Genomic DNA, 72,089 nt, shown 5'->3' on the forward strand with positions numbered 1-72,089 from the left:
TCACATCAGGGTGAATTTTTGGCAGAGCTGGGATTCGAACTTGGGGCCTAGGAGGCCCAACTGCCCATTGGATCCATGTGAGCACACCAGCCTGTGAACCACTAAGGAGCTGGGCCTTTCCCAGGAACTGAGATCTAGCCCTAGGGAGGCCACAATAATCCTCAATGCATCATTGAAACATGGGATTTCTATTCACATCCATGTGTGGACTTCCTCCTGCATTGAGGATAGTTATCCTCTCCATTTTGTGTGTTATTCATGGATGTATTGTGTATGTTCTTGAGTATATGATGACAGGTATAACTGGGCTGGCATGGATGAAAACCTATTCCTATGGCCACAGGGTGGCTCATGCATTTTCCATCTTAGAGGAGACCCAGGACTCGCACAGGAAAGGAAAACAGGTGCAATGATTAGCTTCAGACATCAGGATGAATCTTTTGGCACTGCTGGTATCTGAACTTGGCGCCTAGCAGGCCCAATAGGCGAATGGGTCCACGTGAGCACACCAGCCTGTGAGCCACTAAGGATCTAGGCCATTCCCAGGACCTGAGATCAAGGCCCGGAGTGAGGGAGAGCACAATTGTTGTCCATTTGTAAGCTGAAGGTAGTATGCAAATAAGTACATATTTGAATAGAGTAGGAGACAGGGCGACCTGTGATGGAATCCAATTTACCATGTGACTACCTATTCTCAGATCTTCCCCAATGCCTCCATTTCTTGACTGTGATGATTATTGTGACACTTCATCAACTCTTCATAAAAAATAATGGGTACCCCATGAGTCTTGCTTATCATTTCCTACTCTCATCCTGCAGGAACTACTCATTCAAGGATGAGATGATCACATTCCACACTTCCTAGGTCCGGAAAGGAGTACTTCAGGATCTTCCACCATTCCCACAATGTAGGGGGGCTGACCCGGATTCCAACCCATGCCCTCCGTTGCACGGTTGGCTGTGACTTCCCTGATAGCCAGCAGGCCTTCAGCCATGCCAGGTCACCTTCACTCTGTAGGCCACTGGGTTCAGACCAACATGGTCACTATGCAAAGGAAAATAAACGTACACGCACGAGGTGGAAATTCCTGCTGCTTTTTTCCCCTTCTGGCCGTTTTTTGTTGTTGTTGTTGTTTTTTTTTTTTCTGCAAGCCTGGGGCTCCTAGGATCCAAGGATGGTCTGTGGGTCCAGAGGCTAAAGCCTAGGATGATTGCATTAAAGGCAATGTTGCCTCGACTTGAGTTCAAGGCCTGGATTTGGCAAAAAAAACCATAGATAAATAAAAAATTATGAATGAAGCACCCTCGCTCAGAATTCATGCCATTTTATTGCCAGAGTTGGGATTTGAATTCAGGTCTGGGTAACTTTGTTGCACTGTGGGGGAAGGGGAAGATCACCATCCTTAAAGACAACAAGGTCAGGGCTGGGAAGGTGGCTCAGTGGTAGAGCGCTTGCCTTGCATGCCTGACGCCCTGGGTTCAATTCCTCAGCACCACATAAGCAAAAAGAAAAAAGCCGGAAGTGGTGCTGTGGCTCAAGTGGTAGAGCGCTAGCCTTGAGCTGAAGAGCTGAGGGACAGTGCCCAGGCACCGAGTTCAGGCCCCACGACCGGACCCAAAAAAAAAAAAAAAGACTACAAGGTCAGGCCTGCTCCTAGGGCCTGAACTGAAGCCCCAACACTGGCAAAAATCATATGCCCACCTAGTTTACACATGAGATCTCTATTTTCATATGTGTGTGGAATGCCTCATGCTTTCAGTGTGTTTCTTAGTCAAGACTGCATTTTGTATTTTACTGAGTATGATGACAGATATAACTATACTGACATGGATGGACACCGATTCCCATGTCCATGAAGTTGCCTATGCTTTCTCCATCCTAGCTGAGACCTAGGACTTTCACTGGACAGGAAAGCAGGTGGATCTATGGGCTTCTAATATCAGGATTCATGTTTCGGTACTGTTGTGATTTGAACTCAGAACCCAGCAGGCTAATTGGCAAAAGGGTCAAGGAGAGGACACTGGCCTGTGAGCAACTGAGGAGCTAGGCTGTTCCCAGGACCTGACATCGAGCCCCAGGGAGGGCCAGGATAGGCATAGATTCATGCTGGAAACATAGGATCTATATTGACATATATGTGTGAACAGCATCTTGCTTTCAGTGCATTTCTTTTCCTTATTTTGGGTCTAATTCATGGAGGTATTGTGCATTTTGCTGAGTATGGTGTCAGATATAACTGTGCTGACATGGATGATGACCTGTTCCCATGGTTATAGGGTTGCCTATGCATTCATTCTCTATCCTAGCTGAGACCCAGGACTTCCACATGAGAGGAAAACAGGTGCAATGACTGGCTTCTGACATCAAGATGAAACTTTTGTCAGTGCTGTCATTTGAACTCAGGTCTGGTTAACTCCATTACACTGTGGGGGAAGGGGAGCTCAACATCCTTGAAAACTAGAATGTCAGGCCTGGTCCAGGGCCTGATTTGAAGCCCCAGCACTAGACAAAATATAAAGCTCATCTCTTTTAAACATAAGATCTCTATTTACATACAGTTGTGGTATGCATCTTCCATTCAATGTAGTTTTTTTTTTAATTTTGAGTCTTATTCATGGATGTATTGTGTATTTTATTGAGTATGGTGACAGGTATATCTGTGCTGCCATGGATGACAACCTATTCCCATGGCTATAGAATTGCCTATGTAGCATTCTCCTTCCTCGCTTAGGTGCAGGACTTTCACAGGACAGGAAAACTGGTAGATTGATGGACTTCTCACATCAGGATGGATCTTTTGGTAGTACTGGGATTTGAACTCAGGGCCTAGCAAGCAAAATTGGTGAATGGGTCAAGGTGAGCACATCAGCCTGTGAGCCACTAAGGTGCTAGGGCTTTCCCATAACTTGAGCTTGAGCCCCAGGGTGGGGCTGGTGCAACATATTCCTCCATTCTTATGCTGAAACTTGTGTGCTAATAAATACCTATTTGTATACAGTAGGAGATGTGGCGAACCGTGTTGGAATCCTATCTACCATGTGAGTACCGATTCTTGGATCTTTCCCAATGCCTTGATTTCCTGAACGTAAGTATTATTGTCACACTTCATGAAGTCTTAATTCAAAATAATCAATGTGCCAAAGGTCTTGTCTTTCATTTCCTATGTGAATCATGCATTAACTTCTCAACTCTTCCCTAGACCTGAATTCAAGCACCAGCCCGAAAAACGTAACATTTATAGACATCTTAAATATATGATTTATACTTACATCTATATATTCAGTCTATATCGTGTTTGTTGGAGTGATTCATTATATTTTATTATTGATAGATTGATTTAGCATTTATTTTATGGGCTGTGAGTGCACCTATAACATTTATTACATTTATTCCAATCTATTCCATAGCATGTAGCTTTGCAAATATATTACGTACATCATACCTGACACCCAGTACTTGCACAGAAAAGGAAAACAGGTGTCACACATGGAATCTTACACCAGAAAGAAACTTTTGGCAATGATTGAAACTAGACTAAGAGCCAAGGAGTCCCAATTCATGAATGGGTGAGTGTCATCATGGCAGCCGCTAGCCCATTCAACTGCCAAGTGGATCCCAATGTCTGGGATCAAGCCCCAGGTTTGGCCAAAATAGCAATAACTCTCTATGCAGATGATGGTATATAAATAAATATAAATTTAGATATTTAGATACTGTCAGAAATGTCTATCTGGTATTCAATGATATATAATACATTCCTATGGATTCTCAGGTCTTCAGTGAGGATTCCATTTAATCAATGGTATTCTTTTAATGCAAAATAGACTATGAATTTTAATCAATCTGTGTCCTGTGATTATTGGGTCTAATTTTATGCCAGACTGATTCATGAACTACTCATCCAACCATGACATTGATCACATTCCTTTGGTGCTCCTAGGGACAGGCAATAATTTTGTAGGCCCTCCAGCCCTTTGTAAGTGGTATAATCAGGATTCAAACTCAGGGCCTAGGTGTCCAGGTTGGCCTATGGCTTCCCTGACAGCCCGACAGCCTTCAGCAATGCCAGGTGAACTACAGGTTGCAGCCATGTCACTTGGACAAAGGAATGGTCACCATGAAAGGAAGGGAAACCCGAGAAACTACTGACCATCCGCAGTTCACAGCTTTTTGTCAATGCCATTTTCATTTTGATTTCCTGTCAGCCCCTAAGGCCTAGGATCCTAGGATGGGCTGTGGGTCCAGAGGTTGCACCATCCCAGCCTAGGGTGATGTTAGCTGAGGCAGAGTTTCCACGACCTGAGTTCAAGCCCTGTGATTGGCAAATAAATAAATAAAACCTAAAAATATTAAAAGGACTAATGAAGCTCCCTGGCTTGGAATTTGTGCCTTTTTTTTCTGCTAGTCCTGAGGTTTGAACTCGGAGTCTGAGTAAATCTGGTGCACTGTGGGGAAAGAGGAAGTTTACCCTCCTGTAAGATAAGAAATTCAGGACAGTTCCCTAGGCCTGAATTCTAGCCCCAATCTTGGAGAACATAACATTTATAGTAATTTTTAGTATATGATTTATACTAACATCCATATGTTCAGTCCATATCGTGTTTGTTGGAGTGTTTCATTATATTTTAGTATTTATTTATTTACCAATTATTTTATTGATCCTGAGTACACCTATAATATTTATTTCATTTATTCCAACCTATTCCATAGCATGTAGCTTTGCAGACATACTAATACTATATACATCATACCTGACACCCAGCATTTGCAAAGAAAAGGAAAACAGGTGTCACACTTGGAATCTTACTGCAAGATGAAATTTTTGGCAATGCTGGGACCTGAACTGAGGGCCAAAGAGGCTCAATTCATGAATGGGTGAGTGTCAGCATGGCATCCTCTAGCCCATTCAGCTGCCAAGTGAATCCTAGGACCTGGGATGGAGCCACAAGTTGGCCAAAAGAGCAATACTTTTCTATGCAGACAGTGGTATACAGATAAATATATATTTAGGTATTTAGATACTGCCAGTGATGTCTATCTTGTATTAAATGACATATATTGTGTTCCTACGGATTTTCAGGTCTTTAGTGAGGACTCCATTTAATGAATAGTATTCTTTTAATGCATAATAAACTATGAATTAAAATCAATTTGTGTCCTGTGATTATTAGGTCTAACTTTATGCTAGACTGATTTATGAACTACTCATACAAACATTCCTCTCGTGTTCCTAGGGACAGACAATAGTTTCTTAGGCTCTCCAGCCCTTTATACTGGCATGACCGGGATTCAGATTCAGGGGCTAGGTGTCCAGGCTGGCCTATGACTTCGCTAACAGCCTTCTAGCCTTCAGCAATGCTAGGTGACATACAGGTTGCAGTCTTGTCATTTGGACCCAGGATGGTCACCATGCAAGTAAGGAAAACCAAGAAACCGTCATCCATCCACAGTTTGTGACTTTTTTTCACTGCCGTTTTCATTTTGTTTTCCTGTCAGCCCCCTAGGCCTGGGATCCCAAGATGGGCTATGGGTCCAGATACTGCACCATACCAGCCTAGGGTGATATTAGTTGAGGCAGAGTTGCCACGACCTGAGTTCAATCCCTGTGCTTGGCAATAAATGAATGAATGAATGAATAAATAAATAAATAAAATAATTTTAAAATATTAAAAATAGTCGGGTACCAAAGGCTCATGCCTGTAATCTTAGCTACTCAGGAGGTTGAGATCTGAAAATCGCGGTTCAAAGCCAGCCCAAGCAGGAAAGTCCTTGAGACTCTTATCTCCATTAAACCACTATAAAACCCGAAGTAGCGAAGTAGCGCTGTGGTTCAAGTGGTAGAGTGCTTGCCTTGAGCTGAAGAGCCCAAGGACATCTTCCAAGGCCAGAGTTCAAGTACCAATGTATATATATATATATATATATATATATATATATATATATATATATATATATGTATATATATATATATATGTATATATATATATATATATATATATAATGAAGCTGCCTGGCTTGGAATTCATGCCTTTTTTTTTCTGCCAGGCCTGGGAATTGAACTCGGAGACTGGGTAACTCTAATGCACTGCTGTGGACAGAGAAACTTACCCACTTTGAACACAAGAAATTCAGGCCTGTTCCCTAGGCCTGAATTCAATCCCCAGCCCTGTTAAAATAATATTCATCCACATTTGAAATAATGATTAATATCTACATACTTATGCTTATTGCATATTGCTTTGAGTATATTTATTTTACTTTTTGTATTATTCATTCCTTCATTATTTTTATTGACTATTATTATACTTATGTATTAAATTGATTACATCTTCTGAGAACTATACAGATTTACATATGCATTATATATCTTACTTCAGACCCAGGACATTCACAGAAATTCTATAGTAGATCATCCCATGCATAGAAAAACAGAATGAATACATCAACCAAAGTCTAATTTATCCATAGGTACCCCAGTGGCTCACATCTGTAATCCCAGCTACTCAGAGGTGAGAAGTGGAAGATTAAGTTTCAAAGTCAATCCAAGCAGAAAGTCTGAGAGATGTCATCTCCAATTAACTGGTCAAAAACCAGGTTACAGGGATGGCTGAATTGGTAGAAAATCAGCTATGAAAAACAAAGCCAAGAAATAGCAAGCTGAGATCAAGTGCAGGGAGAGGGGGTTTGGGGCATAAAGGGGAGAGAACTCCTCCAAAAACAGAGAACAAACAACAGTACACAAATCCCACCTAATTTAGGGTACCAAACAAAGGGAAAAAAAGATCAAGCTTGTGCAGTTGTATAACTTTACATGATCACATATGTTCTTAGGTACACTTCAAAGCTATGTTTCTAGTAATATATATGTATATGTTAATAACGTATGTTATGTATATATATTAATAATGTATATATATGTGAAGAAACTAAGAAACCAGTCAATGAATAAATACTTCTGAATTAGTGCCTTAACCATGGCATTATAAATTATTTGTACTAAAAGTATATTCCAAGTTTCTTTCTTCAGAATCAATCTTTAAGACGTTTGTTCATGTGCCAGGCATTGGAGGCCCATGCCTATGATCCTAGTTACTCAGGAGGCAGAGATCTGAGGATGGTGCTTCAAGGCCTGCTCTGGCAGGAAAGGCCATGAAACTGTTATCTCCATTAAACCACTAGAAAACTGGAAGCGGTGCTGTAGCTCAAGCAGTAGAGTGCACGCCTTTGGTCTGAAGAGCACAGGGATAACGCCCAAGCCAAGAGTTCAAGCCCCACCACCGAAGAAAGAACTTTGTTCATACAAAATTCTAACATTCTAAGCTTTAGGAATCTTTTCTTCCAGGGTCTTATGCTCTTTAGGCAACTACTCCACTGCTGGGCTACATCCCAGTCCCAATGTTTTTGTTTTTAATTTTACAATCCAGTTTATTCCCAAAATGCTTACAAGTAACTACTCTCCTCACACAAGTGAGTTTTTATCCACAAACCCAACCTTTTGTGGTATGAAGACACCCCTAGTGTATTTCGTGGTAGGCACAAGGAAAACTCACACAAATTGCAGACAGTTTATAATTACAGAAGTAACTCTGAATTGAAAAAAACATCAGTTGCCAGGTGCCAATGACTCAGATCTGAGGGTCACGGTTAAAAGCCAGCCCAGGCAAGAAAGTCCATGAGACTCTTATCTCCAATAAACCAATAGAAAACCGGAAGTGGTGCTGAGGCTCAAGAGGTAGAGTGCTCGCCTTGATCTGAAGAGCTCAGGGACAGCGCCCAAGCACAGAGTTCAAGCCTCAGGACCAACCAAAAAAAAAAAAAAAGAAATATCATCAACTCTCCCAACCTTCTAGGGAGAAATGATGTCCTCATTTTCATTCTCACTCTTCATGGCAGATGGCCAAAATAGAAACACCAATGTGCTATGCTAAAATGTAAAAGTTTAAACCCCTTTTTTGAAAAACTCTCATGTTTTAAAATCAAAATGTATCAAATAAAGGCAAAGTGAACTTTAAAAAAATATTTAAAATGCTAATGACGCTCCCTGGCTTGGAATGTGTGACATTTTTTGTCTGCAAGGCCTGGGATTTGAACTTGGGGTCCAGGTACCTCTGTTGCACTGTGGGGGAAGTGGAAGCTCACTGTGCTTGAAGACCAGAAAGTCGGGCCTTTTCCCTAGGCCTGAATTCAGGCCCTAGCCTTGTAAACATACTCCTTATATATATTTTAAAGATAGGATTGAACTTCCATACAGATGTTCATTCTATATTATGTCTGGTGTGGTTATTTATTGTATTTTTTGTTTTATTCATTTATTTGCCATTTATTTTATTGGCTGTGATGATACCTAACCATGTATTACATCCTATCACATAGCATTTAGATTTGTAGACTTGTTATCCATCATGCCTGACACCCAGCACTCTCACAGAAAAGAAAAACAGATGTCACACTTGGCTTCTAACTCCAGGATGAAATTTTTGTCAGGAGCTGAGATCGAGCATCAGGGGTGACCAAAATAGCCATAGATGGATAGGCAGGTGGTGGTATACCAATAAATGCGTATTAGTACAGAGTGCCATAGCCATGTATCTAGTATTCAATGACATCTACTACATTCCTACCAAGTCTTTGGTATTTGTTATGCCTCAATTGTAGGAATATTATTCTTTTTGTGCCTAATTAACCACTAATTAAATTCAATATGCATCCTAGGATTATTGCATCTAATTTGAGACTAGACCTCTGCACGGACTACTCATTCTATCATGAGTTGGATACCATTCCATCTGAACTTCTATGAATGGGCAGGAGTCTCTTGGGATCTTCTGCCATTGGTAGGTGTCAGGACGGAGATTTGAACTCAGGCATTCTGTTGTGTGGTTGGCCTATGGCTTTTCTGACAGCCATCCAGCCTTCAGCAATGACAGGTCACCTGTGTGTTGCAGACATGTCATTCAGACCTATGATGGTCACCGTGCAAGGAACCAAAGCCAAGAAACCACCTACCATGTGTGGCTCGCGGCTTTTTTTTTTTTGGTGCCATTTTCATTTTGTTTTCCTGTCAGACCTCGGGTCTTAGGATTCCAGGATCAGCTTTGGTTCCGGAGGCTGCACCCCAGGGTAGTGTGATAGAAGCTTAGGCAGAGCTGCCACGATCTGAGTTCAAGCCACATGCATGGCCAAAAAAATAAAAGAAGAAAAGAAAAGAAAAGAAAAAAGAAAAAAATTAAGACAACTAAAAAAAGTAAAAAAAAATTGCTTAACTCCCTGGTTTGCAATTCGTGGTATTTTTTTTCTGCCATGCCTGGAATTTGAACTCAAGGTCTGGGCAAATATGCAGCACTGTGGGGGAAGGGGAATCTCACCATGCTTGAAGACAGAAAGTCAGGCCTGTTCCCTAGGCCTGAATTCAAGCCTTAGTCCTTGAAAACATACTCTTTATGTAGATTTTAAAGATAGGATTTACACTTCCATACAGATATTCAGTCCATATCATGTTTGATGTGGTTATTCATTTTATTTCTTGTTTTATGCATTTATTTACCATATATTTTATTGACTCTGATGACACCTATACCATTTATTACATTGTTTACATCCTATCACATAGGATCTAGATTGGCAGATGTGGTCTCCATCATGCCAGACACCCAGGACTCTCCCCGAAAAGGAAAACATGTGTCACACTCAACTTCTTACTCCAAGATTAAATTTTTGGCAGTGCTGGGATCTGAAGTCAGGGCCTAGCAGGCCCAATTCATGAATGGGTCTGTGTGAGCACGACAGCCGCTAGACAATGAAACTGTCAGGTGGTTCCCACATAGTGAGATCGAGTTCCAGGTTTGGCCAAAACAGCAATACATGAATAGCCAGACGGTGGTATACAAACAAATATATATTGGTCAAGATTGCCAGAGCTGTCTATCTATAACTGAATGACCTCTACTACATTCCGACCAACACTTAGGTATTTATTATACTGCCATTGAAGGAATATTATTCTTTCCATGCTTAATAAACTATTAATTAAGATCAATCAGGGGCTGGGAAGGTGGCTCAGTGGTAGAGCGCTCGCCTTGCATGCATGAGGCCTGAATTTGATTCCTCAGCACCACATAAGCAGAAAAAAGAAAAAAGCTGGAAGTGGTGCTGTGGCTCAATGGGTAGAGTGCTAGCCTTGAGCTGAAGAGCTGAAGGACATTGCCCAGGCCCAGATTTCAGGCTCCATGACTGGATGCACCCCCGCCCCCCAAAAAAAGATCCATCAGCATCCTAGGATTATTGCATCCAATTTTAGACTTGACTGATGCACAAACTACTCTCTCAATCGAGTCTCTTGTGATCTCCTGCCATTGGTAGTTGTCGGGACTGGGATTTGAAAATGAGGTCTATGTTGACAGGTCGGCCTATAGCTTTCCTGATAGTCCACCAGCCTTCAGCTATGGCAGGTCAGGTCCACTTTGCAACTGAGTCACCATGCAAAGAAAAAAAATGTAAAACCTCCAGGCCTCTGTAGCTTGTAACTTTTTGTGCTGTCCCACTTTTTGTTTCGTCCTGCAAACCCTCTGGGCCTAGGATCCCAGGACTGGCTGTGGGTCTGGAAGCTGCACCCCAGCCTAGGGTGATTAAAGCTGAGACAGAGTTTCCACGACCCGAGTTCAATCCCCATGGCTGGCAAAAGTAAAAAGAATAAATACAAAATTAATTAATTATTTAACTAAATAAAAAAAAATCTCCCTGGTATGAAATATATGCTAATTTTCTTTCCTACCCTGGGATTTGAACTCAGGGTCTTGGTATATCTGTAGCAAAGTAAGGGAAGGTTCAGAGTTGCCAATACTTGAGTTCAAACCCCATGCCAAGCCAAAAATAAAAAATTAAGTCACTGACCTTGGCACGGGGAGCAAATGTGGAGATTGGAGGGAAGGGATGGTAGGAGGAAAACAAAGGAGGAAGCAACAATGCTCAATAGAAAATGTACTCATTACCTTGTTCATGTAACTGTATCTCTCAGTCCAACATTTTTACAATTATAAATGTGCAAAAGAAAAACAAAACAATATAATGCTCAGAGAGGCATTTGGGGCGTAAGGGAAGGATGTCTAACTAGCTGTAAAAATTCTACACTGCTTTGCTTTTAATGCTCAGTATGGAACTGAATAAACATAACTGCTTCCATTAAAAAAAATCAAGTCACTGTCTTGGAACTGGGCCAGTATTTCTGCCATTGCTGGGATTTGATTGCATTGCCCAGTAACTCTTTTGCAACAAGGTTGAAGGTGAAGTTCACTGTACTTGAGGAAAAGAAATTCAGTCTAGAGTTCCCAGGAACTAAATGAAGGCCCTGCAATGGAAAAAATATTTCCATGCATGTGTAATATATGATATATACTTACATATGTATGTTTATTACATATTATTATTTTTATTATTGATTATGTATTTATTTGATTCATATATTGTTTATTGTATTTAGTGTTATTATACACATATTTTACATGTTGTACATGTATTATAAAAAAAAACAAAATAAATTAGGACATTGACTCATTTTTCATTAATACTATATTACGTGTTGAAACAAAATACATAATAAAATGGAGGTATTTGTCACAGTCTTAACATGTTTAGAATCTGTCCCTAGTATGAACCTTGTCTTACTTATCTATGGCATCTTCCTATAGGGATTTCTTTACATGATTTATACTCAGAAGCCTTTTCTTGAGGATAGGCAAATTGACGGATAAAATTGCAAGGGTGTGGTTAAAATGTGGCTTAGTGGTAAAGAGATTGCTCAGCATGCATGAATGCCAAAGTTTGAATTCTCAGAGCCACATACTCAGAAAAAGCCAGAAGCTGTGGAATGGCTCAAGTGGTACAGCGCTAGGCTTGAGAAAAAGAAGCTCAGAGACAGTACCCAGGCCCTAAATTCAAGCCCCAGGACTGTCAAAAACAATAGGCTAGATGCCAGTGGCTCACTCTTGGAAACCTAGCTTCACAGGAGGCTGAGATTTGAACACCACAGTTCAAAGACAGCCTGCACAAGGAAAGCCTGTTAGACTCTTATCTCCAATGAACCACCAAAAGACCTAACATGGCGCTGTGGCTCAAGTGGTAGAGTGTTCACCTTGAACTGAAGGGCTCAGGGACAGTGCCCAGGCTTGATACAAGACACACAACTGGAAAAAAGTGAGGATTAATGAAAGTACTTTTCCTATTTGCTAATTATGAGAACATCCTATGGAAAATGAACACAGATGTAACCAGAATTGGAGTCAGAGCTCAAGGTTCAAGTGAACACATCCATATACCCAGCCTCTCTGACTCTAGCATTATAACTTTGTGTCCTACAGGGTTCTGAAAGGTCCAATGTTGAAGGGATTATTATCATCCCCAAGCCCTTTGTGATAAGCAGTTGACTTCTATTGTCAATGCCATTACAGTTCTGAAGCTAGCAGAGTACCAGTAGCTCATGCCCATCACCCTAGCACAGGAGGCTGAGGTCTCAGTATCACAGGCTGAAGCCAGCCAGGGCAGCAAAGTCTATGACACTCTGACTTCCACTTCTGAAAGGTCAGATGTTCAAGAGCTTACTGTGTTTCGCTTGGTGATGAGAAGTTACTCGCACTCTAAATGTTCTTATGATGTTTCTTTCCTGCTTCTATAGCTCAAGAATTCTAAATGTTCTTAGAATTCTTGAGCTATAGAATCAGGAAAGAAACATCATTGACCCATCCTGGGTTCAAATGAAGTTCTCAGGATCCAAGCCTTAGCCCTGTTGGCAGGAAGAACTCCACTGAAACACTATATTTGGAGGACAGAAAACAGTTTCAAAAGCCGGGCTAGGTGAAGAGACCTAGGCCTGCAGGATAAGGAGGCAGAATGTACACACTCAACAGTGAAGAGAGCTGCAAAACCACTTCATTCATTCCAGGCACAGCCAGAAATAGGGGGAAACTTGAAATATTTGTTAGACTTTCACTAGGGTCAGGCTTTTCTCAGCCTCTTCAAACAATGACTAATTAACCTTCCTCCCTCAGGTGAACTGAGCTTCAAGCTATCATTAAGTTCATAATAGTGAGCCAGTTTAGTGGGGGAGAGGGCAGGAACAGAGTAGAAACGCCATGCTCTCTGGACTTAGGGAGTGGTTTTTTGACTCTCCATCTGTCAGATTTGAAGGCCCGTCTTCTACCTCTTCCAGGCCATTCTCCTTCCTTCATTCTCCACGTCATTAATGCAAATCCCCAGTCCAAGGAGAGGCAATGCCCTTTCTTTACTGTCTCCAAGCACCTGAGTTAGAACCTGGCTGTGCCTTCTTGGCTCTGGGGCCATCGGCTGCCTGAGAAGTGGGACAGAGACTGTCTTCTTGCTCTGTGATTGTGTGAAGTCAATGCTGGTGTCTGGCACACTGTAAAAGGCCTCATGACAGAATTGTTCCTTTCTTTCCTTCTAACGACCAAGATCAGCTTCATTTATCATCTATCTATGTATCTATGTATCTATCTATTTATCTATCATCAATCTACCTACCTAGCCAGCTAGGTATCTTTTTGCCAGTTCTTGGGTTGAACTCTAGGCCTGGGCACTGTCTATAGCACTCTACTACTTGAGCCACAGCATCAATTTTGGCTTTTTTTGTATATGTGCTATTGAGAAATCAAACCCAGGACTTCTTGCATGTTAGGTACTCTCACTAATCCACATTCCCAGCCCCCTCATTTTTTGTTAATGGTAGTTTTTACTTGAGCATGCTTCCATTTCACGTTTAATTTTCTGAATACCGGTTACAACTATGAAACCTGATCTTCTCTTTCCCTGCCTAATTTTGGCATTGGCTTCATAAAAAAATGTAAATAAAGGCTGCTAAAAGCTTAAGTGTGCATCATATAAAGACAGAGGCCAGGAACCCTAGAAGAGAAAAGAGATGGGCCTTAAGTGAAGAGAATGATGTATTACGCACAATGAACATATCTGAAAAATAAATCAGTAAATAAAAGCAGAAGCATTACATGTGCTCTGTTTACATTCAGGGAGGTAATTTACACACATAAATAGGTAGGGCACTGATTCATAAACATGGCCTCCTCTTTTTGAATTTCCTTTTTGGCCATCCCAGGGCTTAAGCTCAGGGCCCTATGTGTTGCTGAGCTGTTTTGCTCAAGGCTGAGGCTCTACCACCACCACAGCTCCAGCCATCTGGTTGTTAATTGGACATAAGCACCTCCCAGGCTTTCCTGCCTCGTCTGGACTGAATCTCCCACTCAGCTTGTTCTCTTAAAGCTCGAGCTCAACCCTCTGGGCCACTGCTCCACTTCTGGTTTTCTGGTGGTTTATTGGAGATAAGAGTCTCACAGACTTTCCTGTTTGGGCTGACTTTGGATGGTGATCTCCTGAGGAGGTTTCAAGCGGCTTCTCTCAGGGATTCGCTGAGGAGCCTCTCCACACAAACCCTTAGTCTTAATCTCGGGAGGTACTAGAGAAAACAGAAACATGCAGTTGCTTCTAGTATTCTCCAGATACTTAAGGTTGGAGACACAAAACACTCATAATTATTAGATCATTTTATAGGCAAAAGGAGCAATGCAGACAGTATGAGGATCACTCCAGCTTCAGTACTCTCATCTTGAGACAGTAAAATCATTTCAGCTCAATGCTAAGTGACAGAACTGGCATGTCCTGTGGACATATGCTCCCAAATCCTGTGACACTCATTTCTCACTTTTGGCTTCAAATCTGTGACCAGAGAAGATAAGGAGAGAAAATCCTTCTCAGAGAAAGCAGCTATAAAGAATATTGGGGTAGTTTACTTATAAATTCAAACTATTGGAATGATCCTGTTAAGAAGTCAGATTGTCCAGATTAAAAAAATGAAGAAGAAAAGTAAGGCAGGTGTCAGTGTAATCCCAGCTTCTTAAGAGGCTGAGATGTAGAGAATCTTAGTTTGAACCCAGCCAGCATAGGAAAGGACATGACATTTTTATTTCTAAGAGATCCCAGAAAAACCCAGAAGTGAGGCTGTGACTCAAGGTTAATGCACTACCCTTGAGCAAAAGGAATTCAGGGACAATGTCTAGGCTCAATGTTCAACCCCTGGACCTGCCCACCCCCAGTAGAGCCTATACCTCCATGTCTTTGTGTATGTATGGATGTATTCCTATAGGCAAACCTCCAGAGTAGATATGATGAATGGCACCAAGCAAGGATTTTTTTTTTCAATACAATGATTTCATAACACAGACTACTTTTATGACAATGTATGTTCCAGGGCTACCTTCACTGTTCCCAGTGTAGCCTGAGGAATTCTCTGCATCCCAGTCCTGCTGGAAGAAGTCTGTCTCATTTTCTGTACAGGCAGACAAAAGGCCTCAGACCTGTAAAGCTTTGTAACAACAACTCCATCTAGGCCAATTAGTTAGGATGAGTGTGGGTGGGCTCTGAAGGCCAGGAGAAAAAGGCCTCTTTCACTACAAGCTATCTCTCTTCCCAGTGCTCTGTTTTTACAGGAAGCCTTCATTTGTGCCACCTCCCATGGCAGTCCAAGTTCCCTGCACTTATCCTGCCTTTGTGAGACTATATTCCGGTGCTCAGATACAGTGCTCAATATAATATATAATGAAATATTACATTGCAGGCGATGATAGGCCTATGATACCTCTCCTTGGTTTTCCAGAAGCTTGAGAAATCCAAGCACATGTCTGATATAACAAAGCTTCCTGTCATCTAGGGCTCGTGAAGATCATCAGGTTCTGAAACTTTGACCTCTCCTAATTGGGCCTTGGGTGGGTAGGTTTGGGGATTAAACACAGGGCCTGGTTGCTGACCATAAGTTCAGTGCAGAAGTCCAGTGCTTTACCATTTTGTGTCAGAGCTTCACTTCTGGTCTATGTGTGTGTCTGTGTGTGTATGTCCATGTGTGCACACATACAGTCATGGAGCTTGAACTCAGCACTGTACCTAATTTCTCTTGTACAAGGATAGCCTTCTATCACTTGAGCCACAGAACCACTTCATACTTTTTCTAGTGATTTGGTCCTGAGTAATCAAGCCCAGGGTTTCATATATGCAAAGCACTCTACCCCTAAGGCACATTCCCAGCCTTGTATTTCAGGTTTGTTAGATTATTTCTGTTTTTTTTTTTTTTTTTTTTTATGTTGTCGGTTGTAGGATTTGAAGTCTGGGCCTGGGTGCTGTCCCTGAGCTCTTCAGCTCAAGTCTTGTGCTCTATCACTTGAGTCACAGCTCCACTTCAGGTTTTCTGGTGGTCCATTGGAGCTAAGTGTCTCAAGGACATTCCTGCCGAGGCTAGCTTTGAACCATGATCCTTAGTTCTTTTTTTTTCTCATTATTTAGAGAATACTTTATTAGTTTCTGTAATCAAACCCACATAGAAAAGACCTTACATATTTAATACAGTGCTTTTACCCCTGTACAAATGGAAAAAACTTAAGTTTAACGTTTCTGGACCAATATGGCTATTAATTTCTGTACAATGCCAACTCAACACGGTAAACTGGGATACTTTTTCCAAAGCTGACAGCACAGGTAAAGTTTCCAAAAATTCAAATTATATATATGTATAAATATATATTTGTATAAAAAAACCAATAATAGCAGTATGTTATTCATCAATAGCAGCAACAGCTTTTCCAGCTTTGAACCATGATCCTTAGTTCTCATCCTCCTGAGAACCTAGGAAGAGTCATGAGCCACAAGCACCAAGCTTCCACTTAATGTTTGTTAGTGGTGAATTGGAGATAATAGTCTCATGGGACTTTTTGTGTCTGGGATAGTTTAGAACCCAGATCCTCAGATCTCAGTTTGCTGAGAAGGCAGGATGACAGACCTCAGCTATCGACCCCTAGGCCATGGAACTCTGCTGCAAAGGGATCCTTGGCTCCACGTGTGGAGTGCTAGCCTTGAGCCCAAGAGGTAAGGGTCAGAATCTAGGTCCTGAGATCAAGGTTCATGAGTGAGAAAAAAACAAAGCAAAACAATGGTCTGCAGGAGACAACTCACTAGTCTTCAGTAATACTTAATTTTGTCCCTTCCATGTGGTTATATATGAGCCTCAATATTCTTATCTGTGTAAGCATCTCAGTTGTGGAGCTCTTACAAGGACCAGATGAATAAATGCACCCTGTGAAGGACACAGCAAATGACACTGTTTGAAGGACTCAGCACACAGCATCATGTGAAAGACTCAGCACCCAGAACCCAATGCAGGACTCAGCACACTGTAACCTGTGAAGGACTCAGCATATAGCACCCTGTGCATTACTCAGCACAGAGCACCCTATGAAGGACTCAGCACATAGCTCTATTCCACAAGCTGTCATTAGAATCAGCATGCTTTCTTCAGTATCCCCATTCTTTGAGGAACATTTCACAAACCACACAAGTTCACATCTAATGGTTTAGTGGAGTGTTTCTTTTTAGGGGGGGAGGTTACCCATGGGGCTTGAACTCAAATATAGGGATACTGTTCTAATAACATTTGCTCAAGGCTACAGCCCTACTACTTGGAACCACATTTTGAAGAGTCTCACAGACTTCCTGCCAGGGCTGGGTTTTAAAGCCCATGAGCAGCTAGAATGACTGAGGTAAGCCAGCAGCGTCTGGTTTGGTGGAGCTGGGTTGCAGCGATTTACGTCTGGATAAGTCAGGTTAGGTGGAAATTGTCAGCACCCGACTCCTACCTTGCTCTGTGATGAGGTATTTGAAGTCTTGACTTTCTATAGTTGCAGTTAGAACAGTCTACCTTTTTTGGCGGCAGTCCTGGGCCTTTAGTAAGGGCTTAGACACTCTCCCCAAGCATTTGTGCTCCAGGCTAGTACACAATTGATTGAAAGAAAGCAGAACTTCAGGTTTTTCTTTGTATGTGGTACTGAGGAATGGAAGCCAGAGCTTCCTGCTTACTAGGCGAGCACTCAACCACCCAGTCCCAGGAGTGCATGAGGTATAAATAGAGATTGCTGAATATAAATATTATATATACAAAAAGAGATATGTGGTCTGGGTATGTGACTCAGTGATAGAGCGCTTGCCTTGCAAGCATGAGGCCCTGAGTTCAATTCCTCAGTACCACATAAGCAGAAAAAAAGCCGGAAGTGGTGCTGTGGATCAAGTGGTAGAGTGCTAGCCTTGAGCTGAAGGGCTGAGGGACAGCACCCAGGCCCAGACTTCAGGCCCACGACTGGACCCAAAAAAAAAAATAAAGAGAGAGAGAGGTATGCATATTATTAAATTATAGCTAATAGTACTACCAATTATTAGGTATTAAATGATGTCTCCATTTAATGATGGATCCCAGTTGAACAATTAATAAAACATTAATTATTACTCAATATACTGTTATTGTTTATCATATATGTACATACATCCATACATACAATTACATATTTTATAGAATGATACATCTATTTATATTAATTTATGCATCATGTGTTACTACCAATTATTAGGTTTTTAAATATGTCTCCATTTACTTTTCATTCTGTTAATGCTTAATAATATAGTAATTAAACTTAATCCACATCCTATAATTATTTTGTCTAATATTATCCCAGAATGATTCACTAATAATTCAATCTGTTTTTCATTTATTATAGTGACAATTCTTCCACCTATGACATTTTTACCTTTATGATATCCTATTACATAGCATATAGATTTGCATATGAATTATACATCCTACCTGACATCGAGCAATTTCATAGAAAAGGAAAATATGTGTCACTCTCGGCTTCTTACACCAAGATTGCATTTTTGGCAGGGCTGGGATCTAAACTCAGGGCCTAGAAGGCTCAGTTCATGAATGGGTGACTGTCAGCACAGCAACCTCTAGCCAATTCAGCTGGCTGGCAGGCAATTCCCAGGCCATGAGACTGAGCCCCGTATGTTGACCCCATATTGCGCTTAGTGTAGTTATGCATTTTATTTGTTGTTTTATTCATTTATTTTATTGACTGGTATTACTCATAGAATATTTATTACATTTATTACATGGGATATAGATTTGCCTATGTAAGAAACTTCACACCGGACACCCAGACGCTCACAGAAAAAGAAAACATCTGTCACCAGTGCTTCTTACTCCACGATTCAATTTTTGTGAGTGCTGGCATCTGAACTCAAAGCCTACAAGGCCCAATTCATGAATGGGTAAGTGTCAGCACGGCCAGCCTGGGCCATATGGAGCTGACAAGCAGTTCCCAGCACCTGAGATCCAGCCCCAGGGATTGACAAAATAAGATAGATTGACATGTGGATGGTAGTACACAAATAAATATAGATTTTTATAGAGTGGCAGAGATGTTTATATATTCTTCAGTTAAATAGACTACATTTTTAACAATTCTTGGGTATTTATTATGCCCCCATGTAATTAATATTATTGTGTTCATCCTTAATGAATTATTAATTTAATTAACCACTATCACAAAACTATTGCGTCCATGTAATTAATAATATTCTTTAATGTGTCAAAATATTCCTTAAAATCCATCAGCCTCCTAAAATCACTAATTTTATAGTAGTATCATTCAGGAACAATTAATTTAATCTTGATATTCATAATCTTCCATCAGTATTCCTATGAATAGGAATGAGACCCTTAAGATCTCCCACCATTGGTAGGGGTCGGGGCCGGGTCTCAACCACAGGGCCTATGTTGCAGTGTTGACCTATGGCTTGCCTGGTAGCCCACCAGCCTTCAGCAATGTCAGGTTACAAAATTTTCAGCAATGTCATTCAGACCTAAGATGGTTACCTTGCAAAAAAAACAAATGTAAAACAGACAGCCATCTGCAAGTTGCCAGATTTTTATCTGTGTCATTTTATTTATATTTTTCCTGTAAATCTTTGGGGCCCAGGAACCCAGGTTCGGTTGTGGGTCCAGTGGTTGCACCCCAGTCTAGAGCGATTAAAGATGAGGCAGAGTTGCCACAACCTGAGTTCAAGCCCTGTGCTTGACAAACTAAAAATATATAAATAAATTCATTAAAAATATTTTAAAAAATTATGAGGCTCCTTGGCTTGGAATTCATGCCATTTTTTCTGGCAGGCCTGGGATTTGAATTCAGAGTCTGGGTAAATCTGCAGCATTGTCGGGGAAGGGGAAGCTCACCGTGCTGGAAGACAAGAAATTCAGGCCTGTTCCCAGGGACTGAATTCAAGTCTTAGCACTCAAAAAATAATATTCATATACATTTTAAATACATGATTTATATTTGCATACACATGTTTACTTATCTTGCAGTTAGTGTAGTTATTCATTTTATTTTATTTTTATGTATTTTTTATGTATTTTAGTGAGTATGATTACACATATAACATTTTTTACAACCTATTACATAGGACATAAATTTGCCAATGTATTATACATCATTCCTGAGACCCAGGAATTTTGACACCCATAAAGAAAACAAGTGGGACAATTGGCTTCTTCCACCAGGATTAAGTTTTTGGCAGTTCTGTGATTTGAACTCCGGCCCTAGAAGGCCAACTTCATGAATGGCTCAATGTTAGCACACCAGTCTGATGCAAATGAAGTTGTCAGGCAAATTTGAGGACCTGAGATCAAGCCCTAGGAGTGACCAATATATAAAAAGATAGATATATAGATTGAAGTGGGTGTGTATTAACATATGAATATGGATCTATAAATAATGTATACAGAGACAGACATTTATGTAGATTCTAGTGTATAACTCTTTATATAAAGTGATGTCTATATCTTATTTTTATATATTATATTACTACAAATTATATATTCTATTACTACCAATTATTTGGTCTAAAATTATGCCTCCATTAATTAATCACGGTAGAAGACTTAATAAGTTATTAATTAAATTAATCGATGACATATATTTATGCGTACAATATTATATTAGAAAATCTAGCTAAATAGTAATTCAATTTGTACATGCCAAACATACTATTAATGTTCCTATTGATAGGAACGAGATTCCTAGGATCTTCAGCTGTGTGTAGGTGGCAGTCCGAGGATCGGACTCACGGCCTAGGTATCTGGGTTGGGCTCAGGCTTCACCAACAATCTGTGAGCCTTTGGCCATGCAAGGTCACATACAATTTTCAAGCCGAGATATTGAGACCCATGGTGGTCACAGTGCAAAGGAAACAAAGGTAAAACGGTTGTGTAAAATTTTCTGGATTTTTCCTCCTCCATTTTTGTTGGTTTGATGTATTTTTGCCAGTGCTGGGAGTTGAACTGGGGTCCTAGGATGACTGGATCATCTGTGGGTGTAAATGCGGTAAACCGGCCTAGGGTAATCATGGGTTAAGACACAATTCGGTGCTTCCTTGTGAAAAAGAAACTCAGGGATAGTGCCTAGGGTCACAGTTCAAGCCTCAGGACCTGCTACAAAAATAGAGCCAGTGACTCCATGTGTCTGTGTATGTATGCATGTATTTCTAGCAGTGAATATCTAGAGTTGCTATGAAGAAAGATATGAATGGAATGATTTCATAGCACAGAGAATGCTTTCAAGACAGTGCATGTTCCAGGGCTCCCCTCACTGTTCCCAGTGTACCCTGAGGGCTTCTGTGCACCCCAGACTGCTGGAGGAAGTCTGCCTCTATGTTGGAACAGGCAGACAAAAGGCCTCCCTCTTGAACATCTGTGTAACAAACAATTCATCCGTAGCAATTAGTGAGGATGAGCAAAGAGTGAGGATGAGGGCAGACTCTGAAGGCCAGGAGGAAAAGGCCTCTATGTACACCAAGCTATCTCTCCTCCTAGTGCTCTGTTTTGACAGGAAGCCTTCATTTGTGCTGCCTCTCGGGGCAGTCCAAGTTTCCTGCACTCACCCTGTCTTTGTTAGACTATTTTCCAGTGTTGAAAAAACTACTACAATTAATTCAAGGGCCCTTCTGTCAGAAAACAAGTGAGCTGAACCTAATGAAAAGATTCCTAATTGGAAAAGGTGCCTCCCTAGTTTTCCGGATGCTTGCTAAATCTAAGCACTTGTGCAAAATCACAATGCTTCCTGTCATCTAGTGCTGGTGAAACTCATCAGGTTTTGAAACCTTTGCCCTCTCCTAGTAGGGCTCTGGGTGTTTATATTATGGGGTTTAACACAGGGCCAGGGTGCTGACCAAGAGCTCAGAGCAGAAGCTCTTTCCTTTACCATTTAGTGTCACAACTTCACTTATGGTATCTGTGTGTGTGTGTGTGTGTGTGTGTGTGTGTAGGTGTGTGTCTGTGTGTCTGTGCGTGTGTGTGCAAACACCAGTCCTGGAGCTTGAACTCAGTACCTCAGCTCTGTACCTGAGTTTCTCCTGTACAAGGATAGTGCATTACCACTTGAGCCACAAAACCACTTCAGGCTTTTTTTTTCTAGGGATGTAGTACTGAGGATTCAAACCCAGGGTTTCATACATGCAAAGCACTCTACCCCTAAGACACATTTCCAGCACTCCACTTCAGGTTTCTTTCTTTCTCTTCTTGTAGTTGGAGGAGTTGATGTCTGGGACTGGGTGCTCAAGTCTAGCACTCTACCACTTGAGCTACAGCGCCCCTTCAGGCTTTCTGGTGGTTCACTGGAGATAAGCATCTCAAGGAATCTCCTGCCCAGGCTGGCTTTGGACTGTGATCCTCAGCTCTCAGGATCCTGAGTAGCTAGGATGACAGGCATGAATCACCAGTACCCAGCTTCCACTTCAAGTTTCTAAGTGGTGAATAGGAGATAATATTCTCATGGGACCTTTTGTGTCTGGGATAGTTTGGAACCCAGATCATCAGCTTCCTGAGAAGGCAGGAGGACAGACCTCAGCTAAAGACACACTTTGCTCCAAGGGGGTCCTTAGCTACGAGGTAGAGCACTAGCCATGAGCCCAAGAGGAAAGTCAGTGCCTAGGCTCTAAGTTGAATGTTCATGATGGAGAAAACTAAACCAAAACAAATTATTTCTTCCTTTATTTAAGTATCATGGTTAAATACATAATAAAGGATTTATTGAAAATTAGTCAATATACTATGATTATTGTGTATAATTTTAATATAATCATACACTAAATACTAATGTAATTGTTACTTTTACAACATTCCATTCATATGGATGTCTAACAGAATATGTTTCTTAGGATCTCCTGCCATTTGTAGATAGCAGTACGGGATCCCAACCCTGGACCTAGGTTCCTGGTTCAGGCTGTGGCTTCCCTGATAGCCTACCAAACTTCAACAATGCGAGGCCATGTACAGTTTTCGGGTCCTGTCATTTAGACACAGGATGGTCACAATGCAAAGGAAAAAAAAAATGTAAAACTGCCTTCCGGAACTTCCCAGTTTTATACTTCTCCTTTTTTCCCCATCTTTTTTTTTTTTTTGTCTGTTGTGGGGCCAGAAGTCTGGGTCTGGGCGCTATACCTCAAATCTTCAGCTCAAGGCTACCATTTGAGTAATAGCACCACTTCCAGCTTGTTTCTGCTTATGTGGTGCTGAGGAATCGAACCCAGGGCCTTATGCATGCAAGGCAAGCACTCTACTATTGAGCCACCTTCCCAGCCCTTCACCTTTTTTTTCTTTTTGCCAGTCCCGAGATTTAAACTTGGGTCCTGGGATCTCACGATGGGCTGTGGGTCCAGAGGTTGCACCCCAGCCTAGGATAATCAAAGCTGAGGCAGACTTGATACAAGCTGAGTTCAAGTTCCTGGCCTGGCCATAGAAAAATGAGGCCCTGGGTTGGAATTTGCACCAATTTTCTGGCAGGCCTGGGAGTTGAACTCAGGGTCTAGGTAACTCTGTGGCACTGTGGGGGAGAGGAAACTCACCATCATTGAAAACAAGAAATTCAGACCAATTTCCAGGGCCGAATTCAAGCCACGGCACTAGAAAAAATAATATTCATGTATGAGATCTTTTTACATACATGTGTTTACCCCATATTACATTTATTACCCTTATTTATTTATTCTTTATTTTATTATTATTACATATATAATATTTATTTCATTTATTACATCGTATCACATGAATATATTTGCACGTGGATTTTACATCATCCTTAGACCCAGGACTTTTACAGAGAAGGAAAAATATATGTCAAATGTGGCTTCTTACTCCACCTATAAACTTTTGGCCATTCTGGGATGTGAACTCACAGCCCACAATGCCCAATTCATGAAAGTGTCAGTTGTAGACAAAGCCTTTGGCAAATTGAGCTGCCAGCCAGTTTTGAGGATGTGTGATCAAGCCATAGTAGTGGCCTTGATATAGATTTAAATATAGATATAGATAGATAGATAGATAGATGTGTAGTTTTCTCTCTCTCTATATATATGAGAGAGAGACAATATGAGGATATTGAATAATATATATTGTGAATTATTAGTTATTAAATTAAGCCTCCATTTAATGAAGTATCATGGTTGAATACTTATTAATGCATTAATGTAAAAGTATTCAGTATTCTTTAATTAGGAGAATCATACCATGGTGCTAGAATGAAAGACATAATCCAATATTTTTGTGTGGCATTCTTTAAGAGAATCATGAAAAACTGTGGATTTAATTGTTACTTTTATAACATTCCATTAAGCACTCCCATGAATAGGAATTATTTTCTCAAGATCTCCCTCTATTTGTAGGTGTCAGTCCTGGCATTTGAACTCCAGGCCTGGGTAATTTACTTTGAAATGCAAACCATTAGTATGACACTGTGAAGATTTCAGATTGTCATGATAAAACAAAGAACAACAAGAATAAAAGGAAGCCAGGTCTCAGAGGCTCATACTTGTAATTGTAGCTCCTCAGGAGGCTGAGAGTTAGAGAATGGCAGCTTGAATTCAGTCGGGACAGGAAAGATCAGGACACTCTCATTTCTAAGGGATCACAGGAATATAAAAACCCATGAGTGGGACTGAAACACAAGGGCAGAGCACCACTCTTGAACAAAAGGAGCTCTGGGAGAGTGCCTAGGCTCATAGTACAAGCCCTGGACCTGCCAAAAAAGAAAAAGCAAGTAAATCCATGTCTCCCCATGTATGTATGCATGTATTTGTATTGGTGAAGATCCAGAGTCGCTATGTTGAAAGGCACCCAGCTAGGAAATTTGCTTTGAATAGAATGATTTCATAGCACAGAGAGTGTTTTCAAGACATGCCTGTTCTGGGGCTCCCCTCACTGTTCCCAGTGTTGCCTGAGGGTTTCTGTGCACTCCAGGCTATTGGAGGAAGTCTGCCTCATGGTCTGGACAGACAGACAAAAAGGACTCATTCCTATACAGCTGTGTAACAAACAACATCATCTGAGCCAATTAGTGAGGATGAGTGTAGGCAGAATTTGAAGGCCAGGAGAAAAAGGCCTCTTTGTACTCTAAGCTATCTCTCTCCCCAGGAAGCTTTCATTTGTGCCAACTCCTGTGGCAGGCCAAGTTCCCTGCACTTATCCTGTCTTTGTTAGATTATGTTCCAGTATTGAAATAACCTGCTACAATTAATTCATGGGTCCTTCTGGCAGTCAGTAAGGGAGCTGAACCTAATGAAAAGATTCCTAATTGGCAATGGTGCCTCCATAGGTTTCCAGAAGCTTGCTAATATAAGCATTTGTGCAAAATCCCAATGTTTCCTGTCATCTAGGGTTGGTGAAGTGCATCAAATTGTGAAACCTTTGACCTATCCTAGTTGAGCCCTGGATGGCTAGGTTTCGGGGTTGAACACAGGGCTAGGGTGCTGACCATGAGCTCAGAAGAGAAGCTCAGTGCTTTACCACCATTTGGTGTCACAGCTTCACTTCTGGTATCTGTGTGTGTGTGTGTGTGTGTGTGTGTGTGTGTGTGTGTGTGTGTGTGCACGCATGCATACACTTGTCCTGGAACTTGACCTCAGGACCTGAGCATGGTTCCTGAGTTTCTCCTGTACAAAGATAGAACTCTACCACTTGAGCCACAGGGCCACTTCAGGCTTTTTTCTAGTGATGTGGTAGTGAGGATTCAAATTCAGGGATTCATACATGCAAAGCAGTCTAACCCCTCCTCTTTAGGTTTCTTTCTTTCTTTTCTTTTCTTGTAAGTTGGAACAGTTGAAGTCTAGGCCTGGGTGCTATCTATCCTAGAGCTCTTCAGCTAAAACCAAGCACTCTACCACTTAAGCTACAGCACCCCTTCAGGTTTTTGGTGGGTCACTGGAGAGAATTGTCCATCTCAAGGAATTTCCTGACCAGGCTGGCTTTGGACCATGATCCTCAGCTCTCAGGCTCCTGAGTAGTTAGGATGACAGGTGTTAGTCACTGGTGCCTAGCTTCCATTTCAAGTTTCTAAGTGGTGAATAGGAGATAATAGTCTCATGGGAACTTTTGTGTCTGGGATAGTTTGGAAACCAGATCCTTACATCTCAGTTTCTTGAGTAGGCAGGGTGACAGACCTCAGCTACAGACGTCTAGATCATAACTCCGTTGCAAGGAGCCACGGGGAATGCACTGAAAATTTGGGGGTACTGTTCTAAGATCTCTTGCTCAAGGCTAGATCTCTACTACTGTGAACCAAACTCAGAGTTTCACAGATCAGCCCACGAGTATCTTGGATGACAGTGGTGAGTGAACCAGCAGCTTCTGGTTCCGTGGAGCTGGGTTGCAGTGGTTTATTTCTGGCTAAGTCAGGTAGTATGGCAGCTGCAAGCACCAAACTCCATGCTTGTTCTGTGATGAGGTATTTGCAGTACTATACTTATATTGTTGCAGTCAGAACATTCTATTTTTTTTTTTTTTGTGCCAATCCTGGGTTTTGAGAAAGGGTCTAGACACAGTCCCGAAGCTTTTATGCTCAAAGCGAGTGCTCGACTGCTTAAGCAACAGCACGACTTCTAGATTTTTCTGTGCACAAGGTAGTGAGGAATCGAACCCAGGGCTTTGTACGTAGTAGGTGAGCAATCTACAAATGAGCCCCATGACTGACAAGTGTATGAACACATAAAATATGTAAATTGAATATGTAAATATGAATATGTAAATATGAATACATAAACATGTAGATTGGTAGATAGATAAATAGATGCATATGTATAAAACAAGAGAAAGATATCTGTATACTAGGAAATTGCATATAAATTTTACTACCGATTATTGCTATTTAAATTATTCCTTCCTGAATTGAATAACTAATAAAGTATTAATTGAAAATTAGTCAATGTAGTATAATTGTTGTGTATAATTTTATATAATCAAAAATTTAATTGTTACTTTTTTCTTTTATTTTAATTTGTGAAAATACTGTACAGAGGGTTTACAATTACATGGGCAAGATAATGGGTACATTTCTTATCAAGCATCATAGCCTCTTCTTTTTGTTTCCCCCTCTATCCTTTCCCATTCTCTCCCCTCCTCCCATCCCCCCACACAATCATCCCCCAATGTCCCCCACCCCCACCACAGTTGTAAAGATCGTATTTTGACATAACGACTTATACATCTCATTGTTGCAATGGGTCCACCTGTATCCCTATTTAAATGATTTGATTTTTCCCTTCCCCTCCACAAAATACACCGACAACAAATACAGTGAAAGCAGGGGTTATACCATGGGGGAGCAACAAAGAAATAATCTTATAAATGTGTTAGAAACAATTGCATGAAAGAAAAAAAAAACATTTGAATACATATCTTAGGGTTCATTTCCCTAACATAAACTTATCTGACCTTTTCTGCTTGACTCAGACATATGCTAGTTATTGCAAATAAGGGAAACGATGGAACCTATGCTTCTTTGGGCATGGATTTAATAAAATTTTTCCAAGTCTTTCCATTTCCTAACAAATGGGGCAATATCATTCTTTCTGATAGAGGTATAGAATTCCATTGTGTATATATACCACATTTTCTTGATCCATTCATCTACTAAGGGGGATCTGGGCTGGTTCCATATTTTAGCTATGGTAAATAATGCTGGAATAAACATAGTCATGCAGGTAGCTTTCGTGTGCTCTTGTTTGTGAAAATTTGGGTAAATGCCCAAATGTGGGATGGCTGGGTAATAGGGAGGCTCTATGTGGAGTCTTTTGAGGAAACTCTATACTGTTTTCCAAAGTGGTTAAACAAGTTTACACTCCCACCAACAATGCAGTAAGGTTCCCTTCTGTACACATACCCTCCAGCACCTGTTGTTATTATAGTTCGTGATTATAGCCTTTCTAACTGGGGTGAGGTGGTATATCAATGTTGTTTCGATTTGCATTTCTTTAATGGCTAGGGAGGTTGAGCATTTCTTCATGTGTCTAGATTTATTTTAGGAGGATTTAATTTTTTGAGTTCCAGGTATATTTTAGATATGAGACCCTTTTCCATTGTATGGCTACTGAAGATTTTCTCCCAATCCGTGGACTTTTGATTGATCTTACTAACTATGTCCTTTGCCATGCAGAAGCTCTGCAATTCCATGCAATTCCATTTGTCCAACCTTTCTTTGATTTGTTGCGTTTCTGGGTCTCTATTAAGAAAATTTTGGTCTGTCCCAAGGAGAACTAGGGTTTCTCCTATTATACCCTGTAATGTTTTCAGAGTGTCTGCTTTGACTCCGAGGTCTTTCATCTTTTTGGAGTTGATTCTGGTTCAGTGTGATATATAAGGATCTATCTCTAGTTTTCTACAAGTGATTAACCAATTTTGCGAGCACTATTTACTGAAGAGGCTGTCTTTTTTCCATTCTATTTTTTTAGCTCCATCATCGAAGATTAGGTGGCAATAAATCTGTAAGTTCATTTCTGGGTTTTCAATTCTATTCCCTTGGTCCTGAGGTCTGTTCATGTGCCAGTACCAAGATGTTTTGATTACTATGGCTTTGTAGTAGACTTTGAAATTTGGTATTGATATTCCTCCAGCACTGTTCTTTCTATTGAGGATCGTTTTTGCTATTTGGGGTCATTTATTGTTCCATATAAATTTTTGGAATGCGTCTTCTATTTCCTTGAAGAATGTGGTTGGAATATTGATGGGTATCACATTGAATTTGTAGATACCCTTTGGAAGTATTGCCATTTTTCATGATGTTGATCTTTCCAATCCAGGAACATCAGAGTTTTCGCCACTTTCTAAATTCTGTTTTGATTTCCTTTTTCAGTTTTGTGAAGTTTTCATCATAGAGGTCCTTCACTTCTTTGGTTAAGTTAATTCTTAGGTATTTTATTTTTTTGTGGGGCTATAACGAATGGAGTTGCTTTCCTAATTTCAGCCACACTTTTCTCATTGTTGGCATACAGAAAAGCCAATGATTTTTGAGGGTTAATTTTATACCCTGCTACTTTGCCAAAGTTTTGAATCAGCCTGAAAAATCTGGGAGTGGAGTCTGTGGGATTCTTTAAATACAAGATCATGTCATCTGCAAAGAGGGAGAATTTTACTTCTTTCCCTATTTGGATCCCCTTTATGTTTACATCTTGTCTAATTCCTGTAGCTAGGTATTCTAATACTAGATTCAAAAGAAGAGGAGAGAGTGGACCTCCTTGTCTCGTTCCTGAGTTAAGAGGAAATGGCTTTAGTTTTTCACCATTAAGTATAATGCTTGCTGTTGGTTTGTAATATATAGCCTTTATTGTATTGAGGAATGTTCCATGGATTCCTAATTTTTCCAGAACCTTCATTATAAAGGGGTGTTAGATCTTGGCAAATGCTTTTTCTGCATCTATTGAGATAATCATGTGGTTCTTATCCTTGCTCCTTTTTATGTGACGAATTATATTAATTGATTTGCATATATTGAACCAGCTGTGCATCCCTGAAATGAATCCTGTTTGATCGTGGTGTATGATTTTTTGGATGAATTGTTGAATGTCGATTGACCAAAATTTTGTAGAAATATGACATTTATTACCCTTACTTATTTAGCATTATTACACATATAACATTTCTTTTATTACATCATCTCACATAGGATATATGTAAATATAGATTATACATCATTCTGAGACCATGGACTTTAACAGAAAAGGAAAACAATGTGCTAATATTGGCTTCTTACTGCATGAACAAATTTTTGGCCATCCTGAGATTTCAACTCACAGCCTAGAATGCCCAATCCATAAATGGGATCACAGTCTTATCAGACCAGCCTCTGGCAAACTGAGCTGCCAGGAAGTTCTGAGTACCTGTGATCAACCCACAGGAGTGCCTGGTACTTAGATAGATAGATAAATAGATAGATAGATAGATTGATAGATAGATATAGATAGAGATGTGCATACATTGATATATATACATATACAAAGAGAGGGACTGTGAGGAAATTAAATTATATATATATTATTACCAATTATTAGTTATTAAATTATGCCTCCATTTAATGAAATATCACTGTTGAATACTTATAAAAATATTAATTAAAAATTATTCAATATCCTTAATCATACCATGGTGCTAGAATGGAACACATAAATCCAATATTTTTTGTGTGGCATTCTAAAATAGAATCATGAATCAATGGCACATTTATTACTTTTATAACATTCCATTAGCATTCACATGAACAGGAATGAGTTTGTCAGGATCTCCCTCTATTTGTGGGTGGCAGTCCTAGTATTCGAGCTCCAGGCCTGGGTAGTTTACTTTGAATGCAAACCATTGGAATGACACATTGAAAATTTCAGACTGTTATGATTGAAAAAAAGAACAACAAGAAGAAAGTAAGGTGCCAGTGGCTCCTTCCTATAACCCTAGCTCCTCAGGATGCTGAGATGTAGAAAATGCCAATTTAAATTCAGCTGGGGTGGGAAAGTCTAGGAGACTCTTCTTTCTAAGAGATCACCGGAAAAATAAACATGAATGGGGCTGTGACTCAAGGGCAGAGCGCTACCCTTGAGAAAAGGAAGTCAAGAACAGGGACTAGGATCATAGTACAACAGTGTACCTGCCCTCCCCTAAAAAGGTTACAATAACTCCATGCATGGATCTCTGTATGGATGACGGGCATTCAGCAGGTTGCCCATGCCCAGCCGTCCCAACCTGGGCAAACTGGGACAAGCCCTCATAGAGTTCTAAGTGTGAGCTGGCAGCTTGAACAAAGCACCATCTGCCATTTAATAACTGAAGCCCTGAAGGCTTTGCCTGGGCTAGTGTGTGCAATGGGTGCATAATGTTCTGACTGAGGCATCCCATTGGGACACTTTGCAGCCAGCCACTGCCTCCAGAGAATCCACAGTCCCTAGGCTGTAGGAGTTGTCCAAGGTTCTCTCTCCATAGTCTCTATCCCTCTGTAGGATGTGAGCCTAGAGCTCTGGGGCCTGGTGGCTATCACTCATCTATCATTCCTCATTGCCAAGTCAAAGGCTAGTCCCAAATCTTGGCATAGACATGAAATAATCAGTGATCTCTATGCCAAAAAGGGTAAGTCAATAAATCCCACCCTCATAACTCCTGTTAGAAGTGAACCTTGGGCTGCGAATGTGGCTTAGTGGTAGAGCGCTTATATAGCACGCACGAAGCTCTGAGTTCCATTCCTCAGTACCACAGAAACAGAAAAAGCCAAAAGTGGCACTGTGGCTTAAGTGAGAGAGTGCTAGCCTTGAGCAAAAGAAGCTCAGGAACACACCCAGACCCTGAGTTCAAGCCCCAAGACTGGCAAAAAGAAAAAAAAGTGAGTCTGGTGAGACATATTCTTCTGGGACACAGAGGAGGGCGGGGGTTACAGGTAAGAGGTAAGGTAGAAGGCAGGTGCTGCTGGCTCACCCCTGTAATCTTAGCTACTCAGGAGGCTGATATCTGAGGGTCCCAATTACAAACATAAAAATCTATATGAGACATTTTTCTCCAATTAAACAGCCAAAAAACGAGAAGTAGAGCAGTGGTTCTAGTAGAAGAGTGCTAGCCTTGAGCACAAAAGCTCAGGGATAGGACAATGTCCAGGCCATAATTTCAAACATCAGGACTGGCATGCACACACGCGCATGCTCGCACCTGTGCGCGCGCGTGCTCACACACACACACACACACACACACACACACACACACACACACACACACTCAACTAAGATAGAGCATTTGCCAGTCACCCTGCACAAAGTTCCGTCTATAGCAACTCAATATTAAAAAAAAAAAGAGGTAGAAGGGAAGGAAAGACTTGCTCCAGGAAGTGATATAACCAATGCCAAAATTCCACAAGAGTTCTAAGGACAGAGAGCCTCAGGCAGAAGGTCCATCATGGATGGACAACGGTCCTTCGATGTCGATTGGAGCAAGTGGTGTAGGTGGAATGAAGGTTCTGTGGCTTCAGACATTTTGGCAGAACATTCAAGGCTGGGTCAAGGCTTGTTGAGACACAGGTAGGGCAAGTGGTGGGGTACCAGAATGGGGCCCGGGGGAAGATTAGCTTGGTTTTTCACCATGGACCCCAGCCATTTCCTGTGGCTGGAAGCTTATTTTTCACACCTCCTGACCCTGAGGCCTCCTTTGCATGGAGGATTCAAGGTAAACACAGGGAAGAATGCTTGCTTAAGAAAAGCTTCTAACACAATGCCAGAAGTGGCTCAACCCCTGTAAATCCTAGCTATTCAGAAGACTGAGATCAGAGATCATGGGTCAAGCCAGCTCAGGTGAGAAAAGTTAGTGAGACTCTTCTTGCCGATGAACTACCAAAAGCCAGAAATGGAGCTGTGGCTCAGGTGGTAGAGTGTCAGCTTTGAGGGAAAAATTTAAGAGACCAGAGGCCAGACCCTGAGTTCAAGCCCAGCATTGGCACCTAAAAAATAAAATAAAACTTTCAGGAGCTCCTGAAAGGTCAGATCAGCCAGGTGCTAGTGACTCACACCTCTCCTACCTCCTCAGGAAGCTGAGATATGGGGATCTCAGTTCAAAACCAACCCCAGGCAGGAATTCTGGGAGACTATGATCTAAAAGCAAAGTCCTGAATAACGGAATTTGCCCTGTAACTCAAATGGTAAGCTGAAGAGCTGGGGGACAGCACCCAGGACTAGCATTCCAGCCCCGTGACCAACACCTGGCCTTCTTGGACCTCACTCTGTGACTCTAGGCAGAGTACTTTCCAGTGGGCCCCTGAGGATCTCCTAATGTCTTGGTGTCTTACAAGTCTTGAGTGTAGCCTCTTCTGAGGCCTTTTCCTGTAGAGCAGGCCACAGTATCAGAGAAGGATCGAGCCCTGGGGTACGGAGGTCATCGGTCAGGTCATCAGAAAGGCATCTGTCATGGGTGCAGTGTGCATCAGACCATGCAATTGACATATCAGATCATAGTTCTGGGCCAGGAGGGGCAAGGGCTGCAAAATAGCACAGCAGATAACACCCACTTACATGAGTATCATAACTGTGAATCATCAGGCACACCTTGAGCGTATGTTGAGTTGGGCTCATGATAGACTTGTAGGCTCAAGAATCTAAAGCCAGCTGGCTGCTGCTTGTAGCAGTGGCTATCTCTGGAATCCCAGGGCTCAGAGCCCTGCTTTCCTCACCAGTGCTTGGGGGTATATGAAGGTCTGCAATCGTGGGCCGACTACAAAGGAGCATCCATAGTGTCCTTCCCTTGGTCCTGTGGCCCCATGCATGGATGGAGGGGCAGGTTCCATGACACTAATTGCCATGGCCCAGAATCCTCAGCCCAAGAAGGATAGGGAGAAACTACTTGATTTGCCTTGAGAGTTTACTATGTCTATGCCTCAGGACTGCCCACAATTCTAGCTCAGCTCATCATTACTACCTTCCTTTGTGTGTGTGTATGTGTGGGTGTGCACATATCTTGATACTAGGGCTTAAACTCAGGGCCTGAGCTCTGTCCCATAGTTTTTTTTTTGTTCAAGGCTAGCACTCTACCACTTGAGCCACAGCTTTTCTTCCAGCTTTCAGGTGGTTATTTGCAAAATGGAGTCTCACAGACTTTTCTAGCTGGGCTGCCTCTGAATGGCAATCCTCATATCTCAGTCTCCTGAGGAGCTAGGAATATGAGAATATGAGCTATTAATATCTGCCCACGCTTTCCTTCTTGGCTAATACAAACTACCTTTCTCCAAGCCGTGCACCCATCTACCACTACCCCTTCTACCCCAGGCTTCAGATGAAACATACCCACCCTTGATCTAGGCCAGGGCAAGTAGACAGCTGTTAGAACAGAAGAGAGGATGAAAATACATCCTTGCAGCTGGGTGCCAGTGGCTCATGCCTATAATCCTAGCTATCCAAGGCTGACACCTGAGGATCAATTAAGATTTAAAGCTAGCCTGGGCAGACTCTTATCTCCAATAAATCATCAAAAAGGTGGGAAGCATAGCTGCTGTAGTTCAAGTGGTACAGCACCATCCTTGTGCAAACAAGCTAAAGGATACCCACCTACGCTCTGAGTTCAAGCCCCACTAAACACACACACACACACACACACACACACTTGCGCATGCACGCGCGTGCACATACACACACACACGGACATCCTTAGTAGGTGCCAAGTGGTCAAACAAGCAATCCTAGCTACTCAAGAAGCTACACTCTTAGGATGGCAACTTGAAGCCAGCTTAGGCAGGGAAGTATGTGAGACTCTTCTCTCTACTAAACTACTAAAAAAGATGAAAGGTGAGCTGTGATTCAAGTGGTAGAGTGTTAGCTTTGAGCAAAGGAAGCTCAGGGGCAGTGCCTAGAACCTGAGTTCCAGTTCTAAGATTTATTTTAAAGACACCCTTTGCCTCCACCCCATCCCCAATCAGGCCATAAATCCAGACTTCAGTCACCCTAGATCTCACTTTCATAACACTGCCAGAAGTGGCTGGTGTGTGGCCAGCACTGGGTTAAAAAGTGAGCATACACAAGGGGAGCATAGCCAGGTCAAGGCTAATGCCCCAGAAAATTAAGGCATTGTCCATAACACTCTCTCATTCCCCAGTTCCATGGCCCTGGAATCTAAAGTCTGTGCCTCTGTATTCTGGGCATCTGGAAATGCTCCTACCTTCTCCCACTCCACTGCCAGCCTGCTGGGAGGGATGCACAGCCAAAAATCCAGCTGAAGAAAGGACAGGACATCCCATGACTAAGCCCCACCCCAAGACCCACGGATACCCTAATTCCAGCTGGCCTTGCTGACCCAGAATCTCCAGGAGGTGGCCAAAGATTTGGACAGGCCAGACTTGGGCCCCAATGAATATCTGGAATGCGGGTCTCTGGCAATTAAGGATTCATTGTAGACCCTGATAGGGGTCTAAAGGCAAGGTCGGCATGGAGGTGGGGCCCCATCAGAGGTCAGAAAGAGACAGACAGGCACCCAGAGAGGGGACAGAGAAAGATGAGGGGAAAATCCACACACACACACACACACACCATGACACATACTGAACTAGACAGAACAGAGGCCCAGGAGCAAGATGGATGGGACACAATTAGAGGAGAACAGACAAAAAACATTCGTTGATAGATGGATAGGCATTCAGAAAGGGAGACAAAGACAAAGACAGCCAGAGAAGTGAGAGAAAAAGTGCTGACCGACCAATCAGAAACAATCAGGTGAAGAGACAAACAGAGCAAGAGATGGCAGGGGTGCATGTCATGAAAGACTCAGAGAGCCCCAGAAAATTCAAGGAGAGAGGGAAGCAAGATGCCTTTTCTTGGTGACAGTGGGCCCAGTGGGCTCTGGGAAGACAGCCAGCCAGAACCCCCAGAAACCATTTGAAGGCCACTACCTCCTTTCTATGTCTCCCTAGGGTGGGGCTATGCTTCCGCCAGGTACACTGCCAGTCAGTGCCAACCTTGTTCCTGTAAGACCAAGCTCAGCTAGGAAGCTTAAGGAACCTGCAGCTAACACCTAACAGTCAAAAAGACATGACAGTCAGCCAGAGTGACTACCATGATCAGCAGTCACACAGATGGGCAGACACGTTGCCTGAGAAGCTGTATTGGGGATGTGGCTCACAGGGCAGAAATTCAAAAGCAAGCACCTTTAGGCCCCTGACAGAAAAGTCCCTCCTGCCCTAGTGGCTGGGCCTTTTTCCCTTTGGTCCCCCCAGAAGCCTTGTCTGGTACTCTAGAGCCCCACCCTGCCCTCTTGTGTCTCCTACATCAGGGCTTTCATTCCAAAGGCCTACCTCTTCAGTATTCTTGCATTCACCAGACTGCTGGTGTGTAGTGCATGGTCAATGCCCTTTGAGCCAACCCTAAGCTCCTCTCAAGTGTTCTAAGAGGGCCTGTTCTCTATCTGTGCCTGGTGTCTAGACTAGAACATTCTCCCATGCACTCTACTAGGCTGCACATCCCATTTCAGTTTCCTGTTCCTGAACCACATCTTTTCAGTGGGCCACCAGCTTCTCCCTTATAACGTATGTATGTGGCCTGGCACCGATGATTCGTGTCTGTAATACCCAGCTAGTGAGCAGGCTGAGATCTGAGCATCGTGGTTCAAATCCAGCCAGGGACTGAAGTTCACAAGTATCTCTTCTTCAATGAAGAACCAAATATATATATATGCCAAAGGTGGAGGGAGGTATCACTCAAGTGTTAGAATGCCAGCCTTGAGCAAAAGAGCTAGGGCACAGCAACCAGACCCTCAGTTCAAGTCGTGCACATGAACTCATGAGAACATATGTGTTCATATCCAGACTTCCTGGCTGTGTTTACTCAGTTTAAAATCCTTTCTTGGCTCAGAAACCATGAACCACCTCCTGGTCTCATGATGCCTCAGGTTTCTCCAGTTAAAGCTACTTGATATGCGATTGGTACATGCACGGGAGCAGTCGGCAAGCACGGCGTCGCCATGTGGAAGATTTTGAGAGGCCAGTGAAGAACTATCCATGGCGGTCTGTGCAGAATGAGATGCTGAGACACACACACCCTGCCCAGAAATTAGAGATATACCATTCCTGATTTCAGTCATTCATGGCCTCTCAGAGATGTGTCAGGCTTGGCTTCATACAATCCCATTCCATCCTAACACTAGGGACTCTTAGAGGAGAGAAGACCTCCAACATCTCTGGTGTGTAAACTCTCCCTTCCTTTCAAACGAGAACTGGTGCCTGGATCTCTCTATCATTTGCCTTTCCAGTTGGAGTGTTCCACCAGGCTGGTCTTTCTCTTCCAGAAGGAACTAAGCCCCTATCCTAGACTGTCTGCTAATGGGTTTCTTCCAGAAGTGATTCAGTTGGCTTCTAGCATGGAAGGAAACAGGTGTGGTTGGTTGAAGGAAGGACTCAAGAAGCAACACTCTTTGTGTTAGCCCTTCTCAGTCCTGTTCGGGAGCCCATAGCTGGCCACAGGTCTCAGGTCACTGGAGGGGAAAGGCACATTCCTCATAGACCCCCAACCCACCTCCTTCCTCCAGTGTAAAGGAATGCACCTATTTGACATGGCCATTGAAAGGGGCCAATGTGGGGGGTGAGGGGTCTGGGTGCCTTCTCTCCTTTGAACTGGGATTGGTGGCAGGTGCAGGTGCAGGCAACCTCCTCAGAATGCCATCTGACTCCCTAATTATGGAACCAAGAGAAGATCTAGGTCCACAATCATCTTGAAGTCTCTCCCTGTCAATATTTAGGGTCTCAAAGCTTTAGATCTCAGGAGAAACCTGAGTCCCCTACAGAGTTTCTATGGGAGAAAAGCCCTACCCAAGTCGGGTCCTAGCTTACTAATGTTGGGCAACCTCACTTTTCTATCATTCATCGGAGACAAAATGCATGAATGTGTGTATATATACTCATGTGTATTTATAGAGCCTGCATGACCGAAGTCAAAAAAGTCCAGTACAGAAAAAGGGCACGTATAAATAAATACACATATGGCAAGTGTATTGATGTGAATATACATAGAGAGAGGAGAGAGGCGCATAGTCCCAGGACCCAGGCCCTGGTGTCATGCACATTAGGGGGGATCCAGCAGCGGAGTGGAGTTCAAAGAAGTGGTAGTATGGAACGACATTTGAACCTGCTCAGGCCTGCTACCCAAACTGTTACTCAGGAACCTGACATGGAGTGGATGGCGGTTTGAATCCAGTCGGGCTTCAAAGTCCCTGTTCCATGAACCTTGCAAGTTTATCTTGTTTTCTAATTTTCTGACAGAACTGCAGGAAGGCTCCAACACTTGGTTTGCCCACCAGTCCCCAGGCCTTTGGCAAGACCAACCCCGGACTCCCCGCATTAGGTCACAACCACCTCTGCTCCCTGCATTAGGTCACAAGCCTCTTTGGGGCTTGACCCTTGGGCGAGACCTGCACCACTTCTCCATTAGATGGCCAGTAAGGGCGCCTTGGGTGGGACTAACACAGGAGCTCCGCCCCCGTGTTTGCCAGCAGGCATAGGTGCTTTGGATGACACCTGCATCGGGGCCCCGCCCCTTGACTCAGCCGCCAGTACTGGCAACCTTGAGAGATGGCCGGTGGGCTCCACCCATTAATTAGTTGATGGTGGTGGTGCCTTGGGCGACATCAGCACTGGGGCTCTGCCCCTCAGACTGCCCACCAGCAGCGGTCCTTTTGACAACATCCACACCTTGGCTCTGCCCATTCGTTCACACTCCTGCACTGCCCAGTAAGCGAGACCTGAACAAGGGTTCCACCCCTTAGTTCGCCCGCCAGCACCAGCACCAGCGCTTTCAAGGAGGTTCACACCTGGAATCTGCCCCTTTGGCTGCCTAGGGCGGGTCCGGCATTAGGGATCTGCCCCTTATGTAGCCCGCTGGCACTGGGGCTCTGTTCCTAATATTGCCTGCCTGCACCCCCTGCCTGGGGCAGGACTTGCACCGGGGCTCTGTCCCTCAATTCACTCACAAGCAGAGGTGTCTTAGGAGGGACTGGCAACTACACCTGGGCTCCACCCCGTAGTTCAGCCTCCAGAATCCCCTGCCTTCGAGGAGACAGCACGGGCCTCCACCCCTTGGCTGGCACCTGCTGGCACTTGGGCTCCACCTATCCATTCTTGCCTGCAGGCACCAGCATCATTTGACAAGACCAGCCCCAAGGCTCCACCTCCTAGCTTGCCTGCCAGCAGAGGTGCTTGGGGTGGTTTCTGCCATGGGACTCTCTGGCAGGAGTGCCTTGGGCAGCATCTGAACTAGGGCCCCATCCCATCGGTTTGCCCACCAGTACCCGCACCTTGGGCAGGAATCACCCTTTAGGTCTCCCGCCATCCCTTAGATTCAGGGCAGAACAGATGCAGGGGCCTGACTGAGCCCACCCACTTCCTCCTGCTCCCACCTGCATCACAGGACAGACTTGTGCCAGGGCCCTGCCCTTTCAGGCTTGCTGACATCTGTTTCCTGAGCCTGGTCCCACCCCATTTTTCCTGCTGCTGCTCGTATCCCGGATCCCAGGTCAGACCCACAAACCAGTGCCTTGTTCCCAGTAGGCCTTTTGCAGCCCCGGTACCCCAGGCAAGACCTCCAGGCTGAGGACCCAGCAACACTTCCTCCTCCCCGTGTTAGCCCATGAGAGTGGGAAAGCTCCAGAAGTCATTTCCTGGAAATCAGGGGATGGCCCTGTACCACAGGAAGTCATGTTGGGAACAGGCTGGGAAGCTGGAAGGTAAGACATGGGTGATCCAAGGTGCTATTGTCCTGCATGGCCTCTGAATCCCGTGGGCTTTCCTACCCAGACCCAGTGAGAACTGGTGCAGAGCCCTTTACAGAGGAATGAGGAGCTGAGCCAGATTTTGTACCCTTGGGGAGCGGGGCCCTCAGTAGAGATTTGTGGGTTGGGAGTAGAAGGGGGAATGGGGGCCTGCACCTGGGAACTTTGCCCCAGGAAAGGCTGCTTTGGAAGGAGCAGGCCCGGAAGGGAAGAGGTTGGAGCAAGCTCCAGGACTGGGAACTGAATCTTGATGGCCCATGGAGCATTTGCCATTCTGAGAGGGCCGGGCTGCCCAGGAGGGTTGGCATAAGTGGAAGGGGCATGAAACTTAGGACAGGGGCAGGCCAGGAATGGAGGAGGTGGGGCCGATAGGGGAAATGGAGGATCAAGGAGGGAGCAGATGGGGAGGGAGTCTTGGGTGTTGTGGCTGCTGGTCCCCTATCCCCCTATGGTTAGGAGAAGCAGGAGAGGGATTGGAGGGGCAGGAGAGGCAAGAGCAGTCAGTGAGAAAGGGCTGGCCAAGCGGGGAAGAGGAAGGCAGGAGTTCTGGGCTTTCTCAATGAGAACCAACCCGGGCTGCCAGGGAGGGGCAGCAAATGGAGAGCAGGCCAACCCAGCAGTGTGGAAGGGGGAACTCGGGGCTGCTGCCATCTGCCTGGGGGGGGGGGCTAGGCCTCCAGCAGGCTTTGCTACAGCACATCCGACCATACCAGTGGGGCCACAGGGCACCAGCACCATCAGTGTGTGAGGCCTACCTCCTCCCAGCATAACATCCTGATAAGGGGGAATGTAGGAGATAGGAAACGCTGCCCTCAACCTGTGGGTCCCTTCTGGCTCCTGAGGCCTCTCTAATTCAGACCCACTGTTGCTGACATGACCCAGCTCTGTGTGTGGCTGTGGCTGTGTGTGAGGTCATTTCCCAGGGAAATGGGCGAGCCTGCGGGATGGAACTCAAGACACATCTGGGAGCAGTGGAGGGGGGAGCCTCCCACGGGACAGCCCAGCTTCTGGATTTCCCACACAGATCAGACTTGGTTGCATAGGGCTGGGCAGCCAAGAGGGAGCCAAGAAGGAGCTGGGGATGAGTGTGGGGGGGAATCAGCTAGTGACCTCCCCAGGTGGGGTGAGGAAAGGCATCTCCAAAGGAAAGGGTTTGGGAGAGGCCGCATGCACCTGCAGAGACCACAGCAGAAACAGGCCAGGAAGGAAGACGGAGAAACGTGAGCCAGGTGCTTGGGCCTACCCCTGCCCCACCAGGGAGTCCATCTCTCCTAGTGAGCTGTCTCCCTGGAGTGGAGGGAGGGGTGGGATTGCACCTTTGGCTCCCTAGGTGGGGGGGGGGGCAAGGGCATGTCCCACAAGCCTTATCCAGCCATGGAGAGGTCCTTCCTGCACGGGGAAGGTGGAGAGGGAGAGCACAGTGCAGAATCAAGCCCAGGAAGGAGCAATGGAGGATGCATGGTGTACAGGGAGCACCCTTTGGCTCAGCAGTGGGTGGAGCAGGGAAGAGCTGGCGGGGGGTGGGGGACGAGGGGGAGAGTTGTGAAAAAGCCCATCTGGTGCGGGGCACAGAAGTGCGGGAAGGTTCCAGTGGGCCTCTTGTCCTAGGGGCAGGCACACTTATGGCCTGGACTGCTGGACATGCAGGAACTGGGGCCTGGAGAAACAGGAAAGGGGGGAGCAGTTAGCATCCAGGCTCCGGGGCATGGGACAGGGGGTGGGAATGGCTGGAGAGCATGAGGCCCATGGCGGCCATGGGAACAGAAGGCTGGGTGGACTCTAACTCCCACATGAGTCCTGGCACAAGGGGAGAAGGAGGGATGGGTTGGCCTGGCTCTGGAGCCAGTTCCTGGCCCAGAGTGATGGCTGGGGCATGCCCCTACATGCTGCGAGGGGAGGAGGCCTCTGGGGACAGATATAAATGAACTTTCCTGTCCATACCCAGAAGCTTTCAGGAGCCAGGGGCCAGGGATGGGATTAAATCATCTACTTGAAAAGCATTTTGTAATATCCTGTAGAATATGAAATTACAAACCCAAAACATTATTTTAAATCTAAATTCTAATTTAGCCAGGTCTACTAAGTCCTACATTAGATGAACTTTGCTATTTTTCCAGGCTTAAGCTTTCGTAATACTTCATCATTTCTTTGGAATCCAACAGAATGATGCTTACTTTTTCAAATTTTTCATTGGGAATCCTGAGTCATTTTGCATCTGGGAATGTTCTGTAATGAAAAAAGCATTTAACACACAGCTGAGGATTATATATGAGTTGCATGTCAATAGGAAACTTGACATCTCAAAACATAGTGACAAAATTAGCCCAAACTTCAAACTGTGTATTCCTTTCTTGTTGTTTGGTTTGTTTTATTGAGACAAAATTATGCTACTGGTCCAGGGAAGGTATCGCTATGTAATTCCACTCTCTATTCTCTTGTCTTAGTCTCAGTGCTAGAATTTTTGTATTGTATCACATTCTCCTACCATGGTTTGTTGGTTTATTTAATCTATATACTGACTAGCAATTCTGAACTTCTCTGATGATATTATACATGAGACTGACTGCTTGGACTGTTTATGTACATTTTTGAAAGATGTTCTAACATTTGACACAGGATATGAACATTTTCAGATGCACCTGCAGGTGTCTCTGATTCATTCCTTCATGGATCTGATCCCATTAATAATGATTACTTGACTCTCTTACTATCTCTAGTCCCTACCTGTGTATTAGTCTCAAACTTTTTTGAAGAAAGTTCACTCGAATACTTTCTAATATTAAAAATTATCACTTGATTCTAGTCTTACTCAGGAAATATTTTTTTATTGTTTTCTAACTTTTCTATATATTCTGAGAGTTGTTTCATTTGTGTATTTGTTTGTGCACATATAAGTGCCTCTGAGTGTATGTGTATATGTATATTTGTATGTATGTATGCAAAAGCCTCAATCTCTTATTCAGCCATCTTGCTCATGACTGGTATTCCATCACCTGAGAACTTCTTCCAATTCAGCTTCTGCCTGGATAATTATAGGTAGTGTCTCAAAGCCTGTTCTTCCCAGGCAAGATATAAACTGAACTTCCCAGACTCCTTTACATCCTTAGGTTTTATTTCTCCAGGAGTATCAACTTTTAAATGACAAACATTTTTGTGAGTATAAAGTCTGAGCTGTAGCCCAAATTTTTAACTCAAGAATACATATAAAGATAGATGAACATACACATTACATATCCTGAGTGTACACTGTTAAAAATGTGATCTTAAGCCGGATGGCAGTGAGATCTGAGGATGGGGTTCAAAGCCAGCCCAGCTAGGAAAGTCCCAGAGACTCTTTTCTCCAATTAACGACCAGAATCCTGAAATGGCACTGTGGCTCAAGTGGTAGAGCACTAGCCTTGAGCTGAATAGCAGAGGGACAGTTCCCAACCCCAGAGTTTAAGCCCCACTACCATAAAAAAGAGAGAGAAAGGAAAAGAAAGAAAAAAAGAAAAAGAAAAGTGATCTTAGCCACCAGTTCATTGCTAGTATCATTCCTGCTTTCTCAACATGCCCTTTTTTTTTCCAGTTATGTCCATGCTCTTATATCTGACTTGCTAGGAACCAAAATTATACTTCCACTGTAATTTTCACTAATTTACATGATTGGCTACCATGATGAAAGAGATGAAAGAGCCTCATACGTCATGTTCCACTTATTAGTAATGCTTTCTCTATATCACACTCATAGATCGAAATATTGGCCTTGGCCTTATTGTTTCAAAGTTGTCTTATTTGCAGAGTCTTCTATAGTGTTTTGAACCATTATACTTAAACACAAAACTTCTCTTTCTCCTATTATTCCTAATGTTTCTCCTAATGTTAACCTATGTACACTTGGAAAAGAATGAACAACACCCACACTCACAAAAAAATGTTTCTGAGAACCTTCTTCCCAATTAAAATTGGGCTTAATTTACAGAGCATTTAGGAAATTTATACTTAATGTACTCCAGGATAATGTTTTCTTTCATGTTTTTTATTGTGGGTTAGTTACATAAGTAAGCTAATGAGTACATTATCTAACGAGCATTGTTAGCTCCTCTTTTATTTGTCCCCTGCCATCCCTTTTCTCTCCCCCTCCACAACTTACTCCTCCCCTCCCCAAGTTGTAAAGTTTGTTCTCTACATGGTGTCTTGTTCATCTTATTGTTACAATGGATCATACTTTATCCTTGTTTCAGCATTTTGATATTTCCCTTCCCAGCCCCACATTAGGAAAATGTATGTGCAAGAAGCAGATCACCAAACTCAAATATGGTGAAAAAATACCGTGGAGGATGAAAATAGAACAGAAACAAACAAACGACATAGTAGGGCTGGGAAGGTGGCTCAGTGGTATAGCCCTTGCCTTGCATGCATGAGGCCCTGGGTTCGATTCTTCAGAACCACAGAATCAAAAAGAAAAAAGCCAAAAGTGGTGCTGTGGCTCAAGTGGTAGAGTGCTAGCCTTGAGCTGAAGAGCTGAGGGACAGCGCCCAGGCCCAGAGTTCAGGACCCACCACCGGACCCCCCCCAAAAAAAGACATATTACATGTTAGATACATTAAAAATAGCAAGAAAGCAAAAAAAAAATGTTGTGTCCCTATCTTGGGATTCATTTCACTTAACATCATCTTATATGGCGATATGTACATGGATAATTTTTATAAGCCATGTAAATTCCATATTTTCTCATTTCTAAGTTGTTTCTGAAAGACAGGTTACCTCATGTCCAAAGATGTACTTGTGCTATTTCAATGAATCCAGAAAATATTCCTTTTTACTGGGAGCAGCACCATAGATTGTTATTGGAAGTAGATGGAAGGAACTGTTATGGGCAGTGGAAAATGATTCCAAGACAGGAATTGAACATAGAGAAATGACAAAGTTCAAGATAATTTGTGCTGTTCTTTTTACTGAAAAAGAAAATAATCCAAGGCTGGAAGGAAAATCTGTCCCTGACTTTTTCGAGTGTGTACTTTACTCATATAAAACTTTTCTGTAAACTTCTAGTTGAGAGTATTACAAAAAGAAACAATATGCCATTCGCAGGCCAGCATAGAAAAAAAAAAAAAACGAAATAACTTTGTTTTAAAGTGTTCTACTGCAAAGAAAGAAAGACATGGAGGTTTTAAAATGTCTTATGCATGGATATTTCACTCCTGACATGATTGTCTTGTTGCAGAAGTCCTTTATCCATTCCTTTAATCTGGTCCTGAGTTTGCCATAGCAATAAAGATTCCCAAAAGCAGGATGCAGTGCGTATGATCAGCAAAAAGAGCCTTTTCTCAAACAGTGTTAAAGGATGTCCCAAAGAAATATGTGGGGTTATTTTTTTGTTTGTTTAGTTTGTGCTGGTTCTGGGGCTTGAACTCAGAGGCTGGACCCTGTCCCTAAACAATTGTCTTTCCTGCCCACCTGACCCCAAAGCTAGTACACTATTGCTTGAACAAATACTCCACTTCTGTTTTTTTTGGTGTTTAATTAGAGATAAGAATTTGACAGACTTCTCTTGCCAGGGTTGGCTTTGAACTGTGATAGTAAGAAAGCCAAGTGACATCAACTATATGGACTTCTCATTTGAGAAATATTAGATGAAGTTTATTATAAAGCTGATATTTGACAATTTTTAAAAGAAGAGAATATGTCCAACAAAGAAGCCATAACAAATAACAGCAAAAGTAGGTACACTGAATCATTTTGAAATCATTTTTTCTGCTTGGGAAGATTACTATTGACTTTGTAGTTCTTTTTGGGAAAACTTAATGTCATATTTGCACTTTTGTTTATTGGTCGTGAGGCTTGGACTCTGATTCTGGGCAATGTCCCTCAGCTCTTCAGCTGCAGTTGAGTGCTTTACCACTTTAGCTACAGCACCACTTCCAAGTTTCTGGTGGTTAATTGAATATAAGAGTCTCATGGACTTTGCTGACCAGGCTGGCTTTGATCTACAATCCTCTTGTTTCAACCTCCTGAGTAGCTAGAATTACAGGCGTGAACCAGCAGCACCCGGCTCATATTTGCATTTATGTGCACTTAATGACACTATGTGGACAAAGAATGGAAATTTGAATCAAATGATCTGACATTGCAGGTTTTCAGAAAAATTGAGGTAGCAATAAATATGTCCTCTTTTTCCATGTTGTTACATTAATGACTCTTACATTAGCATCCTCTGCTGTCTGCGAATGTGGACTTAGTATCAATAATTGTTAATAGGGAAATAGAGAAAGACTGATTTTTAGAAAGCAAAGAAGATCCGGTATGAAAAAACAACATAGAAATAGATACAACTTATCCCACAGAGATTAAGAACTAGCCTAAGAGATAAAGGCAATGAGGAATAAGTATAGTTGATAACTAGTTCTTCAATAAACAAAACTGGTTCCCTAGAACAGTTTCCAGTATAATTATTTATTATTATCATTTATTTCTTCCATCAGGAGTTATTTCTTCACTTCTGTCAAAACTATTAATTAGCCTGTGCTTTTTGGTGTCATAACTGAACAAAATTTTTCCAAATCTCACTTAGACTATCCTCGTTGTTATTAGCAGTGACCACTCAGAAGCCTGGAATCTTTGAATTTCCAGGATTAATCCTCACCTGATATCTAAGCACATTCCTAACATTAATTGCTGTGATCTATTAGCAAACCTTTTTTTGTTTTGCTTTCAACACAGTATTCTAATATAGGTAAAGTATATGAATTAAGGACGATTGTTAGACATAGTTGGGAAGAACAATTATATATTTCAAGTATACTTTCTTTATTTGTCATTTACTAGCTAAATGACTTTTTTTGCCAGTCCTGGGGCTTGAACTCAGGACCATGGAACTGTTCCGGAGCTTTTCCGTTTTTTTGCTCAAGTCTAGCACTCTACAACTTGAGGCGCATCACCACTTCTTTTTCTGTTTATGTGGTACTGAGAAATTGAACCCAGGGTTTCATGCATGATAAGCAATCTCTGCTATGAAGCCACATTCTCATAGCCTTAAATGACTTTCTTAAGATGGCATTACTTTTTCATTCCATTATTTTAATTTAGACTGGATGGTAGAAAAGGATGTGGAAACCAATACTAAGTCCAGTAAGGTTGACATTCCTATCACATCACTAAGGAAGTACAGTGTTAAGAACTGCAGGACTCAAAAGGCTGTTTCATGTAACATTATTATGGGAAAAAAAAAAAAAACATTTAACAGTCATCTCCGACATCCAAAACATTCTGTTTCACTTTCAAGGTCAAGAGCCAAACGATTTGTTTTTCCTCTTCCCCTCCACAAATTATGCCGACATCAAATACAGTGAAAGCAGTTGTTATACTGTGGACGAGGGACATACAAAACAACAAAGAAATAATCTTATAAATGTGTTAGAAACAATGGCATGAAAGTAAAAAAAAAACATTTGAATACGTATCTTAGGGTTCATTTCCCTAACATCAACTTATCTTTACTTTTCTGCTTGATTCAGACAAATACTAGTTGTTGCAAATAAGGGAAACCATGGGACCTATGTTTCTTTGGGCCTGCCTTACTTCACTTAATATAATTTTTTTTCCAATTCTTTCCATTTCCTAACAAGTGCCATTCTTTCTGATAGAGGCATAGAATTCCATTGTGTATATATACCACATTTTCTTGATGCTAGGAATGAACCCCAAGATAAGTATTTAAATGTTTTTTTTTCCTTTCACACAATTGTTTCTAACATATTTATAAGGTGATTTCTATGTTGCTTTGTATGTCGCTCCCCCACAGCATAACCCCTGTTTTCACTGTATTTTATGTTGGTATAATTTGTGAAGGGGAAGGGCAAAATCAAATCGTTTTACTAGGGATACAGCTGGGCCCTTTGCAACAATGAGATGTACAAGTTGTTATGTCGAAAATGAACTTTACCACTTTGGTGGGAAGGATTGGGTGGGGGGCTGGTCGAGGATGGGAAGGGATGGGAAGGGAAAACAAAGGAGGAGGCTACAATGCTTGATAAGAAATATACTCATTATCTTGCCCATATCATTGTAACCACTCTGTACAGTATTTTCACAATAAAAAATAAAAAAGAGCCAAAAATGGTCAGCCTTTTAGTGATTGAGTGTGATTCCAAGGAAGGCAGGAGGATGTGGAAGTTGATGGTGGGAATATATGTATATTGGCTCCCTGTCAACATTTTTTTGCATTTTTAAAAAGTGTTACTGATGAATTCGCACATACATATAATTGACTATGCTATCTGCACAAGATGCAGATAAATGAAGATATTTCTTCTGGTGGATAGTCACATATATTATCAAAATCCAGTTCTGGAAACAAAAGAGACTAGCTAAAAAAGTATAAAGTATTGTTCCTAGCAAAACAAAAATGTAATATTGAAATGATTACTCCAGATTTCTTTGACATTTTATGCTGTCTCAGAATCAAAATGTTCTCTAATTCTAGTAATATCCAAGCATAAAAGAAATAATTTGAAGATATCAGTAGTTTTAGAAACAAAGGTACATAATACCTTCCTTCCTGCAGAGACATGTGATGGCAAGTATGTTTGATTGTGTTATAGTTCTCTTCTTTTTCTTCTTTATCTCACGTGTTGCATACCTTGGCATATTATTCTGCCCTGCATCAGCTTACTGTAGGTGAGATTTACCTCTACTCTGCAATGTCAAGATGGGTCATGTGACATACTTAAGCTTACAAAAATGAACCAGAAGTGGTCAAAGGTTTTATTTTTAGGGGAAGATTTCTATCCCCTTGTCACTCTCTAAGAACTAACTTCTTTTCGCTTAGCTATAAAAAAAGAATATATACAGAGGGAATCTTCTTTCTACTTATATACTGGGAGAATATAGTATGTGAAATTGAGGCAAAACTCAAACAAGGAAGAATTAAGCTAATATTAGAATATGATATTAAGATATTAGTTTCTTACCATTGTTGTTTACCTTTATGATAGTTGACTATAACACACCAAAATTTAACAAATACTGAATAAGTACTAAACAAATAGATAACACTTCCTGTTTGATGCTATTAAATTTTTTAATAAATAAGCATTATCTATGTGATCACTTGTGGGGCTAACTTTTTTATAAATGTTTTTAATCACTTTAGACCACTGTATCTAATATCCACAATCATTATCCAGACCTTGTGATTGAGATGAGGAAGAACAAAATATCTAGATTTCACCTTCTCTTTTGCACTTCTCCTTTTTCTAGTGTGAATTCTCATCCATTCTCCAAATTCTCCTATTAATAAAGGAAGAATGACACATTGTGGATATCAAGCAAAAGGCTTCAAAGCCAGAATTTCATTCTTTCAGAAATAGATGAAGTAAATCAGAGTGGCAAGAGTAAGAATAATAACATAACTATTTTCCCTTTCTGGCTTCCATCATAGAGTCTGAACATGACTCTAAATAACTAATACACCATTTGCTTTGGCTAACTTTTTAAAAAATATAGTTTTTTTAAATAAATAGAATTTAAAAAATTAAAAAGAATATTTCTAAAATAAATAGTAATTTGTTGTTTGCTTTTAGGAGGTATGAAATAAGACTGCATTAACACTGTGTGAGTTGAGAGGCTAAATTTTATCAGAATCTAAACATAATGAAAAATAAATGATTTTAAGATACATAGCTTTTAGATACATTTTTAACGTGACAAACACACAGAGACATCTTTTTTCTTCTTTTCTTCTCCACACTGATTCAACTTCAACAAGCAGTTCATGTAATTCAAATAACTGTGTTTCTTTCAGAACTAGATTAGACCCAAAAATGTTAAAAGAAAAGAACCAGTATTGGGTGGTGAGTTCTTTAAAAATAGCAGTCAAATAAATATTAACCATAATTCCAAAATAATAACAATCAAATGCTCTTGAAAAGAGATTTTTAAGCAAAGTGTATAAAAAGTGATAGTTCCAGAACTGTTTCAAGAGCTGCTCTTTAGCATTTAAGATTTCTTGTACATAACAATGTTCTAATCAGGATTAAATGCTTTCAGGAACTAAATTTTTTTCTAGTTATATTTCATTGAAGAAATATGTTGTTCAAAATTAATGAAAGGATAACAGGTTATAATAGAAAGAATGCTTACACACTTACTGTCGTAGGCAGTAAAATACCTTCCCAAAATATACATAGTCCCCATATATCTAATCCCTCAAATGTAGATTTACATTTTATATATAATTTTGTAAAACAATCACCTTTCATTACCCAAGGAACACAAATTTCAATAATTATCAGATGGGGAAAGTATACTCAAACAGGTACGTAAAAGTCCCAGCTGTAGTTCAAAGGGACATGATTAGGTAAGAACCATCAGAAATATGTAAAGATGCTACATTAGAAAATAAAGGAAAACCACCCAGATTCTGAAGTTTGTGGAAAGCAGAACAGGAAGTAAATGACTTTTTCACTAGAATCATCTGAAAAATATTTTAGCTCTGTAGATGGCTTGATTTTAATCTAGTGAGACTTCTTTTAGATTTCTGTACTTTAGAAGTGTAAAATGAAAATAGGCATTATTCCAGCCAATTAACTTGTAGAAATTTTTTTGCAGGAGATTTGGTTTTGTAAGCTAACTAAATTTCGGCCTTTTCCTGATGCAACTACAGGGACACCACATGTCCCAGTTTCTGAGAATAAGAAAAAGTTGCCACCGGCTTTGTACACGTGTATGATGTAAATACTACTAAGGGCCTTAATTAATGACGTCTTGAAATTCTAAATAATATCTAAATAAGAAGCTCCCTAACTTTATTTTCACATTTTGGGATTACTAACTACCAAACTTATGTAGAAGGCTAGAGTAAGAATATGGAAATGAAATCTATCTCCTAATATTATAAAGAAAATTTGTCATTTTGAGTTATAGTGTGTAAAGTAATACAAAATATGATGACAGAAACAGAAACTCAATTTCCTATTCTTCCTAAATTTCCAACAGAAATTAGAGAATCCAGTGAAGATATAGATTCCCAGGATGTCATAGGATGTTATAGCATCACTAGATGTTGAAAAAGAAGATAACAAAAATGGGTCCCCTGGAACAATGTGAAACAAAATCTACACCTACAGATTGTAATATAGCTAGAAAATAGTTTCCACTATGCTAAGTCTTTGATATTTTATGTTTCTTTTCACAGCAATTTTACTCACTTAGGAAATGAATTTTTATTAATACTCAAGGGTTTGCAGTTATAACCCAGCAACTAATAAAGCTTCTAAATGTAAACAAGCATGATTCTAAGAGTAACCAAAGCTACTTGTGTTGCTATAGCTGATAAATAAGAATTATCTTGGGGAATAGTCAAACAATCTTGAAATTTTACATACCTTTCCTCTTCTCCAACATGAGAAGTCCTAGTCAAGATATGTAAAACATTAATAAAGGAATTTTATACTTTTTATTATTCACACTAAATCAAATACACTTTTCCTCTTTGCAAGCCTGACTTTGAAAGAGTCAGAACCTCACAATTATTTTATAGCAAAACGTTATTGCTTTGGCTTAGTTACTTTCCTGCTTTTGGGTGTTGCTCTCTATTATTTTGGCAACAACATAGAAACACGATATAAATTCATTATGCTTATGTTGGATTGTTCAGTCAAGTTGTTTTCAAACAAAGTTTTCTTTTCTCTTCTTCATTGATAATTCAAGTTTAATTATTGCTTTTTAAATGATAATAAAAAGCATGAAACTTTAACGCATATTCTCATTGAAACCGGTGAAAACAAGAGTGTATGTGATTGCTTTTTAATTGTTTCCAAGTATTTTCCTTGGCTATTTTCATTATTGCCTTTGTTCCGGTCTTCTAATCAAGAACACAGGGTTACACAAAAAGATATTCCTAAGATATAAGATGTTAGACAAAATAAAAGATGTATAATTAAAGATTTTCATCTCTTAAGAGACAGAAAAGCTCAGAAGACATTTTGCTATTACTGGTATGGTTAAGATGACTTGAATGTTTTGGTTCTTAAACTAAGTGAAATGCATGTAAAATGTTACACTTGTTCCAAACAATGATTATGGCTTATACTATTCTGATCTAATGAGATGAAACCTTTTACAAGGTTTGAAGGCATATCGATTTTAGAGTAGAAGGGTTAATGTTAGAAACCCTAGGGAGATTAATAAAACAGCACTGCCTATCGCTTATCAGTTAATTATACTTATGGCATATTAGTGTATAAACATACAAATATGAGTTGAGTGAGAAATGTATGATTTACACAATTGACTCAATGACAACTAAAACCAGCAAACACTGCTCTACATTTATATAAACTATTATATCTAGTGAAGATTTAAATTTTTTAGAATATTTTTTTCTCTTTTTTGTTATTTTAGTTTAATATTGTACAGAGGGGTTACAATTACATGGGCAAGATAGTGAGTACATTTCTTATCAAGCATTGTAGCCTCCTCCCTTGTTTACCCTTCCCATCCCTTCCCATCCTCCCTCCCTCCCCACACAATCTTCCCACCCCCCAAGTTGTAAAGTTCGTTTTCTATATGACAACTTGTACTTCTCATTGTTGCAACAGGTCCACATGTATCCTTATTTAAACGACTTGTTTTTCCCCTTCCCCTCCACAAATTATACCGACATCAAATAGAGTGAAAGCAGTGGTTAAACTGTGGGGGAGGGACATACAAATCAACAAAGAAATAATCTTATAATTGCGTTAGAAACAAATGCATGAAAGAAAAAAAACATTTAAAATACATATCTTAGGGTTCATTTTCCTAACATCACCTTATCTGACCTTTTCTGCTTGACTCATACGTATACTAGATATTGTAAATAAGGGAAATCATGGGACCTATGTTTTTTTGGGCTTGGCTTACTTCACTTAATATAATTTTTTCCAAGTCTTTCCATTTCCTAACAAATGGGGCAATGTCATTCTTTCTGATGGAGGCACAGAATTCCATTGTGTATATATACCACATTTTCTTGATCCATTCATCTACTGAGGGGCATCTGGGTTGGTTCCAGATCTTAGCTCTGGTAAATAATGCTGCAATAAACATAGTTGTGCTGGTAGCTTTAGTGTGGTCTTGTTTGTAAACATTTGGGTAAATGCCCAAAGGTGGGATTGGTGGGTCATAGGGGAACTCTATGTGGAGTCTTTTGAAGAACCTCCATAATACTTTCCAAAGAGTTTGGAAAAGTTTACACTCCCACCAACAATGAAGTAAGGTTCCCTTCTGTCCACATCCCGTGCAGCATCTGTTGTTATTAGATTTCTTGACTTTTGCCATTCTAACTGATGTGAGGTGGTATTTCAATGTTGTTTTGATTTGCATTTCTATATGGCTAGGGAGGTTGAGCGTTTCTTCATGTGTCTTTTGGCCATACTTCTTTCTTCTTCAGAGAAGTTTCTAAGTCATTAGCCCACGTATTTATTGGGCAGTTGTTTCTTTGAGGATTTGTTGTTGGGAGATTTAATTTTTTGAGTTCCAAGTATATTTTAGATATGAGACCCTTGTCCGTTGTATGGCTAGTGAAGATCTTCTCCCAATGTGTAGGCTTTCTATTGATCTTGCTAGCTATGTCCTTTGCCATGCAGAAGCTCTTCAACTTCATGAAATCCATTTGTCCAATCTTTCTTTGATTTGTTATATTTCCAGGTCTCTATTAAGAAAATTTCGGCCTGACCCAGGGAGACCTAGAGTTTCTCCTATTCCATCCTGTAATGTTTTTTAGAGCATCTGCTTTGACTCTGAGGTCTTTGATCCATTTGGAGTTGATTCTGGTGCAGGGTGATATAGAAGGATCCAGCTTTAGTTTTCTACAAGTAGTTAACCAATTTTGTCAGCACCATTTACTGAAGAGGCTGACTTTCTTCCATTCTATTTTTTTTTTTAGCTCCCTTATCAAAGAATAGATGGCTATAAGTCTGTAGGTTCATTTCTGGGGTTTCAATTCTATTCCATTGGTCCTGTGGTCTGTTTTTGTGCTAGTACCAAGCTGTTTCGATTACTATGGCTGTATAGTAGAGTTTGAAATTTGGTATTGATATTCCTCCAGCAGTGTTCTTTCCGTTGAGGATGGTTTTTGCTATTCTGGGTCTTTTATTGTTCCATATGAATTTTTGGATTGCCTCTTCTATTTCCTTGAAGAATGAGGTTGGAATTTTGATAGATATCGCATTGAATTTGTAGATAGCCTTGGAAAGTATTGCCATTTTCACGATGTTAATCTTTCCAATCCAGGAGCATGTCCACACTCTCCACTTCTCTTCAACCTATTAGAATGCCTAGCTACAGCAATAAGACAAGATGCAAACATAAAGGGGACCCAAATAGGGAAAGAAGAAATAAAACTCTCCCTCTTTGCAGATGACATGATCTTGTATTTAAAGAATCCCATAGACTCCACTCCCAAATTACTCAAGCTGATTCAAAACTTTGGGAAAGTAGCAGGGTATAAAATTAACCCTCAAAAATCAATGGCTTTTCTGTATGACAACAATGAGAAAAGTGGGGAAAGCAACTCCATTTGTAATAACCCACAAAAAATAAAATGCCTAGGAATTAATTAACTTAACCAAAGAAGTGAAGGACCTTATGATGAAAACTTTAAAAACTTGAAAAAGGAAATTAAATTTTTTAGAATATATTTTAATATTTATGTCAAATTATGTTTATTTTTAACTTTTTTAGTTTTTTTTTTCGGTCATGGGGCTTGAAATCTGGGCCTGGACACTGTCCCTCAGCTCTTCAGCTCAAAACTACTGCTCTCTGACTTGAGCAACTGCTTGTTTTCTGGTGGCTTGTTGGAGATAAGTGTCTCATGGACTTTCCTGTCTAGACTGGCTATGAACCATGATTCTCAGCTCTCAGCCTCCTTAGTAGCTAAGATTACAAGCATGAGCCGCTAGCACCTAGCTTCACAATTAGTTTTTACATATTTATGAAGTATTTAATGGTAATCCCATTCATGTATGTGTTGTGTAACATTTCTTTTTAGTGAGATTGCTCAAAAACTTATCTTCTGGTTCTGATGAAATATCTACTCTTAACTATAATCATTTTACATCTTGTGGTATACAATTAGTAGATTTACTTATAGTCATGGAAATCTGACAATTAAAGTTATATAAAACATGATTTGTAAAGTGAAGGAAATTCATGGTTCCATTACTTGTTTTAAGAAAAAAATTATGCCTTTTGTTTCCAATTATATTTCTTTGGGAATGTGTAATATTCATTGATTTAACTTAAAATTGATAACAGTTACATTATATCAAGTTGATTCAAACTTATATTTGAAAATCGCACACTTAACACAAATATGCTTCCACTTTCTTCTAACATATAATTAAAATAACAGTAAAGTAAAGCTTGGTGTTTGCAGCTCATGTGTAGAATCCTAGAAACTCAGGAGGCAAAGACCTGAAGATTTGGGTTAAATGTCAGCCTAAACAGACAAGAAGCAGAAGGTGAAGATGTAGCTCAAGGAATAGATTGTCATCAGCCATGAACAAAAAAATACAAGGGATACAATAAACGTTGAGTTCAAGCCCTATAAATGTCATACACACACAAGACAACTACAAAAAATATTATGAACATCAATAATGAAGACAAAATAGTAGAAAAGGTCATGAGAAATGTTGTGCAAACATCTGGAAGACAAATCATTTGACAGAATTTTGATTCATGAGAGGGAAAAGTCACAGTCTCATTTGTACAATCTCATTGTAGTCATTTGTATTGAAACCTGGCTATTGGGTAACATTTGAAAGAGCAGACTGGATTACCTGACAAAGCAGACATTTCCTGTGACTATGCACCATCCCACTCTGTAAAAATCTAAAATCGTTCTTGTTAATTTAAAAAGAATCTCATGTTAGAGACTGTTTTGTTCACGCAGACTGGGGTCCTTATTTTGAGGCTTAAGACCAGTGCTTTTGTTTATAACCACTCTGCTTTACACCTCTCCCTTTGTGCAGCTTTACATTACTTAGCTGGCACCAAACCAAGTCTTTGAACTACAGCCCCGCCCTGCCTTAATCCCGCCCTTTCTCCAGCTACAACACATTCTACATGCTATCTGTGTTTTAGCATTAGTTGTTTTCTTACTAATCCCCATCAGAAAACACTTGTATTCATGTAAAACCATAATAAATAACCTAGTTAGAAAATGCAGTAAGGGTTTATCATTGGCTGAGACTCTCATCTATAGGTTTGCTCCCTAATAAATCTGTGCTACACTATCTCTTTTTTCTTCATTGCTTTTGAGTCTGACAAATGATTGATTTGGTTTGATGTAATCTCATTTATCCGTACTTACTTTGGAAGTTGTGACCTGTGCCAAGGAGCTCTCGGGTTTCCTCTAAATCTTCCTGTAACATTCTCAAGGTATCTGGACTTACATTGAGGTCTGCGATCCATTTGGCATCAATTCTGGTGAAGGGGGATATATAAGGATCTAACTTCAGTTTTCTGTGCCTATAGGATTGGATTCATTTCTGGGTTTTCAATTCTCTTGTATTGATGGAATTCTGTGCTTCCATTGGAAAGAATGGCATTACACTATTCCTGAGGACTGGGAAAAAATGATACTAAGTGAAATAAGCCAGGTCCAATTAAATATATGCTGCATGGTTTTCCTCATTTGTAATAATTGCACCATGTCCATAAATCTACAATTTAATACAATAGATAGTAAAAGACAAATAATTACACTTGGACATGATTAACTAACAGCCCTCTAAGCATTCGCATGGCAAGAAGAAGGGAAGCTATTCCTAGGAGAGGATCACAATGGCTCAATACCTATATGCATATGATGAGATTAAATGTTGCTTATTGTAATGAACTCTAAGAATCAATCATACATGTGAATTACATATATATGTATATATTTTTAAAAGGTGTCATAAAACAACCGACTTCTCTGTAAACTCAGCAGCAAGATTCTACGTATAGAAGATAAAATTGAGGAAAGTTTTCAACACATGAGCTAAAATATGTAGGGGAAAAGGTGGGAGAGAAAGATAAGATGAAAAGTAGAATAGCTAACTATTGAAGAATTCATAAACAATTTCCAAAACTATACAAGAGACCTGGAGTACTGCTCAGTTGTAGAACTAGACTAATATGTACAAAGCCATGGGTTCAATCTCCAAGAATAATAAGTTAATGAATAGTAGTAATACAATAATTATTTGAAATAAATGCTTTCATGTTAGAGAGGCCTGAATCCTCAAACAATAAACAAATGCTCTCAATTCTTGTACCTAATGACATGAAATTACAAGTATGAAGAGGAAATATTTTCCTTTTCTATCCTTTCCTTTCTGTTTTCTTCTTTTCTTTGTTCCTTTGGCACTACTGGTGCTTGAAGTTTTTAAGGATCTAACCACTTTAGATTATTTTTCAGGCCAAAACTCCATGAGCGATGATATCTACCTATGGCTTCCAAAAGTGTGAGATAACAGGGAATTTACACTATATCTAGTTTATTTTTTGGTAATTTTTCACGAATTTTGTCAAAACTGGCCCTATCAGTCTTCTAAATCTATCTTCTGATTAGCAAGGTATGATTCATCTGAAACTTGAACCTAGACTATTTTTCAATGTAAACATTCAATGTTGACTTCTGTTTTCTAGATATCATTAAAGTATACTGAGGTTAATATGGATCTTTATGATGTTATGATAACACAGATAAATCCGTTGAATACTTTTTCCAATTTATTTATATATAGTATGACATCACAAGTAGGACATTAATATTTCACAAATACTTCAGTTATTTTAATTACTTTGTGCACATATTAAGTCCAATATATTTTTTAACAATTATATGAATATCCCATATCTACAGATACGTTACTTTACCAAAAATAAGTCTGTTTCATGCTTCCCTTTAATAATTAAACCCACTACTTCTCTTTGTCCCATTCCAAACCTGTTTCATCCTGGCAACCGACTTCTATACCATGCAATAAATAAGCTTTTAAGATTACCTCCAAATCTATGGTAGATTATTCCCAGTTATTTTATGCCTTCATATTGTATTGTACTCACTCGAGTTGCCTTTTGGTTCTGTTATTAGAGAATGTAGCAAAATTCGTTTCGCATTTACCTGAAGAAAGCCTGATTTGATTTCCATTTCTTTGACTAGAGGAAATAATGCTGCTATAATCCTGTGTTTTGGCCTTTGGGTGAATGTTACATTTTATTTCTATGAGACAAAGCCTGAAGAGCTCAATTCCTGTGCTATGGTGTGGGTGGTTGCATATTTGATATTCTAGGAACCTGTCAAAATAGTTTCAGAATTGGCTTTCCCATTTGACATTTCTACCAGCATTCAGTTTCTCTGTTTCTTGATATCATTATTAAGGTCATTTTTGTTTTATGTTAAGTAATTCTCATACATGTTTTGTGATGTCATTTTATTTTAATGTGCATTTATTTGAGGATTGATGATGCTTTTCTTGTGTTTCTTTTACACAAGATGTATTTTGCTGGTTTTGAATTGATGTTCTTTTTGTTAGGTTTTGGTTACACAAGATGTATATTGCTGGTTTTGAATTGATGTTCTGTTTTTTTTTAATTTTATTTTATTTTATTTGAGAACATACTGTACAGAGGGGTTACAATTACATGGGCAGGTTAATGCATACATTTCTTACCAAGCATTGCAGCCTCCTCCTTTGTTGACCCTTCTTTTTATTAGGTTTTGAGAGTTCTATGCAGTCTAGATTTGAGGCATTTTTCAGTTATAAGATTTGCAAATATTTCATCCTTGACTATGAGTACCCTTCATCATCATTATCAACATCATCATCATCATCATCATCATCATCATCATCATCATCTTCATCACTATTAGAATTACTACCATTACATTTGTACATGTATGTACGGTCTTGGGGCTTGAACTCAGGGTCTCTGAGATTTGTTGCATTTTGTTAACAATTAACCCTTTGAGTCATACCTCATATCTGTTTTTTGCTGATTAATCAGAGATAAGATTCTCAGGGACTTTATTTTGTGGTCTGGCTTCAAACAGCAATACTCATATCACAGCATCCCAAGTAGCGAGGACGAAATTCATGAGCCCCTGCTCCCAAATTCTATTCACTAATTGTATATGAGCTTTCACAGACCAAATTATTTTACACTTTTATTGAGTTCAACTATACCAGTTTTCCTTTCCTATAATTTTAATGTGTAAGTTAAGAATGCTTCATCTCCAAAATTGTCAAGACATCTTTCTTTGCTTTATGTTTACATCACTCCTTTTGTTTTATATGCATGTTTTAATTCTGCTTGAAGGTAATATTTCAATAAGTCAATTTTCACTCTTTAATTCTCCCCAATACTGTCTAACCTATCACCACTTATTAAAGAGAATTTCATTCCACAAATACTTATTAAATATTAAATATTCCTTGATAATAATTATGTCGTTCTAATATGGTGCCTTAAAGACCTATTGAGCTGTGTAATCTTTCCTCTACAAACATAACATTTTACGCTAACAGGTTTAATATTCGACAGAGAAATATGTTCCAGTTTAGTTTCCTTTGTCAATGAGTCAAAGAGTACTGGTCAGATGTTTTTAGAAATTGTCATAAACCTATAAATAAAACTGTGAAGCTGGGTGCTGTTAGCTCATTCTTGTAATCCTAGCTGTACACAAGGCTGAGAACTGAGGATTGCGGAACAGAATGTCCGAAAGACTCTTATGTACAAACCACCAGAAAGCCAGAAGTGGCACTGTTGCACAATAGGTAGAGCCCTCACTTTGAGCTGAAGAGCTGAGGAACAGCACCTAGGTCCAGATTTCAAGTCCCATGAATGATCAAAAAAAAAAGTAGGGAGGCAATTTATATCTTTGTTCAATTGTATCCTCCAATCCACAAAAATGATATGTCCCCATTTATTCAGATTTTTATTTAGATTTTTTAATTTTGCTTTTATATTCAGCATTGTATAATTTTCAATGACGGTGCGTGAATATCACTTTAATACATTTTGGCAGTGTGTGTAGTTAGCACAAACAAATTCACAGTAAACAGTTGAGAAGTAAGGGACAATGGGAATGGAGAAAGACAGAAACAGGTTAATCAGGCCCTTGATCAATATGTGAGTGTGTAAAATATTTCAATAAGATTTCTTTGTACAATTAATATGCACCAATAAATAAATATCTTCCAAAGGCATTGGTATTCAATATGACATAAAGGATAAATACATTTTCTGTGGTGAAATGAAAGAAAGATACAGATAAGATACAGACAAATGAAAATAATAATGTACATATGTCTATATACATGTACATACACATCTGTATATTCATATATATGTATACATATCTATAGGTATTTGTATATATACACATATTAAGTATGAATATAAGTATATGTACACATAATGTGTATACATATATATTTATTTAAAGAGACGAATCAGAAATATATTAAGAGCATATTAATAACAATGAAAAACTTTAGCCATCCTGAATACATCATCAAAAAGTCCAAATACATATCTCTTTAGTAATATAACAACAACAAAGGGAGACATGGAAAGATCATAGCATACCTAGACATTGCATACATATAGAGATTAGGGGAAATAGAAACAACAATAAGATAGCCTGCACGACCACTATGTAGAAATTGGAATCCTTATACATTGGTGATTGACACTTAAAATGATATAGTCAGTTTGTTAAACATACTGGCGATCTTTAAGATATTACACATAGCCGGGCGCTGGTGGCTCACGCCTGTAATAATCCTAGCTACTCAGGAGGCTGAGATCTGAGGATCGCGGTTCAAAGCCAGCCCAGGCAGGAGAGACCGTGAGACTCCTATCTCCAATAAACCACCAGAAAACCGGAAGTGGCGCTGTAGCTCAAGTGGTAGAGGGCTCGCCTTGAGCTGAAGAGCTGAGGGACAGCTCCCAGGCCCAGAGTTCAAGCCCCACGACTGACAAAATATATATATATATATATATATATATATATATATATATATATATATATATATATATATTACACATAGAGTTGTCTCTATGATCCAGGATTTTGAATCATAATTTTATATACAAAATATGTTTCAACATAAGTCCAATGAGACACATGTACAAGAATATACATAGCAAAACCTTTTACAATAACATATAATAAAATATTGAAATCCCCATTGAAGATGTTATACCAATATACACATGCATATAAAACAATATGCTCTATCCATGAGAAAAATTTACATGGACTTACTTTGGAAACAGTAATATTACATGGGCTAAATGGATAAAATAGACTATATTTTCTAATTACATGAGCTTTTTAATGTTGGCACATCTGTAGATGTAGAATATGAAATAATAGCTGCTCAAGAGGAGGGTAGGTTGAAATGATGTCAGGAAGTGATTACTGATAAATATTGCAGTACTTTGAAAGAGGAGTGATGATAAAATGTTCTAGAACTGAGGGTGATGTTCTTACACCAACTCTTTAACATTCTAAGAATCATTGTATTTTATCGAAGAATTACAGAGAACATTTACATTAACCTTAGGAAAAATTTTAGAATAGTAGTCAGTGAATCTGAGTGATAATTTAGAATTTAAAAGCACAGAATTCTGAAATGTATAAGTTTAGTATGTTGATGAATAAGACTATCAAGAAAATATGATCTGTGATATATTCTCTGAGTGACTATACATGACATTGTGAGTGAGTGAATATTCTAAAAAAAAATGTAAATAAACGGATGAGAGAGAATTGAGAGGGATGAGGGATAATGATCATCAAGATGCATTGTACTGGCCATGGAATGTGGCTTAGTGGTAGACTGCTTGCCTTGCATGTGTGAAGCCCTGGGTTTGATTAGTCAGTACTACTTAAACAAAAAAGAGATGGAATTGGCACTATGACACAAGTTGTAGAGTGTTAGCATGAGGAAAAGAAGCACAAGGACATTGCCAATGCCCTGAGTTCAAACCCCAGGGCTAGCCTAAAAATAAAAAAGATGCATTGTATTAAGCCAGGCATTAGCAGCTCACACCTGCTGTCCTAGATACTCAGGAGGCTGAGGATTGAGGTTTGAAGCCACCCCAGCCAGGAAAGTCTGTGAGATTCTTATCTCCAATTAAATCTCAGAAAAATCTGAAAGTGCTTCTGTGCCTCAAGTGGCAGAGTTCTAGCGTTCATTCACATGAGCTCAGGGACATCGCCCAGATCCAAAGTTCAAACCTCAGGAGAGAAAAAAAATTAAAAAAACCTCAATAAACACTATTCATAAACTGCTTTGTCAAACAGCAATTTCCATAAAACCACTTCAAGTTAATAAAAAATGTGATTAGAATAAAATACAAGTCATTTTGGGAACAAGACATAGGATTAAAAGATTGTTTACAGGGGACAAAGTAAATTTTATATCATGCTGTTTGGGTTGAAATGTTCTTCAGTCTTCTTACATCATTTATTAAATTGACAATACTGCCAATAATAGGTCAATTTCCTTGAGGAACAGGGTGAATTCTGCTGTCTTTTGATAGCAAACAATAGTGGTGAATTGTTTGCCTCTTATTGAAGTATATCTTATATTTTAAAGTAGATTTGTCCTAATATAATATTAATTTAATCAATCATTCCATTAGGGCGACGTTGATCAGATTTTTTCCAGTAAATTTTATCCCTTATAATAAATGAAAGCATGCTGTGTCAGTCTCCTAATAATATAACAAAATATTTATAAAATTAACATAAAAGAAGGAAAGATTAATCTTGACTTCTGCTTTTATACATTTCAGTTTATGTTTCTTATTATGATTGCTTTGGTTTGGTGGTGGCACATTACCCCATGTCAGGAGCATGTGATGGAGTATGTGTATACAAGGAAGCCAGGAAGTAAAGAAGAGGAGGAATAGAAGTCGGGAAAGGGAGAAAGTGGAGGAAGGGAAGAGGGAGAGGGAGAAGGAGACAGAGAAGAAAAAGAAGGAAGAGGAAGAAAGGATTTTGATCTTAGCATCCTTTTTGATCACTCTTTCTCAGTGACCAAATCTCTACGACTATGCCCACTTGAAAGGGTTCACCTATTTATGGCAACATAGTGAAAGCTAATTATTAATCCTAATCCTTTATGATTTCAGATTTAATTTCTAGAGTGGTGCATAATATTTCTATACAATTGTGGTAACGTCAACAGAATATTTAGGGACACCTAAATATTTACTTGAGTTAAGCAGAGAAGCTATTTGGCATAGAGGTGGTTTGGTTTTACCATTGCTGGAAAGATGAATGAAATATTTTGAGTGCAAATACCTTTTACTTAGCAGATAAAGAAGCTTCAAGAGATTTCATTTTTGACCCTCAAAAATGACTATTTCATCTAACTCATAATGACTTGAAATTTTCATAATTTTATGGCATTTCCAATCAAGTATTTGTCCTCTATAGTGAGGTTCTTTCTTGCCAGTTGAAAGAAAAGTGAATATTATCACAATCATTTATTTCTTAGTTATTCTATAGAGAGCAGGTATATTATGAATTTCCTGCCATTCAAAAATAAGTTATATTCAAATCTATTGGAATAATTGGATAAGTGATGGAATATTTTGCTTTAGTTATCTCATATTGAGATTGATTCAAATTCTAAAAATAACTGTTGACATAAAACACACAAGTACTGAAACTACTTGTTACTCAAACCTCAGAAATACATGACCAATAACTGAGATTTTTATATACTCAAAAATTTTATGAATTTACATTTTTATGTCAAATATAGTTTAGGTTTAAAGGAAGAGAAAATCATGTGACCACAGTAGATAATATTTAATTCAATGTAAAATTGCTTTATTCAGCATGAAAGAGCCTATTGCTTTTAGCTGACATGAAAAATTTGATTAACCATCCCTTTTTCACTTTTAAATAATAGAATATTTCAATTTGTCCAAAGATTCTGTCATTTCAACTTTTGAGTGTATATTTTTTAAAAAATGAAAACTATTTTTCAAATTGCAGGTTCAGGTTTAATAACTAAATAAATATCTAAATGTTAATTTGTTAATTTGAGCTCCTAGAATTCAAATAATATGAAATTTAATTTAGTCTTGGATATATTAAATCTGTGCTGAATATGGGTGTCTCAAGCTTGTAATCCTCGCTACTCAGTACGCTGGGGTTCAAAGCCCACACACATCAAAACACACATACATATATCACACACAAATCACACATGCATCACAACACACAAACACACACACACACACACACACACACACACACACACACACACATACATACACACACACTTACACAAAGCCAAAAATGGAATTGTGACTCAAATGATAGAGTAATATCTTTAAGGGGAAAAAAAACCTAAGGGATACGTCTTGAGTTCAAATCACAAGAAACACACACAAAATATTATACCAAAATTCTTATTTTAGTTTGAAGAAATAAACAATATCATGAAAAGTAATATTTGTCATATATCTTGCAACGTTTGTGAAGTTGTTTTAGTATAATTTGTCTTAAGATAAACATAGGTTATTAAAATTAATACTAAACTAGTTAATATATATAATTACTCATAACACCTTGGAGGACAACAGTTGGTATTATTTCCATGGCCATAAGAAATATTCTGAGTAAAAGAAAGAAGGAAGGTTGGAAGAAAGAAAGAAAGAAAGAAAGGAAGGAAGGAAGGAAGGAAGGAAGGAAGGAAGGAAGGAAGAAAGAAAGAAAGAAAGAAAGAAAGAAAGAAAGAAAGAAAGAAAGAAAGAAAGAAAGAAAGAAAGAAAGAAAGAAGGAAAGAAAGAAAGGAGAGAAAGAGAGAGATGTAGGGATGGAGGGAAGGAGGATGGAAAAAAAGAAGGAAGGAAGGAAGGAAGGAAAAAAAGGAAGGAAAGAAAGAGGGAATGAAAGAATGAAGGAACGAAGGGAGAGAGGGAGAAAGGAAGGGACAAAAAAATTTAATTTATAAAATCTGTTATTAGTCCAACATAAACTTCATGTAATTAACCCTTTAGTGAATTTAAGTTTGCAATTTTCACTTCTTCGCATGTTCTTCACACATGAATGAAACCAACAAATGAAGCATTATAAATAGCCAGGTGAATCTCTTTGCATCTGTAGTAATATGTATGCGAATCTTTTTCTCATTTTCTGTACATTGCAAACAATTTACACTTAGTTATAAATATTTTAAAAATTGATGTAACCAAAGGATGTTAATATATTATATAATGTGAATACTGTATTTATAATGCTATTAATATTACACTCTTCATGTTATATTAATTATAAAAATTTTATTATGTACTTTATCAGAGAAATTAGAATCCTCTGATTTTGGTGTCTGTGGGAGGCCTAATAGTAAAAAGTAATTACAATCAAAGGAGATCTGTATTTGTTGTCTCAAATGCATATTTCTGAAAACAATTAACTCATCAGAGATTTTCAAATACATCAGAAGGACCTTAGAAAAGCTGTACATGGCTTTACATGGCTACATAAGATGTGGTTCAAGAGCCACTAAACTATCATACTTCACTTTGCAATCACGATAATTATTCCCATTGTAAGAAGAATCATTCACATAAGTCACATGATATAAGCTTGTCCTTAAGTTATTATCTTCTATGAAAAAATATCCTAATGATACACTACACTGAGTTAAAGCAAAAGTTGCAAAGTGTATTAGACGATGTAATTCCTTTCAGTTACACATGTTGAAATTCTATTTCCTTTTCTGGTGACATTAGAATCAGCCTTTCAGAGATGACACTACAATAATGATCCTGATAAAAGGAGACAAATATAATTACTCTGCCATGTGGATGTCCAGCAAATAGATTAAGATGAACCAGAAAGTAGAACCCCATAAGACAAGGAATTGCTTTGAACAACCATTTTTATAATCAATGTTCAAGCTTCTAGAATATGGGTAATATATTTCGGATGGTTTTATGCCACATACTTTGAAGAATTCACTTATAAAAGCCCAATGGCTGACAAAAAGCACAGTAGTTTGAGTTAAATATCACAAATTCTGATAAAAAAGGATTCATAATATTTTATTATTTGAAATTTATTCTCCAAGTCCCCAGGTTAAAAATATTTTTAAATGGGAATTAAATTGAGTTTCAACTCTAATCATCTATCATAATTAATTTTTCAGATATTTTTATTATCTTTAAGTAGTTGTACAAAGGAGTTGCCATTCACTAAACAGTTTATCATAATTAATTTTCCAAATTTTTTTATTATCTTCAAGTAGTTGTTCAAAGGAGTTGCCATTCATTGAAACAGTATATGGATACAATGCATCTTGATCAATGTCATCACTTTAAACATTCTCATCCACCCCTCCCAATCAACAACAATCCTTATGTATCTCAATATTATGTTATCGAATTACTTGCCATTTAACAAAGCAGTTTATGTGTACAATGCACCTGGAATTGTGTTATCAATTCAACATCTTCACTCTCATTTAACACTATGCCTTCCTTTGTATATTTCAATTCTGGGAAGTAAACAATGGATTCTTGCCTGTATTCTATCCTTTTCACCTTCAATTTCCTACCCCTGTCAAATTGCCCCCCCCCCCGTCCTCTCTTGCAGTACATATTTACTGGAAATTATTTTGTTGAGTTTTAATTAGTCTTTTAAGAAACTTAGGGTATTTTCACTCTCCATGAACTCTGACATTTCAGATAATTCATTTGTACCATCCAGCGTGTTTACTTTTACATTAATAAGCACCTTGTACCAACCACAAATGAGGAAAATCATGCAACCTAAGTTTTTCTGGGTCTGCTTTATTTCACTGAATATGATTATTTCTAAGTGTTTCATTTTCCTTAAGAATGGTGCTATATTATTCTTTCTTATGGATGAACAGAACTCCATTATATATGTATATATGTATGCATATATGTATGTATACACACATATATATACATACATACTTGTGATTAGGGATCAATAAAATTATATATATATAACTTATATGTATATATAATACATATATACATATGTAATTCTTGATCTCTTTTTACAATGAGAGTCATCTGAGCTGATTCCATATGTTGGCTACAGAAAATAATGTAACATAAACATGTTTGTTCTGATAGCATCAGTGTGGCCTTGTTTCTGCTCTATTGGATAAATGCTCTTAAGTGGAATTGCTGGATCATAGGTAGCTCTCTATTCGGTTCTGTTGGCAACTTCCATAGTGTTTTCCAAAGTGGTTGAACAAGATTACATTCCCACCAACACTGTAATAGAGTTTCCTTTGGGCCACAACCCTATCAGTATCTGTGATTGTTCGTTTTTTCATTGTAACAGGGGTGAGATGAATCTCAGTTGTGTTTGGATTTGCATTTCTTTTATGGAGAGAGATGTGTATATTTGTCATTCTTACTACTTCTAAGAAGTTATCTTTAAATCTTTATCCCATATATTAATTGGGTTCTTGTTTGTTTGAAGGTTTATTTTTGTTGGGTTTAACTTATTGATCTCTAACTATGGGTTAGTTATGAAAACCCTTGTCTGATGCTTAGCTAGTAAAAATATTCTTCCATTCTGTTCTCTTTATATCCTGCTAACTTTTCTTTTGCTATGAAGAAACAACTTCAGTATGAAGCAATTCCATTGATCCAGAAAAAATAATATTACACCATTCATGAGGAAATGGAAAGACTTGGAACAAACTTATAGAAAGAAACTTTAGAAAACAAAATTTATAGAAAGAAAGACTCAAAGAAATATAGATTGTCTGATTTCCCTCATTTGTTGTATTAGAATGTGCCTATAATTCTGCAAGTAAAACACAGTTGGATGGTAAAAGAGAAAACATTACACTTAGACATCATAAATTATAAAAGATTCTAAACATTTATACAGTGAGCTCAAAGGAGGATGCTCTTTGGAGAGTATCACAAGTGCTCAATAGCTATGTGAATATTATCATGTAAAATAATGTTCATCAAAATGACCTTCAAGAAATGATAATGAGGGTTCTTTTATTGTTTTGATTTTTCCTTCTGTCTTCTGAAGCTGGTTTTTTTTTTGCACCTTTGGTCTTATATGTAAGTTTGAAAAGGGCAAGGGGGAACAGAAATGGTGGGACAAAGGGTGAACAAATGCAGCAGTGCTACTCAATAGACACTACATTAAAACTGAACTATACAACTTGGGGACAGGGAGGTTGAAAGGGAAAAACTGGGAGAAGATGAAGGAAGAGGTGACACTGTTCAAAAAGAAATGTGCTCATTATCTGACTTATGTAATTGTATCCCTTCTGTACATCATTTTTACAAATTAAAAATGGACCTCATAAACAGGCCAGAGTAGCTATACTAATATTAGATAAAATAAGCTTTAAATTAAAAGTGGTATGAAAGTAAAAAGAGACTAAGAGGGACCTTAAATATTGATAAAGAAAAGTCTCCATCAGGGGGATGTAAGAATTCTGGGCTGGGAATGTGACTCAGGGGTAGAGGACTTGCCTTGCATGTATGAGGCTCTGGGTTCGATTCCTCAGCACCACATAAGCAGAAAAAATCCAGAAGTGGCGCTGTGGCTCAAGTGGTAGAGCACTCACTTTGAGATGAAGAGCTGAGGGATAGTGCCCAAGCCCAGAGTTCAGGACCCATGACTGGACCAAAAAAGAAAAAAAAACAACAACAAAAGAAGAATTCTAAATATCAATGCCCTGTATCCTAGAGCTCCTAAATTTTTCTACAAGTACCACTTACCCTAAAATCATGCATGCATCCAAACAGATTGTTGGTTGATTGAACACATCATTCTTACTTCTGGACAGGCCCATTAAGGTAAAAACTTAGCAAACAAACTTTAGAGATAAATAACAGCATTGACAAGCTGTAACTAACAGATATCTACAGATTATTTAACTTAGCAGCATCACAATATATATTCCTCTCAGCAACTCATGGAATGTTCTCCAAAATAGATCATATCTTAGATCACAAGGAAAATCTGTGAAATTCAAAAATAAAAATGAAATTCTCCTTGAATCCTGACAGACCACATTGGGATCAAATTAGATATCAACATCAAAAGGCATCACAGAAAATTCTGAAACTCACAGAGACAAAATAACACATTGTTAAATGATTAGTGATTCACTGATGGAATATGGAGGGAAGTTCCAACGTTTATGGAAATCAGTGAAAGTGGGACACAACAACACAGGCAATACTCAGAGTAAAATTTATAGCTTTGAGTATGTGCCTCAACAAACTAGAACAATCTTGAAGCAACACTAATGATGCACCACTAGGTCCTTGAAAAACAGGAACAAACCAAACCAAAAACCGGTAGACAGAAATAATACAAATTAGATTAAAGTAATACATGAATCAGAGTCTCAAAAAACATACAAATAATCATAATTGACTTTTATCTTCTAGTAGCTCACAAATTTGCCCAATGAATGTCAGTGTAGCTATTTTCAGAGATAGACTCAACCGCTCAAACCAGTGAACAAAACAAACTACTAGGATTCTAAGAAACAAAGATTTGTTTGCCTTTAAATAGATTTACTCTGTTTTTATTATTAAGGTGCTTTAAGAGTGATTATAATTACATGAGTCAGGTAATGAGTACATTTCCTTTTATGGAATGTCTTCAGTTCCTTTACTTGTTCCCAGTCCTACGCTACTGTCTCCACCCAAGTGTTAGATCGTTCACTTTCATCAATGTTCAATGAACTCCACTGCTGCCATTTTTCACCGATTTCCCTAAAGCTCTGTGCTCACCCTCCACCTTCTTGAAGACGTAAAATGAATATACCAAACATAAGGTAAAGAAGACAGAATCATCACAAACTATAAACAACAACATCAGACACAAAACAAAAAAGAAGTCTTCTGTTTCCATATCTCATAGTTTGTTTCAGTTATGTAAATCATGTTATATAAATATAATTATTGTTTATCATAAAGTCAATTCAGGGATTGAAGTGTGATAATTTATAAGTTTGCTTTCTATTTAAGTAATGCTTTTTATTTTAACATTAAATGTGTAACACAAGACAAGTCCTAGTGAAATCTGAAGGTTTAGATTTAAAGTTAAATTTTCAAAATGTCTAATAGTTCCATTTTGGCAACCAAAATGAAAAACAGGAAAGTTTTTTCCTCAAGAATTAAATAACTTTGGACTGGGAAGGTGGCTCAGTGGTAGAGCACTTGCCTTGCATGCTCGAGGCCCTGGGTTCGATTCCTCAGCACCACATAAGCAAAAAGAAAAAAGCCGGAAGTGGCGCTGTGGCTCAAGTGGTAGAGCATTAGCCTTGAGCTGAAGAGCTGAGGGACAGCGCCCAGGCCCAGAGTTCAGGCCCCACGACTGGACCCCCCCCAAAAAATTAAATAACTTCATGTGCAAAAAGGTAAAATATATATAATATTAATTTAGTGGAAGTAATAAATCAAATACAATTGCAATGCATCAATTCCATAAGTTATGAGAGCTATTGATAAAATTAATATAACTTATTTTAACGAGATTACTTAACACATGAAACGTGTGATAATTTTCTTTTCTAGGTGAACTGGATAAAGAAATTAAAGCCCAAAGATTCCAGTGTCCTGTGTGCTTAATACGTGTCAATTTACACATATGCTTTGCTCATCTCAATGTTATTTGAAGATAACTGAGAACAGGACTAGAATGGAAAGAGTCACTCAAATATTTACTTTTATTTTGTGACTAAATATGTTTTTTTATATCTCTTTATTTTATTTCAAAAATATGGTAAATTTTACCATAGCTAAGATATGGAACCAACACAGATGCCCCTTAGTAGATGAATGGATCAAGAAAATGTGGTATATATACACATTGGAATTCTATGCCTCCATCAGAAATAATGACATTGCCCCATTTGTTAGGAAGTGGAAAAACTTGGAAAAAATTATATTAAGTGAAGTAAGCCAGGCCCAAAGAAACATAGGTCCCATGGTTTCACTTATATGCAATATCTAGTATATGTATGAGTCAAGCGGAAAAGGTCAGATAATGTGATGTCAGAAAAAGGAACCCTTAGATATGTATCTTAATGTTTTTTTCTTTCATGCATGTGTTTCTAACGCATTTATAAGATTATTTCTTTGTTGCTTCGCATGTCCCTCCCCCACAGTATAACCCCTACTTTCACTATATTTGATGTCAGTATAACTTATGGAGGAGATGGGGAAAAACCAGTTGTTTAAGGATACAGGTGGACCTGTTGCAACAATGAGAAGTACAAGTTGTCATGTCCAAAACGAGCTTTACAAGGCCGGGGGGGGGGGGGGGAAGGGGGGAAGGAGAAGGATTGGGATTGGGGTGGGAGGGGGGAGTCTGGGAAGAGATGTGAAGGGTAAACAAAGGGAGGAGGCTGCAATGCTTGGTAAGAAATGTACGCATTATCCTGCCCATGTAATTGTAACCCCTCTGTACAGTATGTTCACAAATAAAATAAAATTAAACTAAAAAAAATATGGTAAATTTATTTAAGTCCCGTGAATAATAATGAGAAATAATCAGCCCCTATCTCCTTAAAAGACAATCAATAAGAAAGGAAACAACAAACATAAAAATTGAACCTCATTTTGAAATGGTCTTTGTGTATTGTGGTGCTTTTTAATTGTGGATTATGTGACTATCCCATGAATCTGGGCTAAAATCACTAGGGTTACTGGAAGAAAATTTCAAAATATAGTGCAGCTAACACAGCTGTGCAGTTGTTTGTTGGTTTCACTACAGTAGCAGCAGGGCATAAATTGTGCAAAGGAAATAATTCTACTACTTTGCATGCAAGAATGTGATGAAAAGCGTACTGTTATCTTCTTAGATGAAATATGAAGACCACACTTTAAAAGCTTACTAAACGATCAGCCCTTTAAATAACAGTGCCATTTTTAAGGCACTCTAGATAATTCAAGTCCTTCATCTCCCCACAACCATTACTGCCATTCACAAATCATTGCCAAGGTGAATTTGCAGTTCTTGTAGATATTTCAAATGGCTTAGGAGGAACATAAACAATAATTCCAGTTTTTGAGAAAATTTAATGTACAATCAGCAAACAAATCAGATTCAACTCCATAGCATAACCTTTAGGAAAAATGAATTAAGAATATGGCATGTACTTTGTAATTTAATATTAGACATTAGAGCAAAATGCCAGAAAAAGAATCTGCAAGAAATTAACAGAAGTCTTTGATAAGATATTAAAGATTATCTAGGGACAAGTAATTTTACCTACATTTCCTATTATATTATAGCATATTTTTATCTGCTAATCAGAGAGACTCAAAAAGATTTTTAAATATGATATGAAAAATGCATCATTATGAATGAATGAAATCAGGAAATAGATGGCTCAGGAGCTGAGTGGTTTGTTAAATATTCTCATTATTTTGAATGATCTGGTGTTTTTGTATGTGTGGAATTATGAGCGTATTTTATGTCTGGGCAGGGAAGTTTGATTATTAGAACACTGTCTGATACCCAATGTAAGGAACCTAATCAGAGTGATAAATATGTGTGCTTTTGTGCGTTTGTGTGTTTGTGTGTGT

This window comes from Dipodomys spectabilis, unplaced genomic scaffold, assembly GCF_019054845.1.
Source record: "Dipodomys spectabilis isolate Male_0828 unplaced genomic scaffold, ASM1905484v1 ptg000612l, whole genome shotgun sequence".
NCBI classification, from domain to species: domain Eukaryota; kingdom Metazoa; phylum Chordata; class Mammalia; order Rodentia; family Heteromyidae; genus Dipodomys; species Dipodomys spectabilis.